The 72,089-nt window shown below is 32.5% G+C and overlaps 1 protein-coding gene across 1 annotated transcript; it reads left to right on the forward strand.

Annotated features, from left to right (window-relative positions):
- The first annotated feature begins 743 nt into the window (after positions 1-743).
- Positions 744-43,698, forward strand: LOC143070956 (uncharacterized). Its single transcript, XM_076245057.1, has 12 exons — positions 744-865; positions 12,110-12,181; positions 15,215-15,352; positions 19,206-19,328; positions 19,579-19,650; positions 20,344-20,480; positions 23,139-23,231; positions 23,885-23,971; positions 27,559-27,669; positions 37,212-37,398; positions 43,102-43,245; positions 43,688-43,698. The coding sequence occupies exons 1-12, from the start codon at positions 856-858 to the stop codon at positions 43,696-43,698; spliced, it is 1,185 nt and encodes a 394-aa protein (XP_076101172.1). The 5' UTR covers positions 744-855.
- The last annotated feature ends 28,391 nt before the right edge of the window (positions 43,699-72,089 follow it).

Genomic DNA, 72,089 nt, shown 5'->3' on the forward strand with positions numbered 1-72,089 from the left:
GCTATCGTATTTGAAATACTCAAAGTTTTTAACAACAGTCAATTTATAATTATAACCATATCAATGTTAATAATTCATCCTCCAGAACTAAAGATATAAATAAAGCAATGTAACTATCTTCTTTCGTCTGATTTCAAGACATTTACCTCGAATTTGATTAAATACAAGAACTAAAGACAAATGAGACGATTTCAATTATGAAAACGCAATATTTTTCTTTATAGCAGCAATATATCAGCTTCACTGGAGTATGGAGTATATATTTCCCCAAATGAGTCTGAGCAAAACAAAAGCTACAAAGATTAACACTTTTGCTTTCAAACGGATCGTGCATCATATATTATTTACATATTTCAGACCGTAAAAGCAGACTTGAAAATTGATATATTCCCGAAAGTACATTATTAATTGATTATATCTTCAAAAGACAAAAGCTGACCGTTTTACTCAAAAGCTCAAAATGTAATGTAAAAAATAAGTATTTTTGGGAAATCGTGAAATGCTAGGGACTTTGTGGGTACTCTTGTTTAAGTAAGCCGGTACTACCTTTTAAAAAAAAGCGATACCTATCTAAACAAAACGACAGAATAAATTGAATTAACTAAAAAATAAATATCCGAAACTCGGTGAACTCTACCTGAGTTGTTTACATTTAACCTTGTAGGTATACCCTTCTTTTGTCATTTTACTGTATATAGTGAAAACTTACTATATCAATTACAAAACCTTAGCAACGGTTGAAACGTAAATGAAGACTATATAAAGGTTTGGGTGTTTCTGGAGACGCGCAAAACAAATGTGGGAGTGTTGAAATAAGGAATATGCACTATAACTAAAAGCAAACATTGTATCATAATGGAAAAAGGTCAGTCAAAAACTATGTAACAAAAAATACCTTTAATTTCAAGTAGAAATTCAATGCATTATAGTCAAATGGCAATTTTGAATTCATGACGTATGCGGACACTCATTTGATGTAGCATTGGAAAAAGGACAGGGGGGTTTGATGATTTTCTTCTGTTTATTGAGTATCCATTTTTGTCCATTAGTACGCATACTTATTTTGTTTCAATGTTAATCGGCTCGAAAATTTATTTCAGCTCTTACCAAGTCAGACTTTTTTCATTTTCAAAATGATCCGCCAACCTGTAATATCAAATGATAGCACCCTTATGTGCTTTTGCACCATATCACAGCTATATTTGTTTTTTATATTTGGCATGCGACAAAACCAGGTTCAATCCACCATTTTTTTCATAAATTGTCCTGTAAAGTCAGGAAAATGACCATTGTTATATTATAAATCGTTTCTGTGTGTGTTACATTTTAATGTTGTGCTTCTGTTGTGTCGTAGTTCTCCTGTTGTATTTTACGCATTTTCCTCGGTTTTGGTTTGTGACCCGGATTTGTTTGTTTTTTCTCAATCGATTTATGAATTTCAAATAGCAGTATACTACTGTTGCCTTTTTCTGGCAAGTATTTATTTTAAAAAAAGAACTATAGTTGTGCTGAATTTTTGGATCAATCGGTGTTTTCTATTGGAACCGAACTGTGGTCCATACAAATATATGTATATTGCCTCCTGCTGTGTCGAAATTGAACAAGCATTAAAATTATGTTTAATCGAATTACATTTCTGGTTGACAAAACATTCTAAATACATCATTTATTTTCGAACTAATACGCATATGCCAAAACATGTCTTTTAGGATTTTTCTAAATATTTTATTGTAAATATTTAAAGCATCAACATTTATTTAGTTTGCTCCGTTATTTTACGTAAATTTAATAGTGCATTTATTTACGGGAACGGCAAAAAATGCTATAACCTAGAGCGCTTCGACAAAAAAACAATTGCCGTAATTGTCCTATTATCCTTTGCACTTTTTCATTAGATATTGCATGGAAGGGGAGGATGGTTGTAAAGTTCGTAAGTGAAATTTTCAAGTACTCAATTCTTGTTATTAAGCTACAATGAAATGTCTTCATGTGTAGCATTTCAAAGTGCATGGAAAGCTTGACAAAATCACCTGGAAGTGTCATTGTTTAAATAAAAAGAGCTATATTTTGTAATCTCTTATTGTAAAGTGTACATGACCATACATGTTTGAAATCAGTGTCAATGAAGGTATCTAATGATCCCGAAAGTCACATTTTTCAAACCTGAAGTAACAATATCTCCCTTAATTCCAACTAAATTGTATAGAAACCATAATTTATTTTTTAAATCAGCGTACAGATAGCTTTCATTTGACATTGAAAATGTGATTTTAAAAACATAATCGTTCTAGGTAAACAGACCTTCAATTATTACGTCTTCAAATTTTCGTATTTAACACTAATTGCATTTTAACTGATCAGGTCTTTCCACTTTTCTGTGACATATTGATTTTCGTCGGATTATAAAGTTTTTTCACTGTTATGTTGAAAAATCTATTGTATTTGTTCTAATTATTAAGGGAAGACCGTTTGATTTTCTTCTGATGATTACTTTTTTTTCTCTTTTTCTTCTTCCGCCACGTTTATTTCTTGCATATAAATATTGTTTCGCGTCTATGATATTGACCAGATGTAACCGAATACCTTTCTTTGTATGAGTTATCTCCCCGAACACTGTTCTCCTTGTGAGTGAAAATCGCAAAATAAAGCGAACAATTTATTTTACCAAATCTCTCGTTATATCCTGAAATGTTTTGTTTGATTATAACCGAAATCAATACAAAAACTCCATATGAGAGGTATCCTCCTTCTTTATGTGACCTAAGGGATATATGATATTCTCTAATGTTCATGCTATTTTCACATTTCCTGACCGGTGTTAGACAAATATTTCTAATCTCTAGTGAAAAAGTTGTTCTCAGCAAATGATTGGTTGAAATTTTATTGTGACGTCATGAAAAACGGCAACCATGCCTGATGACATCACATCAAAAGTACAGAACTTTTCTCAAATCTTTGAAAAGGAACGATGAAAATCATAAGATAAACAGATTCCACCACTGTAACTCGGCAAGCCTCGTGCTTTAAATATTAAAATTTAACTGTCTCGAGTGGAGAAATATCGTTATACACTTGTTGCAGTTGTGGAATCTGTATATATAGCATGAATTGTAAGTGAAAGAGACCTAAAGTATAATGATTTAAGCTATTTAGTTTCTTGAAATGAATTTGAGGCCAAGGTCAAAGGTAAAGTTCATATTCTAAAAAATAATTCTTATTCTTGTTATTTGATCTACCAAACAACTAAGCGACATCTTGCGAAACAAAATATATACGCAAGAAATAAAAGTGGCAGAAAAAGAAGAAAAATAATTGAAGGTCTCCCAACATGGATTTTCTAATAAATTGACGAGAAGCTACTTGAAATTTACTCAAAGATAATCTTGGCGTCCAAGCATAGGTTTCTTCATATATTTGCACTACAGAAATGTTTCTATATATATTTGGTTGAAATAAGGGAAATAATCGTCAATTTCCAGTTTTAAAAATGTCACTTTTGTTCTCACATGATAGCTTTATTTAAACTGATTCCAAAAAGATATGGTTTCTATATATTATTGTAAGAAATAAGGGAGATGTTCGGTATTTCTAGTGAAGGTCTCACATGATTTGTTTTGTATGCACTTGAAATTATAGTGTATATGTCACTTCCGGTTGATATTTTTTCCAGGACATATGTCAACCAACAATTTTCAAAATTCAGTATGGCTTTATCATATTCCAAAATGGAGTAATAATTATGTAGCCTTAAATTGAATCATTTCAGGGACAATGACTCCTATAAGATAACAATGGATTGTTTCAGACCAAATGTATCATAACTTTATGACAATAAGGCAAATATTTTGCAAAAGTCTTTTACATATATCTTTAAAAATGATAGAGGAGATCATAAAACAAAGAAAAGTCAGATTTAGAAAATGAACCTTGACCTTTGACATTGGCTTTTATTTTTATTCAAATGAACCAAGGACCTCAAATTAATAATCTTTAGTTTTCTATCCCTTACCATTCATGCTATACATTTAGATATCCCTTATGTCAAATACAGAAGAGGAACTAACTCTCATATGGAGGTTTTGTATCGCTTCGGTCGAAATTGGACAAAACATACAGAAGATGTAATAGCAATTTGACAAATGAATTTGTCGCCTACTTTAATGGTTACGGAGGAGATGCTCTCAATAAAAACAGTGTTCGGAGAGATAACTCCTCCAAAGAAAAGTAATCGGTTACGCAGAGTCAATTCCAAAGACGTAAATCTATTTGTGTTCATATATACCAAACATATTGGGCATATTGGGAAACAAAATTTATACGCAAGATAAAAAGTTAAGATAATAAAGAAACAATATATCTAGAACAAATAAAATAGGTCTTTCCACAGATAAATGGGCAGACCTAAAAATAATAATAAGAAGAAATGATCAGATGCATTCGCCAAGTTATTGTTTTCAACATGGCTGGTTGACATTTTAGCTTTTAAAAGATTAACCAGAAGTGACAATATTTGAATCAGAAGTAGCCTTGTAAAAACTGATTCAAAAGTATCCAGAACCAGTTTAAAGTAACGAATTATATGAACCATTCATGACATCATCTAAAACCAATTTTAGATTTCATTCTGTTTTATCGAAGCTGAGATGGAAAGACTTGCATTTGTTTTCTCAACAATTGTTTTTTTGAATTACATATGCAATTGTATTGTAATAAGTATGATGATCTCTATGATTTTCTCTCAATATACTGTCGAAATGTACTCTAAGGTCTACTTAAAATTAATCAAATACAAACGCTAACACCTGTCCTTCCCCATATTTAGATATTTCATTTTTACACGGGAAACTCTACACTAAAACTTATGACAAAAGGGACGATATTTCATTTGCTATCGTTAATTTTCCTTTGTAGGAATGTTGTATTTCTTTAACGCCATCTCACAATAATTAGGTATCACGTCTCGACCGCCATGCATGTGTATGTTGTGACGTTTTGGATTTGAATGAACAACACCTATATATTTCTAGTAACCTATATATTATTTCCCCGAAGGTATCACCAGCACAGTTGTCAGCACTTATCTGTTGACTTGAGTTATCATTGATACGTTCTATATAGTAGATTGTCTGTTAACAAAACTTTGAATTTTTGAAATTCTAAGGTTTTTCTATTTCAGGAATGGATTACCTTAGCTTTGTTTGGCAAAACTTTTACGAAATTTTGGTCTTCAATGCTCTTCATTTCAGTCCTTTATTTGGCCTTTTAACATTTTTTGATTCGAGCGTCACTAATGAGTCTTTTGTAGACGAAACGCGCGTCTGGGGTAAATATAAAATGTTAATCCCGTAATCTATGATGAGTTCATTATGTCAGGGATTTCGTTACTACAAATCACTTGAAACGTTTCCTAAATTCTTTGAAGGAAATAAAGTTTTGGTCTTGATGTTTTGTTGCACCTGTAGATAACTTATTTCACAGGATAGACCATCCTGATTTTCTCGGAGCACGAAAAAAAAAAAAGATCTTGGTTAATGTATTGATCCTTTATAAACTTTATAACATCGACCAACCGCGTCTGACGTATACATAAAATTTAGTCCTGGTATTTGTGATGAGTTTATTCTTAAAGGTGACCAATTGAACTCCTTTACTAGATCATTGATTATTATTTTATTGTTTTAAATATTGTTTTTGTTAACAGTAAATTAAAATCAAACTAATTATTCATTTTATATACATATCATAATTTCTGGCTCTACAATATGTCAATAGCTGTATCTTTTCACAAGGTCATGTTTTCCCTAACTCTTAATGATGTCTTTAAACTGAATTCACTTGATGCTGGATGTTTATTGATTGATATCATATACTTTAATAAAATTGAGAAAGGAAATGGTGAATATGTCAAAGCGACAACCACCCGACCATAGAGCAAACAACAGCCGAAGGCAACCAATGGGTCTTCAATGTAGCGAGAATTCCCGCACCCGTAGGTGTCCTTCAGCTGGCCCCTAAAATATGCATAATAGTACAGTGATAATGGACGTCATACTAAACTCCGAATTATGCACAAGAAACTAAAATTTTAAAATCATACAAGACTAACAAAGGCCAGTGGCTCCTGACTTGGGACAGGCGCAAAATTGCGGCGGGGTTAAACATGTTTATGAGATCTCAACCCTCCCCCTATACCTCTAGCCAATGTAGAAAAGTAAAACAATAACAATACGCACATTAAAATTCAGTTCAAGAGAAGTCCGAGTCTGATGTCAAAAGATGTAACAAAAGAAAATAAATAAAATGACAATAATACATAAATAACAACAGACTACTAGCAGTTAACTGACATGCCAGCTCCAGACCTCAATTAAACTGATTGAAAGATTATGTCTTCATCATATGAATATCAGGTACAATCCCTCCCGTTAGGGGTTTAGTATCATACTATCATAAAATATATGAGAAGAACATAACCCGTGTCATGCCAACAACTGTTTTTTTAGAAATAAATGTGTTTAGTTCCGATGCAAAGACCCTATCAGTGAATCAATGTTAAAGCCAAAATATGCAATCTTTAATGACCTGACAACAGTATCGTAACTATATCCCCTTTTAATAAGTCTATTTAAAGGTTTTGTTAGTTTCTGAGGAGAATACTGACATTTTTGTGCTTTATAAAGAATATTTCCATAAAATTTTGGATGTGAAATACCTAAACGTATAAGATGTCTGCATGTTGAGTTATATTTACGAATTATTTCCTTATACCGGTGATAAAATTTAGTAAATGTTTTGACCAGTTTGTGATATCGAAAACCCTGGTGTAATAATTTTTCAGTAATACATAAATTTCTCTCGCTAAAATCTAATACATTGTTACATACACGAGCGAATCGTACAAGTTGAGATATATAAACACCATAAGATGGTGACAAGGGAACGTCACCATCTAAAAATGGATAATTAACAATAGGAAATGAAAAATCATCTCTTTTATCATAAATTTTTGTATTAAGCTTCCCGTTTATGATATAGATATCAAGATCGAGGAAAGGGCAGTGGTCATTGTTATCATTAGCTTTATTTAAAGTAAGTTCTACAGGATAAATTTCTTTAGTATACATACTGAAGTCGTCATTATTTAGAGCCAATATATCATCCAAATATCTAAAAGTATTGTTAAATTTTTGTATCAAATGTTGTTTTGATGGGTCTTTGCTAATTTTAGTCATAAATTGTAACTCATAACAATACAAAAACAGGTCCGCAATAAGTGGTGCACAGTTAGTCCCCATTGGAATTCCAATAACTTGACGATATACGGAATCTCCAAAGCGAACAAAAATGTTATCAAGTAAAAATTCAAGTGCATAAATAGTATCAAAGCATGTCCAATTGACATAGTTCTTTTGTTTATTGCTACTAAAAAATGATCTAAAAGAGTTTGAACATATGTACTCGCATTCCGACTTTTTAAATGCCCAGTTAATTAGGGATGTGAATTTTTTCTTAATAAGAATATGAGGCAAAGTGGTATATAGGGTAGAAAAATCAAAACTTTGAACAGATTCAAAATCACCAATATATGCATGCAATTTATCAAGTACTTCCAACGAGTTTTTGACACTCCAAAAGTAATTAATTCCACTATTTTCAAAGGCCTTATTTGAACAATTTATTATCAGGTTTTTTATTGTACCAAGTGTACTAGTAAGTAAAACTGACAATTTAGTAGTTGAACAATGGCTGGAAGATGAAATAAATCTATATTTGTAAGGTTTTTTGTGCAGCTTCGGAAGCCAGTACATAGTTGGGACTTTCATTGTGTTTGGTTCTGCTTGTAAAGAAGTAGCTAAAAGTTTATGTTTGTTACAGATGTCGTTTTCTGAAAATGAAGTCAGTTGGAATGTTGGTGAATTCGTGATTTCCTTTTGCAGAACCTCTATATAAAATTTACGTCAAACAATAATGATATTATTAGCAGCTTTATCAGCCGGGACAAAAACAAATTCCTTGGCTAGTTCTGTTAGTTTATTTTTGATACGCGAAATAGGGGTTTTATAGTTTTTGTTGAGGGTAAAATGTTCTTTAAAATGTTGTATTCGAATATCAACTATCTTCATTACTGAATTAAAAAAAGAGTCCAAAGATTTTTTGTCAGCTTTTTCCCGTTTTACCCATTTCAAACAGTAGGCGCGGAGTGAGTCGTTGATGATATTACGACACTCATTCCAGTTAACAGTTGACGGGGGACGATATTTAGGTCCTTTACTGAGGAATGATTTTAACTCTCGGTCGCGAACGATGTTAAGGTCTCCTGTTATAACATGGGAAATTGGTCCATAGGTGTATTCTGAATTACTGCAATTACACGACATAGGTGTATTTTCAGTGACATTTACATCTTTACACAATTGGCTATAATTAAACACATATTTTCGGGTAGATTTCTTGTAAATATAACAAATGAGAGGGAGTTCAGTATTATCAAAATATCCAGGAATTTTGTCTTTAACGGAATGGTCGTTAAAAATACCGGCAATATTTACAAAATCAAAACCTTTATTGACATACTTTATTTTAATAAAATGTTTTTTATGATCTTCAGGGCGATCAATTTTTGGAAACAGTTTAGAATAACAATATGCCATTATAATTTGGACAATTTCATACTTAGGACTGTAATATGAAATTGTGTTGCAATCCTCTAAAATTTTATTTAATTTATTTATAGGTAAAGAACAAAGCTTGGTTAACAGATAATGTCTGCCGTTGTTTTTTGAAATGGAAATTAGGTCCGAAATATTTGTATGGTTGGTCCGAAATTTTCTTTGATTGCGATTTTTTCTGCGTCCATGAGAACGATTTTTACGAACAGTTTTAGAAACTATATCCAAAATGTTAACAGAATCGGTTCTTGATATATTGCCAATTCCCATGATATTATCATTAAGACCGAGAGGGTAGACTGTCTGTAATTTTTTAATCCAATTTAATTCATTTATTTTTCGTGATCGTACAAACTTGGAATGAGATTCACCAGGCTGCTTATTTACTACTTCTAAAGGTTGAACTGTTAAATATTTAATAGGATGACTGTGCTTCTTAAGATGTTGATAAATGATACTTTTGAATTTATTGGGTCTTATAAAACGATACAGGTGTTCTTGCGTGCGTTTAGATAAATATCGCCCAGTTTCACCTACGTACTGAATACCGCATCCCGGTTTGTTTCATGTGAGTAAATAAATAATACTGTTTGTTTTTCAAGTAATATCAGTTTCAAAATTTAGAGAAAATGTGCGACCATTAAATGTGGACCTTACTGTATTGTTGGTGGAAAGACGGGGACACGTAAGTCATTTTTTGGCATGACACTTATCGATAGAAGGGTAACCACGATTTTTATTGTTAAAAACGTTAGCTATGGTCGTATTTTTAGATAAGCGATTCTGAAGATTGAGACGTGTAGATACCCTTTGAACGAGTTTAGTATTTAATATTTTTCCATTTCTAAGCTTCATATTTGTTTTTTGGTATGTAGATTTATTACAAAGGAGCAAAGACTGGCGTCCAGAATATGAACCATCACACAGTAGATTAAATTGTGTAAAAATGATAAAACTGTTCGGCTCAAGACGTCAAATGCTTATTGTCATAAGTTACCCGACAAATTTAACAAAAGATAGGGTATATCAAGGTAGCGACTGACGTCTGACTAAATAGATGAATGGGGCTGAATATTAAAATACTACTTTTTGATAGATATTCCTAAAGTAATGAACATAGAGAAGTTCTCGCTCGAACACACACTCCATAATCTAGTATAATATAAGAGCATAAACCTTAAGCACGGGGAGGCACTCTACTGTCTCCACACGGCACTAAAGACAAACTCTGTAAAAAATAAAATTGAGAAAGGAAATGGTGAATATGTCAAAGCGACAACCACCCGACCATAGAGCAAACAACAGCCGAAGGCAACCAATGGGTCTTCAATGTAGCGAGAATTCCCGCACCCGTAGGTGTCCTTCAGCTGGCCCCTAAAATATGCATAATAGTACAGTGATAATGGACGTCATACTAAACTCCGAATTATGCACAAGAAACTAAAATTTTAAAATCATACAAGACTAACAAAGGCCAGTGGCTCCTGACTTGGGACAGGCGCAAAATTGCGGCGGGGTTAAACATGTTTATGAGATCTCAACCCTCCCCCTATACCTCTAGCCAATGTAGAAAAGTAAAACAATAACAATACGCACATTAAAATTCAGTTCAAGAGAAGTCCGAGTCTGATGTCAAAAGATGTAACAAAAGATTTAAGCACTTTTCAACTGATTGATGAAGTTATTCTTGTGCTGCACTGTTACAGCATTGTCCTATATAGGGTAAGGGTATGCGAGACTTTCGAAACAGTTCAACCCCGTTACATTTTAAGAATCAATCCCAAATCAGAAGCCTTAAAATCAGTTGTTGCCTTTTTTCTGTATGTCATAATTTGCTTTGTTTATTTATATTTGTTCATAAATCAGGCCGCTATTTCTCTCAATTGAATAAGTTTTTAATTTCGGAGCCTTTAATAACGGATGATGCGGTATGGGTTTTACTTATTGCTATAAGCAAACTGATGATATACAGTTGATAATGTTTGTCATTTGGTCTCTTTTGGAGGGTTGTTTCATTGGTAATCATTATACATCGTCTTATTCTTATGTATCTATAGTTGTACAAATTTTATTAACTGTGCATGTTTGAATTGGTAGCACCAATTTCACCACATGGAACTCTAGATATAAAAACATCCTTGTAAGTTGATTCTTTTTTCTTTAAAAAAAAATAATAATGCAAATGTCGATGGAATGTTGCTATATAGAAATGAGAATTTCTCACTTTGGAAGCTTGAATCATCTCTCTTGTCGTAAAAATATGTTCTTAATTGACTTTTATTGTCAAATAGTAGATATATCTGTTGTCGCGTTTAGTTAAGGCCCAATGTGATAGATGCACTCAACAAAGTCAACATACTTCCAATTGTTCAGTGTGAGGACACTATATAGAGAAATGTTTTACTAAAGGATAATACAAGCGTCTTCAGATTTTCATGAATCTGTGCGATGACTACCGTATATGAATAAAGTAACACGTCGACAGAAAGATGAACACAGTGGATTCCTGTTTGTCGAGCCTACGACTTGTATCGCAAAATCGAGACATACCGATCATGTATTCCGTCTTCGTCGTCTCATTTTGTGTTTAAATTTGTCATCATAAAAAAGTATCAGAATTTAATTTTGTAAAACTAAATAAATCAGGGTTAATTCGTCTTTCACTTAAAAATGGACTTAGTTTTTTTCCAGTTAACATTACATTCATCCTGTGGTTAAAGTTTTTAATTTTTTTTCAAAAATAACTTTCTTAAACTATCATGGATTTCTACCAACTTTGACAGAAGCCTGATCAAAAGCTACTATTTTAGGAGTGATTTTCTTTATCCATAATTTTATTACTTATAAATGGACATAGTTTATTTCTAGTTTACATAGCATACAATCTGCAGTTAAAAAGTAAAAAAAACATACATTGGATGAATTAACCATCCCGGATTTTTAACAAACATGGACAGAAGATTCTTACAATAAAAAAATAGTATCTAGAGGAAAATTTTAAATAATATCTTTCTAATTTTTGTTGAACCTGCGACTGATAACAAAAGTAGGCGAGACGCTGAATTCCACGGATCATAACAATTGTTTTGGGTTACCGGCTATTTACTAAAAAAAACCTTTACAGGTAGAAAAGATATTTAAAGTCAAATACAAAATGTCTATATGATTAGGTTACATTTGGTTCTTTTGAATAACTTAAGCTGTGTTTGGCAAAACTTTGAGGAATTTTAGGTCCTAAAAACTCTCAAATTTTTGTTTGGCCTTTTATTTTTTTATTTGAGCGTCACTGTTGAGTCTTTTGTAGACAAAACGCGCGTCTGGCACAAGAATAGAATTTCAATCCTGGTATTAATATTTAGATGTATTGAATTTACTGAACGCATTTATTCGACAATTTTGAATTATATTATTCTACATTTGAGCTCCTTCATTTATTTCAGATTCAGATGACATCGACCAACCGCAAAATCTAAAAGAGTGGATGACATTATTTAAGGAACTCAGAAAAAAGTGTAAGTTAAAAAAAATTAATGCTATTGTGCTCAAAAGATTAATTTATTTCTGAGCCGTATTTGTTTTACTCTCACGAATAAAATTCAAAAACATGATTAGTCCTGCATTACAGTCTTAATCACAATTATCCACGTAAATTCCAGAAAGTGCAAATCTTTTGCATCTTGTGTTCTAAAGTATGTCAGAATAGCATAAGTTTTGGTGCAATGTGGAGGAGTTCCTTTGATAAGTAATTTTAGGGTTTCAAAGAAGTTATGTATTCTTTGTTTTTTACCTCCTTCAGCTAAAAGAGGGATGGAAGATAACAAAGGGACAGTCAAACTCATAAATCGAGAATAAACTGACAACGCCATGGCTAAAAATGAAAAAGACAAACAGACAACAATAGCAAACACATCATAGAAAACTAAAGAATAAGAAACACGAACCCCATCAAAACTATGGGTGATCTCAGGTGCTCCGGTAGGGTTGCAATCATGTTAATATAGGCAATGCGATTTCCCTGGAACTACATGAGCGGCTAAACCGGTGCCACTTTTGACACTGTGTCCTCAATGTTGAAATTTTGGCTTTTTCAGCGAATATGGAATTTTCACTACATATTTAGGATAGAACACACTATTGCTAGTTTAACTGAGGTATTTTGGTATTTCTAGCTTGTATTTGTTATGCCGCGGTGAAAAAAAAGCAGATTAAGGTGTTACGTCTTACTTTTGATTTATCGAAAGGACAGACACACACCAAAAAAAATATTCAAGAAAGGTCGGTACGTTTCAATGACTGCAAAAAGTTAATATAATCATTTCTAAAATAAAAGTTACAAATATGCATTCATTAAGAATACATTATAAATTCAAGCCGTAAAATAAACTATGCATACTATAAACTGAATACATTTTGAGTCATCATGGTTAAGGCCCATAATTGTTTTAATCTTCATGAAGTATTCATAAAACTTTGTACTTGAGTTAATTTTGTTTAAACCTCTGAGATACACCAGATTTTGTGAAATTCTATATGTTCGTTTTTCCTCTATATGCAAACATTTCTTCAAATAGAATACTCTTGCAAAACACTTTTTCTCTAAATAATACTTATTTATCAGAATTCTAGTCTTAAAGAAATTACTTCCTATACTCTAACTTTTCGTTTACAATACATGTTTTGCCCCAAACCCTGTTACAATGTTTTGATAAAATTTAAAACCAAAACTTTTATTATTGTCAGCTCGCCCTATGTGTTCTGACATGAAGTGTCTAGTACCTGTTTGAAATAGTTTTTTTTTTTTTTTTTTTTTTTTTTATATTAAAAGCATTTCAAAAAACTATTATTGTAAAATACAGTAGTAAATAGTTATCAAAAGTATCCGGCTTATAATTTGATTCGCACGTTTCGTCTATATATGACTCTCCAGTAACATTCAGATAAAATTTTGTAGAAAACCAAACAAGTACAAAGTTAAACAGCTTTGATGACTTAAAAATTCCAAAAAAAAAATGTGCCAAATACGACTAAGGTTATCTATGCCTGAGATAAGAAATTGATATTTTGAATATATCATACTTTTTAAAACAGTAAATTTATAAAAATGAATATATAATTGACAATCGTGTCAACACCGAAGTGATGACTACTGAGACGGTGATACCCTTGGATGATTGCCACAAGAGATCAGAATGACACAGACATTAACAACTATAGGTCACTGTACGACCTTCAACAATGAGCAAAGCCCATACCGCATAGTCAGCTTTAAAAGACCCCAAAATGACAAAATAAAACAATTCAAATGAGAAAAACAAACGGACTAATTTATGTACAAAAATTGAACGAAAAACCAAATAAGTAACACATAAACAAACGACAACCCCTGAATTACAGGCTCCTGACGTAGGACAGGTACATACATACAGAATGTGATGAGGTTTAACATGTGAGCGGGATCTCAACCCTCACTCTAACCTTGGAAAGTGGTATTACAGTACAGTACAACATAAGAACAAACCATAAAAATCAGTTGAAAAAGGCTTTACTCATCAGATGAACACACATATATTCTATTTTGACCATATAAAGGTTACAAATCTGTAAATATAAACAATGCAATTTCCCATAGGACATGTAGGAGCCGAGCCCTCTTTTCATTAAAAACTGTGCCACTTTTGCTATAAATTTTTGTGAAAAAAACATATCCCAGCACGGAAAGTTGATATGTACTTCTATTTTATTCAAAGGGCTGTGCAACATATTTTCAACATTTATATGCCCTAAACATCTAAGAGTTTAAACTTATATATTTAACTTCTATAGAACCCCTGCCTCCACTTTTTGACCACCTAAGAAATAATACAAAGATCAACCTATATGAATTGATGATTGAACACCTTCAGAAATATATTTTATTATGGTTCTAGATAGGGATTATGGAAAGCAGATGAGCTAAAAGGGTAAATTTTGTTTTTGTTAATATCTTGGCATTAACTGGGCAGATGACCAAAGACAATCCAATTAGGCTCAATCAAATCCCCCTCAATAGAACTCTTTCAGTGGAATTCCGAGAAAAGATACGACTACTTTTTAGATTGAAATAGGTCTAATTCGTATCATTTGACAGAAAGGGCAAACCTATTGCCCCAGAGCAGGATGAATTCAATTTTTAGAAAAAGGAATTCGAGACATTCTTAAAGGCATTTCAAGGGTGCAGGTAAACCAATTTGAAAGAAAGAAAACTAATAATCTATCTATCATATTCAGGTGTTATCAGACTCATGTGTAGTATTATTACATTTATTTGAATTCCATAAAATGCGATTTGTTTTTTGTCACAAATATGAATTTGCAATAACATTTTCTATTGAATTAAAATGGTTAAAGAGTAATGTTAATCGCCCGATAACGTTTCGATTCTATACATAGGTGTTAAAATGTATTATGTTGTTTGTTTTCTATATAATAAAATTTTTGAAAATCCTCAATTTTAAAGAAATGACACTATAAGTACAAATACCATAAAAAAAGCCATACTTTTATAGCATTATTGAAGCTTGAGTCTGAAAAAATACAACGTGAAAGACGCGGACATGATGTTACATTGGTGTTGGATTGTTCTGGACGAATGCAAGGCAAATCATTTACTACAATGATCGAAGCAGCAACAAAATATGTTAATGGTATGTACGTTGACTCAACTAATGTCTATTTGTATTCGTTTAATTTCAAACTATTGAACTGTTTGTTAAATATTTTGGTTATTCACATGATGTTTCAAATTAGAAAAAGAAGGAAAAGAACGATGGAACAAATTTTGATTTTGGTGATCAAATTCTGTATTATTAAGAAGAACTAGACGAATGATTGTTATATAATGGTATTAGTACACCTAACTGCGGCCAAGCTTTGCGAAAGGTCGTGCGACATAATCCGTCAAACAACTTTATTAGATTAACTCTCTAAGGAACGATCGTTTTCATTGGTCAATTCAAACCTTCGACCTCACACCTGCGAAAATAGAACACACGTACTATAATGTTGAATGGACAAATTAATATTCACGTAGCTGGTCAAGGTCGTTTAAAGCTTCCATCGTCGTATTCGCATACATGATTCCAATCACAATTCTAGCTTTTATAAATGTGCATGTGAAATTCATTGGTTTTATAGTTTTCTGCAATTGGTAGTTAAGTTTAAACTTTAAAATCTTAATAGTTTTCACATCTGAATATTCAATTTAAATGTCTCCTCTAGATCAAGGGACGACATCAAAAGTTCAATGTAGGATAAAAAAAACTCCATTCACATATTTTTTTCATTGACTCCTCCCAAGTTACTTATCCTGCCTTTTATTTTACTCAATTAACTCGATGAATTAATGTTGTACTTAAAAAATGAAACCGTACTTTACTACAAACACTTTTCATATTGTTTGCCAAGTTTTAGGTATTCGACATAAGATAGTGATTTTTTTTCTGATTCCGTTTACTTGAAGAAAAAAAAATCCCGAAATTGTAAGTAAATTCATAACATGTAACCAACCATGCTTTGTAAAAGAACGGAGATGACAAATCATGGCACAGGGGATGATTAAATAGAGTTTAAAAACTCCTACGATATACTTCATAAGGTTTTGCTATTCTCGGTTGAAAAACGAACGTAAATTATATATTGTAAAAATTTGACCGTTGGTTTTCCCTTTAGAATGGTTTTACACTAGTAATTTTGGGGCCATTTATAGCTTGTTGTTCAGTGTGAGCCAAGGCTCCGTGTTGAAGACCGTACATTGACCTATGATGGTTTACTTTTATAAATTGTTATTTTGATGGAGAGTTGTCTAATTGGCACTCAAACCACATCTTCCCATATCTATATAAATAGAAACAAAGAGTTTAAAAAAAAAGTGTTTATTCAAATCATTTAAATGTATTGATAAAAAGGTGAGTTTCCTCTTGTACATGCATTTAGTCATCCTTAATTTCTTGATATTTTCTTTATCAGTTTATCATACACGTTTCGTTTTGTATTTCATTTTAAGTACGAATACATACTACATATACTTTAGCGGATAGTTCAACAATGTTATCTTATAGTATAAAATTAAATGATAAATGTTCATCCAATAAAATCGAAAACAGAACATTTATATTTAAAAAAGAAGATGTAGTATGATTGCCAATGAGACAACTCTTCACAAGAGACCAAAATGACACAGAAATTAACAACTACCTTTAAATAGACTTATTAAGAAGGGATATAGTTACGATACTGTTGTCAGGTCATTAAAAATTGCATATTTTGGAGTTAATATTGATTCACTTAGCGGGTCTTTGCATCGGAACTTAACACATGTATTATTAATAAACCAGTTGTTGGCATGACACGGGTTATGTTCTTCTCATATATGTTATGATGGTATGATACTAAACCCCTCACGGGGAGGATTGTGCCTGATATTCATATGTTGAAGACATAATTTTTCAATCAGTTTAATTGAAGTCTGGAGCTGGCATGTCAGTTAACTGCTAGTATTCTGATGTTATTTATGTATTATTTTCATTTTGTTTATTTTCTTTGGTTACATCTTCTGACATCAGACTCGGACTTCTGTTGAACTGAATTTTACTGTGCGTATTGTTATGCGTTTACTTTTCTGCATTTGCTAGAGGTATAGGGGGAGGGTTGAGATCTTACAAACATGTTTAACCCCGCCGCATTTTTGCGCCTGTCCCAAGTCAGGAGCCTCTGGCCTTTGTTAGTCTTGTATTATTATAACTTTTAGTTTCTTGTGTACAATTTGAAGTTTAGTACGGCGTTCATTATCACTGAACTGGTATATAGTTGGTTAGAGGCCAGCTGAAGAACGCCTCCGGGTGCGGGAATTTCTCGTTGCATTGAAGACCTGTTAGTGACCTTCTACTGTTGTCTGCTCTATGGTTGGGTTGTTGTCTCTTTGGCACATTCCCCATTTTCATTCTTAATTTTATTTTATAGGTCACCGTACGGCTTTCAATAATGAGCAAAGCCCATACCGCATAGTCAGCTATAAAAGGCCCCGAAATGACAATGTAAAACAATTCAAATGAGAATTGTTCCTTATAAACTGAGACACCTCTCGCGAGTTTTAATTTATTATTTAGTTCCACACATACAAAAGAAATAATCTTCGCCGATGTAACATTTCAATTTATTACAACAACATGCCTTCACTGAATTCATTCAGGTGCACAAATGATACGATTAAAGTTATTTTGTTACTATCTTTTGGGGACAATTTCCTCAGTTTATGGTACGCTTATAGCTACTGTGCGTATGTTTTATAGCTTGAAAATAATAAAAGAGGAATGTCAGTGCAACCCATTATTAATTATTGTAATGGATCAGTATTATGAGATTGCTGCATGCATAGAGAACTTAGAATATTACTTAATACAAAATATCAGTATAATATTTCGACCCAACTATTTGAAGTTAACAAAACATTTATTTAATTCTTTTGACCAAAGGTTTGTAAACTATACAAATCATTGTTTTTACGTTCGTAGTTACATAGTAAATTACATTTTTGGTCACCTGTGTCAATTCACGTGCACACTGACAACATTGCTGTTGTATTTGAATCTTTCGGCCAATGAAATAAGACGTTACAAGTTGTTTGTTTATGATACACCAGAATGTTATCAATGAACTATCAAACGCTAAACTTCACTGCATATCACTGTATCCCCTTCGCCTAAAAGAAATTTTTGGTTGGTGATGTATCAAAAGTGAACAGGAGTGAAATTTCAATTTTTTTTTCTGTGTCTTAAGAAACAATAATAATTCTACAAATTGTGGATTCAATTTACTCGTTTGTTCGAAATGTAATGACATTCTTATTATAATTCATAAGTGAATAATATGATAGAAGGTTCACTTGTTAACGAAAATCCATCCCTTAGAAACTGCTGAAATGATTACAACCTAACTTTTAAAAAGGAACGAATTACTGTATCAATTGACTGAACATTCTTGATTTGTTTTATTGATTTCATGGGCTTTTTTGTAGTGATAAGAGTAATCATTGATTATATATTCTGCTTATACATGTGTCTGACAACTGAATGGGTGCAGGATATAAATGGTATTTCTATATTCTATATTGGATGATTTCTTAATTAAGAAGTTCTACCAACAGAAAAAATGAAGTTAAATTTTGTGATTCAAATGCAAAGTAAGTTACCCCTGAGTTATTTCTGATAATCTCATTCAAGATTTAGACCAAATTGGTTCTCCTTGCATTCTTAAAGATTAAAGCTTTACAATATACTTTGATTATGCGTTATATTGAATATCAAAATTGGAATATGCCTATAAACAACTGAAGGGTAAGCAGATCCTGCTCCGCATGTAATGCCCGTAGTTTTGCTTAATTTAGTATATAATATGTTATAACGTCTCTAAATTGGATTTTTAAGTAGAACTGCTTGTATAACAGAGGCAGTTGTGAACGAGATCTACTTTGAAATAGTAATTTGTTTTGTATCTTTTTAGGAATAAAACAAGTTAAAATGGTCACATCGTTAGAGGATAACATTGGTCTGGCTGTTTTTGGAGAGACATCTGGATTAATTGTCGAATCAACATCTAATTATGACCTTGTCTTGAAGGAAATTAGTAAGGATTATATCAATAAAGCAACTGTCGTATTTCGAAAACATATGATGATGAATACTTGTGAATAAGTAAAAATGAACGATTTACTTCTTGTTATTGGAAAGAATACAGAAATACCAAAAAAATACAAATAGATTACAAATCATAGATTTAACAATTGTTTAATTCTTGATGACTTACTTGAGAACATTTGTTCTGTAAATATAACATAAAAATAAAGTCATAAATGTGCATGTTATATCTTTTGAAGGTCAACTGAGACCTGGAGGAGAAGCGCCATTATTTGGAGGATTGTTGATGGGACTTTCTGGAGTACTTGGAAGTAATCATATATTATCTACTACTAGAAATTGGAATTTTAATTTATGCTTATAAAAAAAAACATGATAGGAATGCAGAGAAACTTTATATTGCGTAAATTAACTTATCAATTAGTATAAAAATTAATTTCATCGTCTCTAATTTAGCTCAACAATGTTAGATTTGTTTTCCAAATAGGACAATCCAATACAGCTTTCGTTAGTCGAGCGATGCCTTTCCTTGTGGGTTTTCTTAAGATTCGTTACACAGAACCTGATGTATAGTGTTAACGTTTGTCTATCTTTCCTGTCTGTCATGCGGTATATATCTATATACATGTATATATAAATGTTTTAATGGTTTAGATCATTGTCTATTGATGAGAACTGTATGTTGAAAATGGATATGTATTTTCTTTTGTGTTTTATTAACGTTTGGGGTTCATGTTGTTTATTCTTTAGTTTTCTATGTTGTGTCATGTGTACTATTGTTTGTCTGTTTGTCCTTTTTATTTTTAGCCATGGCATTGTCACTTTATATTCGATTTATGAGTTTGACTGTCCATCTGGGATCTTTCGTCCCTCTCTCTTCCGTAAAACCTCGTTTTATTGATTATTATTTTATCTTTATCAAAACGATGAATTGTAACGTCTTAGACATTTGAAATGCCATATTTTTATATTTTCACATTCATTTTGTTTTTTTTCTGAAGCAGGTACTGTATCACAGATATTGGAAAATGAAGTTCCTGGATTTATCATAGTCTTTACTGATAAAATGGCTGGAAATACTTCCATAGACAAGAAGAATGAAATTGGCATTGATCCATTATATTTTATAGGAAATGCTCATGTATATATTTTTCTTTCAAAACAGAATTATCATAATAGTAATTATTCTGATAAAGCGTGTGGTTCAAGTTTTGAAAACAATTATATTTTGGTCAAAAGGTCACAGTTAGTTATTAGGTTAGGTATCCTTTTAAAGAATATAAGTCCTACAGATGACCAAAGGAAGGATGTATGCCTTACCTAATAATGACTTCACGGTTGAGCTAGCAAACAAGCTAACCAAAGATATTACATTTTCTTACACACTGAATTCAATTGGCTGTAAAGTTAAAGATAGCATACTGAATGAATCAGATTTTATAAAAATTGGCCAAAAGATAATTTTATATGACCCTGTGCCAAAAAAACAGAGATTTTCAAATAAAGTGGGGCGTTCTAATAGAAAGTAATATTTTCTACAAATAACAATTTTAAGAAGTTGTTACGAAAGAAAACCCCCATCTATATATCATAAATGTAGTTTTCATTGAAAAATGAGTTTTAAATCGCATGACACATGACAATGAAATGGTATTAAACAATGTCAAGCTTAAAAAAACAAGTTGTCAATTTAGGCTGTTCCCAATTTTTGGATATCAAAAAACATAAATGATATAGAAGATGGATATATGCTTCTATTTGTCCAAATCTCTGCTTAGATATGATGAAACACTAAGCCTGGATGTAACAACACTGTTGCTTTCAACCTTATCTGTAGTTATTATGGTCTGATGCAAAGATTATGCACTTTACTGTTTGAAAACTGCATGACATTTCAGACCCCAAAGGTTACTATTTCAACCACTAGCTATCCAACAAAAGAACATAAAGGTGGTCTGTAAAAGTGACACGGTAAACAGCTAGTAATAGTATGTGCATTTGGTTCACATTCAGTAAAATCAGCTAAATTGAAGCTAACTTTAATGCACATAGAACCTCGCATTACACTTGCGTAATACTGACATTTAGACTTAAACCATTAATACAGCACATTTTGCACACATTTTAAGTTTAACAAACTTTCTTTTAGTCCATAGTTTAAAAAAGAGTAAAACATCTTAGAGAAAAAACACATACAAAAATTGATACTGTAGATTCATTATTTTTTGGATACCAATTTTGTTGACTTTAGTGGGTACAGGTTAACAAATTAAATGTTCAACGAATAACAAATTTTCTGTAGGCTTGACTGCGGCAAAACCCCAAAATTAAATATACACGAACATGCAAGTTTTTCTCAATACACAAAAATTGATACCCACAAAAATTAATGAATCCGCAGTAATCAGAAAAATCTGTCCGAGAGAAATTAAGCATGCTATTTTTGTAAAAATATTGAAACAGTCAGCTGAAAAAGCTAAATTTAGGGCATGTAAGCTGAAATGTGACTTTTTTAATATATTTTATCAAATAAAGGTTTAATAATTTATTATCCAATATTAAGGAAAATCCCTTCTGTAGAGGTCATAAAATAAGCCAAAACATTTCTACGAAAACTATAAATTTTACCTGTATGCAACTGGCCTAATCACTTATTCTCGCTACTAAATAAATAAAATAATGCTTCTTAAAACTTGATTTATTTCAACTCTCTTCTTTCATTCCAACCTCATAAAATTAAGAAATTAATCAAGAAAGCATAAAAAAAAATAAAAAAAAGACACTATAATACCAAGGAACTATATTCGTGAACAACCAAAAGCGGGGTCACAAAATGTGGTATTGGCCAATTTTTTTTCTAATGCAGTAACATTTAAATTTTCATCGTATGATTATGTTGATGATCGTCTGTTTTTAATCGTATTTTTGAAAAGTTCAATAGCATCCTTTGATACAGTATATTGTACTGTCCAAGGACAATATATATCAATGAACAAAATTCGCAAAACGTATATATGTAGGAAACACAGGCTAATACGATACAGTACGTTTTTCGAATTTTGTTCATTGATATATATTGTCCTTGAATAGTATATTTCATTCCTGTGTAATCAAATATTACTTTAGTCTCATAAATCTGTGATCATAATGCGCAATTTTTCCCGAATGGTCCACAGATATTACTTTGTTTATAGAATAATAATTATGCTCTTGTGCACTAAGATGTCTTTTTTAGAATAAAATTTTTCTTTCGAATGGCACATTTCGATTTTAAATACAAACTTTACTAGATCCCAAAAACTAACATTGTATCTTATATGGATTTTAGAGAATTTAAACATTTAGAGAAACGCAATAAGATAAATGATAGGTACAAAATAGACAACTTAATTCTGATAAACATAATGAAGGTGAATGCTTGATTGCTTCGATTTTGGTAGGTCGCGTATTATAGAGAGCTTACAAAAATCTTTTCTGTATTCAGTTTCTCTACTAGTAAATCAATCAAAAAATGATTAATGAATATTTGTCGACACAAACTATAATAATTAAAATTCATTCAAATACCTATAACAGTATGTATAAGAAATAAAACCATTGAAATTTTATAAACCTATTATATATACCGATTTTAGTGTGAATTTTAACAGAAACTGTCAATCCCGCACTGAAGAAATGATTAATTATAAGCTTTAAATGAACTTAAAAATGTGTATATTTGAAATTATCTGTTATTATCAGGTGAAAAATACAGACACTATAATCAATATCTTTCGTTTTATTTATTTTTTAAATTAAGGAGCAGGATGATATGGGAAGTGTGATATCAATAATAGAAAGTCATTCAATCAAAATATTCTATGTACCAATAGGAGACAACATACGAAACGAAGTAAGTTATTACATTACGATACCACATGCAAAATTACTTTTATAGTTGACAATAGTTTTCAAAGGTATCAGGATTATAATTCAGTATGCCAGACGCGCGTTTCGTCTTCATCAGTGACGCTCTTGTCAAAATATGTATTAAGCCAAACAAGTACAAAGTTGAAGAGCATTGAGGATCCAAAATACCAAAAAGTTGTGCCAAAGACGGCTAAGGTAATCTATTCATTGGATAAGAAAATCCTTGGTTTTTTGAAAAATTATAAGTTTTGTAAACAGGAAATTTATATAAACCACATATTCATATTGATATTCATGTCAACACCAAAGTGCTGACTACTGGGCTGGTAAAACCCTCGGGGACGAAACGTCCACCAGCAGTGACCTAGATACTTAAAAAAACAATCATAAAAGTCAGTTCTATTTAACATACAGTTCAAAGTTCTGAAAGTATTCAACCGATGTTATCGAAATCAAAATAGAAGGATACATTTTGTTTTGGGAAAAATGAGTGTGACATGTGAAAAGATAAAAACCAAATAGAAATAAGTGTTGCAATGTTTATGGAAAATCATCATACTGAATAGAGTTTTTGTTTGTATAAATTATGGACATAGTCGAATATTTATTTTAGTAATAAAACTAATTTCATTTCAGGTAATGGAAATGGCAGTAAGCAAGACCAAGGGTAAAGTTATTCCATTAAATGAACTCCATCGACTTGTAAAAATGACACAAGAATTGGTAAATATACTTTAATATGCTCCTATTGTGATTTTTAATGAGAATGTATAATGTGTACACGACTTCAATAAAGAATTAAGTGTCATATGGATTTCAATTATGTAAAAAAAATATTTCCAGTAATAGTACTGATCATCCATAATCAATTTAATGTATCGGCTGAAATATCTTTATGGTTCCGAAACTCACCAACTCTGTTTTTTTTTATGAATGCCAAATCAAAGTTTATATTTTTTTTCTGTATTTAAAGTCATATGAAACGAGTGACTGTTGAAAAATAATCTTTATCAAATTCTTGAACCTATGCATGTATATAACATAAACGTAGTCTTCTGTGCATGATTTTATAATTTTTTACGCAAACATATCGTATAATCGTCATTTTGTTTTCTTTCTGTCTGTTATGAGGTGAAAATATGGTCGCTACTCAATTGTCGTGTTTTGAAGCCGTAGTTTACCGATTGTCACCTTCAAGTAAAACATAAACAAAAAAGCATGTATATTGAGCACGTGTATTAAATGTACAGATGCGTTTAGTTGTGATTCTGTAGACCAATTTTTACAACATTCAATGGTTTTTAAACTAAATATAGATACCTTATTGTCAAAAATATATTTGAAACAATTACTTACGTAAAATACAAAAGATGGTTCATTGTGATATTTTGTAATGCGTCTTCTTTAATCAGAGTAGGTGTAGGTTAATATATGATAGTCATTTTTCGGAACCACAGGAGTACCAGTCTCAGCAACGGTGTTTTTGAATGTATGTTTTCTTCTATATTTTGTCTCTGTATTGTTATGACAGGAATATATCTATGGTCATACTTACGACAATTACAGAACTTTTGTAAAAAAAGGCAACCAGATATACTTTTGAAAGCATTGCAAATTTTTTTCCTGTTGTATTAAAAACTCCTACCAAGAATATCGGAATAACCGTTTTTCTCACCAGATGTAGGTTAGATATGCTTTTCTCTAATAATTGTAATAAACATAATGTAGACAAACCTATTAAAACATCTTTCAAAACCATTAGGTCGCGATCACTTCTGCTCTAATCGATTTCTGAAGACCGTGATGAACTCCTCCATTGTAACTTGTAAGCATGGGTCTGACATATTCTCTAGATTATTTCCATACCGTCTGCTAAAATGGTATATGATTTGACATTCTCGAAATTAGGAATTATGAGGAGAAGCAAATGTAATTTCCTTGTGTATTATTTGTTTCTGAAACACTTTAGAAACTATTTTGTCATTGGGAAAATCATTAAAACAAACTCTTGTTTTATCAAATCCAAGAGGGACCGCTTTCAATGTGCTTTGTATTGACGGTATTATACTACTGGAGTTGAACCATTGTTGTAAGTTATACGGTTTGTTAGCATCGTACTGCTACTCAGTCATCAGGTAGTTGACTGATTCCTGAAGGCCATTCACGCGTTACGACATAGTCTTAATAGCAGCAACCAATATATTTTTCTTTACATTTTTCGTAGCAGAAGAAGTACTGTGACTGCTTTTACGTTTTTGCGTCACTGTAGAATCAGTCAGCATATCAGACGGAAAACTGTCTGCTGCAATTAAAGTCTTTTCATATCTTCTATGCGAGCATCACTTTTTTTTGTTACCAACGTGTTCTGTATTCAGAGTTTGAGTAACGTTCAAATTGATATTTGTAGGTCTTTTGAAACCAATTTTAGGCAGTTCTTCAAACATTTCGGTTACTGTTTTCTCATATTTTTTTTTATAAGAACCGCTGCAGTACTTAATATGGTTTGGATTTCCGTTTCCGACGGACTCAATTTGTAACTTGGATGGAGAACTTACATATAGTAAACAGTGTTTTGATAATAGTTTTAAAAGCTGTTGCCATAAGGGGCAATTATTAAGACTTATTTTACGAGCATCATGTAGTTTGAACGAAATCATGTTAACGATAGATACTGTAGAAAGGTTCTATAATCATACCGGTTATTTAAGGGTGGGCTTTAAATTTTTAAGATTATATTGGATAAACACTAGTTAGGATTTTAATTAAAAAAATTAAATACGAGTATAGACCGATTTGTTTATGTCTTCAGTAAGATACTCCTTCAATCTCTGTTATGTAATAGAGGCTGTTTTAAATAAAAGTTGTTGAAATTAAAAAAAAAAATAATGGTGCCTTCCAAAACATAACTGTTGGCACATTATAAAAAGTAAAATGCTTCAAAGAATTTAATGCGCAGAGAAAAAGGCTTAAAGTAATTGATTTTTATCATTTAATGAAATAGTAAACTATCGTAAAATGAGTATACAACAATAACCAAATAACCTACATATTCCAAATATAGAAACGAATGATAGTTCCAGTAAAAGAAAAAAGCTTGATATGGACTCGTTTGGGCGTTTATACAAATGACACGCGTTGTTGCTCTTTTACAACTAGACATGTTTTGCCGTTCATTGACGTCATGGACACGTTTTGGGGAATCGGACACGTTTAGGGGGACGAACACACGTTTCTGAGTGTTACAGAACATAGTCTTCCAATGTCATTTTATTCGTTAAGAGGCGTACAAAACGCCCGGTATTTGCATTTGATATTTTGTTTACGGACATATATTTGTGACGTCACCTTGTTTCGTTGCCATGCCAATACGATAACATCATTTCGCGGAATACTTTTCTATCCCAAATTTATGTATCTAGTTTTTATGTTATGTGTGTTATTTTCATCGGATATTGTCTAATGCTTAGTTCGTTTCTGTGTGTGTTACATTTTGATGTTTTGTTTCTGTTGTGTCGTTGTTCTCCTCTTATATTTGATGCGTTCCCCTCAGTTTTAGTTTGTAACCCAGATTTGTTTTTTTCTATTGATTTATGAGTTTCGAAATTTACCATAAAAAATGAACTGGAATGGACGAATTTGTTTATTTTGCTGTACAATAGAGATCAAAATATTGTATTTGAATCTTGGCCTTCGTAAACTTGGGATTTTGATGTCGAAAATTGAGAATATCTGACAATATAAATAAGTTGGTCATAACGCGCAACAGCCGTTTTTGTGTATTACTGCGTTTGCGCTACGGATAGATATATTGTTATTATACTGGTTGACGTTTATAGGTCATCATAATTATTTGAATAGAACTCGAAGCACGCAACTTTATCTAAACTATATGTTTTGAGACCTTTAAACCAAAATTTCAATTAGCGTAAATAATTTGCAGAAATGGGTTAAGAATTGTCATCAACACCATTTAACAGCTCGATTAATCTACAAACCAAGATTTTACAATTCTATAATCTACCATGTGTAATATATATTCTAGTTATGAGGATGTTGGCATAAAAGTGGAAAAAATATTTTACATTTACAAATTGGCGATTCAATATTCAGAGAAAAAATAAAATGTTGTATTGCTTGAATAAAAAAAGTCATACTGTTCATGTAATACACATAAAAAACCATATAATCTATTTCTGTATAATTACTGGTGATAATAGACACGATTTGAAGTATTCTTCGTATCCTGCTTTGTAAGAACACATTTGGATAGAAATGGTAAATAATGCAAGGCGTGTTCTTATTTGTTTTAGATTTTAGCAGCACGTATAGCATCTGATTTAAGACACACAAATCCTCATCCAACCGCTGAAGATGTCAGATTAAGTATATCTCAAAGATCATCAACTCCAAACGACGCACATGTACGTTTGATTCACTTTAAGATGTTTTTCTACTATATATGAAATAGATGTTGATTATTTTCTTTTATTAATCAATAGATTATAAATATTGTATAATTTTACATACTGAATATAGCATGGTTGTTAAAGTTTATTCACTAAAATATCTATGAAATTGTAAGCCTTTATAATCTTTTATTTGAATTGAACATTTTTTTTCTGAAGATGATGCTCACTATGGATTATACAAATCTACTTCTTCTGCAGAAACAACATTTAACTAGATTTGTAATTGCTAGCAATAACGGATGGCACCCTTCCCCCATTGCCAGGTGAGCGGCAGCCATTTTGAATATTCCAAAGTCAAAGAGCGCATCTACAAATGTCTATAAACATTGTTGTAAAATTTCATAAAGTTTGGAGCGATTTGAAACTTTTGAAATTTTTGCTGTTTCCATGGTAACGGTACCTTTTTTCAAAATTCCAAAGACAAGTGCCACTTTGAAACATGCCATGTTACATATCCATGTAGTTTCATTGAGTTTGATCTTCCTTGTTAACGGAGTAAATGGTACTTTAAGGTTTTCCCATAGGGTTAAATGTTAAATGTATTTAGTTTCCATGGCAATGTAGTAGTTCCAAAGATTCTCAAAATCCCCTAAAACTTGTATATAGTGGACAGCACCAATATATGAAAATTAGATGATTCTATGTTCATGCATACTCAAATTATTCACCAAAAACAAAAATTTTATTTTTCACATTTGTTCCGTTTCCATGGTAACGGTGGCCATCTTGAAAATGCCATACCCCGATTGCAAATCTGCACCTGTTGGTTAATATTATGGTATAGTTCCATAACATTTGGTTCATCCAATTCCAAGATATAAGCTGGACAAAAAAAGTGGAAGAAAAATAATAAGAAAAAAAGAAACGTAGAATAACAATATGTCACCCAAACTCCGTTTAGGGTGCCATAACTAGATTTGCCATTGCAAGCAATAGCGGATGGCACCCTTCCCCTATTGCCAGGTGAGCGGTAGCCATGGTTACGGCGGCCATTTTGGAAATTCCAAACTCAAAAATCAAGTCTATATGAGCTGAGCAACATTTGTTTTAAATTTCAATAAATTTGAAGCATTTTTAAGTTTTTCGTATTTTTGCTGTTTCCATGGTAACGGCGGCCATTTTGAATATTCCAAAGTCAAACCCCCGCTGCAATTTTTTCCCTCCACAATCATATACCATTTAATGTCTCTAGAATAAATTAAACATTGATGTTCTAGAATGTTCTGTGAAAATTCAAAGTTTTGACCTTTTTGCATTGTTTCCATGGTAACAAGAGCGATTTTGGAAATTCCAACGCCAAATTCCACATCTTCCAATGTTGCTCATCGTTACTGTGAAGTTTCATTAAGTTTGGAACATTTTGAGATTTTTGAATTTTTTGGAGTAGTTTCCATGGCAACATAGTAGTTCCAATGAGTGCCAAAAATCATCCAACACCTGTATATAGTGGGCACCTACATTGTATTAAAATATAATGATTCTGAGTTAAATAGTATCCAAATAGTTCACCAAAACAAAAAACTGGATTTTTTCACATTTGTTCCGTTTCCATGGTAACGGCAGCCATCTTGAAAGTGCCAACCCCAAAAAGCAAATCTTCATCTGGTGGTTAACATTATGGTATAGTACCATCTTCTTGGGTCCATTCACATTAGAGTTCCAGACTGGACAAAAATGTGTGGAAGAAAAATAATAATAACTAGAATTGCCATTGCAAGCAATAGCGGATGTCACCCTGGTTCCCCAATTGCCACTAAACGGCAGCCATTTCGAAATGTTCCATCAGTAAATTCAGATATATCCATAACAGAAGATCTTTCTGTCAGTTTTCATAGCTTTATGTACGTTTTTCTGTTTTCAACAATTGTGCCGTTTCCATGGCAACGGCGGCCATTTTGGAAATTCCAAACTCAAAAGTCAAGTCAACATTAGCTAGGCAACATTTGTTTTCAGTTTCATTAAATTTGAAGCATTTTGGAGTTTTTCATATTTTTGATGTTTCCATGGTAACGGCTGCCATTTTGAAAATTCCAAAGTCTAACTTCTTCTGCAAATTGTTCTCTCCATAATTATATACCATCATATACCATTTAATGTCTCAAGAATAAATTTAACACTTATGTTCTGGAATGTTCCATGAAAAATTCACCCCCTCAAATTATGTCTAGAGACCCCCCAGTTGAAAAAAAAATGTACCATGTTGAAGTGTACATGTGTCTCTTAATATCATAGAAGTTTCATATAAATTAGAACACATTTCTATTTTTCACATTTTTGCTGTTTCCATGGCAATGGCAGCCATTTTTTTAATTCCAAAGTTAGATGCAAAACTACACATGGTGATTAACATTATGTTGTAGTTCCATCAACAATGGTCCATTCAGTTCCAAGAACTAAGCTGGACAAAAAGTGCGGAATAAGAATAATAAGAACTAGATTTGTAATTGCTAGCAATAACGGATGGCACCCTCGTCCCCCTATTGCCAGGCGAGCGGCAGCCATTTTGGAAATTCCAAAGTCAAAGAGTGCATCTACACCTGCAAGTTATCATTTTTGCAAAATTTCATTAAGTTTGGAGCATTTTGAAATTTTGGACAATTTTGCTGTTTCCATGGTTACGGCGGCCATTTTGGAAATTCCAACTTCAAAATGCAACTCCGCACATGCTAGTCACTATTCCTGTAAAGTTTCATCCAGTTTGCAGCACTTAATTTTTTTTGGAAATTTTGAACATTTGTGCTGCAACCATGGTTACAGTAGATAATTCCAAAATTCTAAAAGCGTACATCTCATTGCCACATGTCATGTTATATGTCAGTACAGTTTCATTTACTTTGATGCACTACTCTCTGAGAAAATGCTGATTTTATGCATTTTTCCATAGGGTCAATGCAAAACTTGGCCCTAGTTTCCATGACAACGGCGGCCATTTTGAACTATCCAAATATTGTCTTGACATCTTGGCTTACTGGAGAACATTTTGATAAAGTTTCATCCAGTTGGATCTTATAACGAAAGAATTAGAATTTTTGATATTTTAGCTGTTTCCATGGTAACGGCAGCCATTTTGAAAATTCCAAAGTCAAACTGGAAATCAGCACATGCCAGTTAACATTCCTGTGGAGTTTCTTCCAGTTTGGACCACTTTGATTTTTTTGGCATTTGTGCTGTTTCCATGGAAACGGCGGCCATCTTTTACCATTCCATAGCAAGGTGCACAACTTCAAGTGGGGTTCTTCATTATAGTTGAGTTCCATAAACATTGGTAGGTTCAATTCTGAGAACTCGCGCGGACAAAATGTGTGGAAGAAAAATAAAAATAACTAGATTTGCGATTGCAAGCAATAGCGGATGGCACCCTTCCCCTATTGCCAGGTGAGCGGTAGCCGTGGTAACGGCGGCCATTTTGGAAATTCCAAACTCAAAAATCAAGTTTACATTAGCTTAGCAACATTTGTTATAAGTTACAATAAATTTGAAGCAATTTGAAGTTTGTTGTATTTTTGCTGTTTCCATGGTAACGGCGGCCATTTTGAAAATTCCAAAGTCAACCTGCTGCTGCAATTTGTTCTCACCATAATTATATACCATCATTTAAAATAAAATGTCTCTAGAATAAATTTAACATTGATGTTCTGGAATGTTCTATGTTAAACATTTCGCCTGTTTCCATGACAATGGCAGCCATTTCTGAATTTCTATGTATTGTTGGTACCTCGGGGCCCCACCACCAACATTTGCACAAAGTTTCATAAGGTTGGCTCTTATAACGAAAGAGTTAGAATTTTGATTTTCTTTTACATTTTTTTAGTTTCCATGGTAACCGCGGCCATCTTGCACATTCCAAAGTCAGGTGCACAACTTCACATGGTGGACAACATTATAGCATAGTTCCATCAAGATTGGTCCATCCAATTCCGAGAACTGTCTTGGACAAAAAGTGTGGAAGAATAAAAATAATAAAAATAATAAGAAAAAAAAGAAACGAACAATAACAATATGTCACCCCAACTCCGTTGAGGGTGCCATAATAAGAAAAAAAAGAAACGTAGAATAACAATATGTCACCCCAACTCCGTTGAGGGTGCCATAAAAAAAGAATCGTACAATAACAATATGTCACCCGACCTCCGTCAGGGTGACATAAAAAAAAGAAACGTAGAATAACAAGATGTCACCCCAACTCCGTTGAGGGTGCCATAATGATACGCGAAGCGAATTAAAGGTTTTTTCTTTCATGAATTCAACGGAGAAGATACGTGTATTAGTTGATTGAAGGTTTGTGATCATGATTGATCAATCAATCAATTGATCGATCGTTTGATTGATTGATTGATTGATCGAATGATTGACAGTTCGTAAAAATAGCGATGGGACGTTTATTTCGGATTCTGCACTTGATTGATATCAACACTTGATTGATTGATCGATCTCTAATCATGATTTGATCAATGTGATCATGATTTGATCACTCTGATCATGATTTGATTGATTGATTGATCGATTGATCAATACGTTGTATTGCCTAAAATGACACATTTTGCATAGGTTTATTTATTGTCTATACGTTTCATACTGTTCAGTGACAAATATCTGACGCACAATTTTGCATGTAGTATTGAGAAAAATACTCTATTTGCTTTTCTTACATCCGAAAAAAAAAAAGAATTGCGAATGAGTTATTATAACACTAGATTTGCTATTGCAAGCAATAGCGGACGATGGCACCCCGTACTGCACATTGTCACAGTAGCATCAACAATTATGAGTGTACAAAAGTCAAATGGCATATCTATTATACATGTCGGAATCAGCATTTCTAAATCCACCCCCCACCCCCCCTTTTTTTTTTCTCTTCCGTAGAATACGTTTCAGTTCTATACATAGTTTGGGAATCCTTTTTAAATCTAAAATTAGACACGCGCGCAAGTAGGAAGGTGGTGTCACGTGATACTGAAGTATATTATCGTGGACTTAGCATATTAATATTCTTTTTAGAGGGGACGTAGGACAGACAACATGTGTATATATTGACGGAGCGGCGTATTAACTGTTCAATTTATTCTTCAATAGCTCGCGTATCATACAATACATGTAACTTATCGTGTACAATTTAATTACATGTTTATCGATTGATTTCAGCTAATGTGTATATTTTAGCAGGTGTGTCATTCACGGATATGTACTTTAACGCAAGTGCAGAAATGTCAGTAATTTGTACTCTGAGTGTTTCTCGTTCTCTCGGTGGCGATTTTCTCTTTAAAGCACATTAAATAAAATACATATTTTTATTCTAGAATATTCTAGTACATGTTAGCAGTACAGCAATTGCATGTGACCATTTGCACACACTCCTAATTACGATTTCCGTGGAATTGTTGTTATATTTTTCAAGAAAATGCAGCTAAAACGCATTTTCCCATAGGGTCAATGTTAAACTTTTGTCTAGTTTCCATGGCAATGGCAGCCATTTTGAAAATTCCAAGTACTGTTGGTACCTCGGGGCACCACTGCCAACATTTACATAAACTTTCAAGACTTTGCCTCTTATAACGAAAGATTTAAAATTTGGATTTTTTTTTACATTTTTTTTGTTTCCATGGTAACGGCGGCCATTTTTTACCATTCCAATGTCTCTTGCACAACTTCACATGGCGGTTCATATTATGGTATAGTTCCATCAACATGGGTCTGACCAATTACGAGAAATAGCGTGGACAAAATGTGTGGAAGAATAAAAATAAAAAGAACTAGAATTGCCATTGCAAGCAATAGCGGATGTCACCCTGGTTCCCCAATTGCCACTAAACGGCAGCCATTTCGAAATGTTCCATCAGTAAATTCAGATATATCCATAACAGAAGATCTTTCTGTCAGTTTTCATAGCTTTATGTACGTTTTTCTGTTTTCAACAATTGTGCCGTTTCCATGGCAACGGCGGCCATTTTGGAAATTCCAAACTCAAAAGTCAAGTCAACATTAGCTAGGCAACATTTGTTTTCAGTTTCATTAAATTTGAAGCATTTTGGAGTTTTTCATATTTTTGATGTTTCCATGGTAACGGCTGCCATTTTGAAAATTCCAAAGTCTAACTTCTTCTGCAAATTGTTCTCTCCATAATTATATACCATCATATACCATTTAATGTCTCAAGAATAAATTTAACACTTATGTTCTGGAATGTTCCATGAAAAATTCACCCCCTCAAATTATGTCTAGAGACCCCCCAGTTGAAAAAAAAATGTACCATGTTGAAGTGTACATGTGTCTCTTAATATCATAGAAGTTTCATATAAATTAGAACACATTTCTATTTTTCACATTTTTGCTGTTTCCATGGCAATGGCAGCCATTTTTTTAATTCCAAAGTTAGATGCAAAACTACACATGGTGATTAACATTATGTTGTAGTTCCATCAACATTGGTCCATTCAGTTCCAAGAACTAAGCTGGACAAAAAGTGCGGAATAAGAATAATAAGAAACTAGATTTGCCATTGCAAGCAATAGCGGATGGCACCCTTCCCCCATTGCCAGGCGAGCGGCAGCCATTTTGAAAACTTCAAAGTCAAAGAGTGCATCTACACATGCAAAACATCATTTTTGTAAAGTTTCATTAAGTTTGGAGCATTTTGAAAATTTTGAATTTTTTGCTGTTTCCATGGTAACGGCGGCCATTTTGAAAATTCCAAACTCAAAAGTCAAGTCTACATAAGCTAGGCAACATTTGTTATAAGTTTCATTAAATTTAAAGCATTTTGAAGTTTTTCATAATTTTGCTGTTCCCATGGTAACGGCGGCCATTTTGAATATTCCAATGTCAAACCCCCGCTTCAATTTTTTCCCTCCATAATCATATAGCATTTAATGTCTCTAGAATAAATTTAACATTAATGTTCTGGAATGTTCCGTGAAAATTCAAAGTTTTGACCTTTTTGCATTGTTTCCATGGTAACAACAGCTATTTTGGAAATTCCAACTCCAAATGCCACATCTTCCAATGTTGCTCATCGTTACTGTGAAGTTTCGTGAAGTTTAGAGCATTTTGAGATTTTTGAAATTTTTGGTGTAGTTCCCATGGCGACATAGTAGTTCCAATGAGTGCCAAAATCATCCAACACCTGTATATAGTGGGCACCTACATTGTATTAAAATATGATGATTCTGAGTTAAAGCATTACCATACAGTTCACCAAAACTAAAAACTGTATTTTTTCACATTTGTTCTGTTTCCATGGTAACGGCAGCCATTTTTTACCATTCCAATGTCTCTTGCACAACTCCACATGGCGGTTCATATTATGGTATAGTTCCATCAACATTGGTCTGCCCAATTCTGAGAAATAGTATGGACAAAATGTGTGGAAGAATAAAAATAATAACTAGATTTGTAATTGCTAGCAATAACGGATGGCACCCTTGTCCCCCATTGCCAGTCGAGTGGCAGCCATTTTAAAAAATCCAAAGTCAAAGAGTGCATCTACACATGCAAGTCATCATTTTTGTAAAATTTCATTAAGTTTGGAGCATTTTGAAATTTTGGACAATTTTGCTGTTTCCATGGTTACGGCGGCTATTTTGGAAATTCCAACTTCAAAATGCTACTCCGCACATGTCAGCCACTATTTCTGTAAAGTTTCATCCAGTTTGCAGCACTTTATTTTTTTTGGAAATTTTGAACATTTGTGCTGCAACCATGGTTACAGTAGATAATTCCAAAATTCTAAAAGCAGACATCTCATTGCCACATGTCATGTTATATATCAATACAGTTTCATTTACTTTGCTGCACTATTCTCTGAGAAAATGCTGATTTTATGAATTTTTCCATAGGGTCAATGCAAAACTTGGCCCTAGTTTCCATGACAACGGCGGCCATTTTGAACTATCCAAATATTGTTTTGACATCTTGGCATACTGGGTCACATTTTCATAAAGTTTCATCCAGCTGGATGTTATAATGAAAGAGTTAGAATTTTTGATATTTGAACTGTTTCCATGGTAACGGCAGCCATTTTGGAAATTCCAAAGTCAAACTGTAAATCATCTCATGCCAGTTACCATTCCTGTGGAGTTTCTTCCAGTTTGGAACACTTTGAATATTTTCGGATTTTTGCAGTTTCCATGGAAACGGCAGCCATCTTGACCATTCCAAAGTCAGGTGCACAACTTCATATGCTGGTCCACATTATGGTATAGTTCCATCAACATTGGTCCATACAATTCCGAGAAACTGTGTGGACAAAAAGTGTTGAAGAAGAATAATAAAAACTAGATTTGCCATTGCAAGCAATAGCGGATGGCACCCTTTCCCTATTGCCAGGCCAGCGGCAGCCATTTAGAAAATTTTTGCTGTTTCCATGGCAACGGCGGCCATTTTGAAAATTCGAAACTCAAAAGTTAAGTCTACATAAGCTAGGCAACATTTGTTATAAGTTTCATTAACTTTATAGCATTTTGAAGTTTTTCATAATTTTGCTGTTCCCATGGTAACGGCGGCCATTTTGAATTCTCCAAAGTCATTCCCCCGCTGCAATTTTTTCCCTCCATAATCATATACACCATTTAATGTATCTAGAATAAATTTAACATTGATGTTCTGGAATGTTCTGTGAAAATTCAAAGTTTTGACCTTTTTGCATTGTTTCCATGGTAACTACAGATATTTTGGAAATTCCAACGCCAAATTCCACATCTTCCAATGTTGCTCATCGTTACTGTGAAGTTTCATGAAGTTTGGAGCATTTTGATTTTTTTGAAATTTTTGGTGTAGTTTCCATGGCAACATAGTAGGTCCAATGAGTGCCAAAATCATCCAACACTTGTATATAGTGGGCACCTACATTGTATAAAAATATGATGATTCTGAGTGTAAGCATATTCAAACAGTTCACCAAAACAAAAAACAGAAATTTTTCACATTTGTTTCGTTTCCATGGCAACGACAGCCATCTTGATGATGCCATATCCCACTGCACTATATAATGTGGTGGTCAACATTATGGTATAGTTCCATCAATATTGTTCCAGCCAATTTGGAGAAATAGTATGGACAAAAAAGTGTGGAAGAATAAATATAATAATAATAATAAGACAAAAAGAAACGAACAATAACAATATGTCACCCCAACTCCGTTGAGGGTGCCATAATAAGGAAAAAAAGAAACGTACAATAACAATACGTCACCCCAACTCCGTTGAGGGTGCCATAAAAAAGAATCGTACAATAACAATATGTCACCCGACCTCCGTCAGGGTGACATAAAAAAAAGAAACGTAGAATAACAAGATGTCACCCCAACTCCGTTGAGGGTGCCATAAAAATAAAAACAAAAAGAAACGTAGAATAACAATATGTCACCCAAACTCCGTTTAGGGTGCCATAATAATCAGTTCAACAGACAATATTATATGTCTCTGCTCATTTTCGCTGTAGATATTACAGTCTATGCATAAATACATGATTTTATTATAACTATTCATTTATTTCCATAGGATGACTGTGTTGATTTAGTTTTGGAGTTTTTTGATACACTTTCTGCAGACAAAAACAAAGGTTTATATAATGAATTAGAGTGTCGATCGCTACAATTGGGTGACAGAGTACGACGTGGTCCTAAATGGAGGCATGACAAACAAGATTCTGGTCTCGCGGGAACTGTTGTTGGTCAGATTCAGAACGGTAATATTAAACCAGAAAAAAGTTTACAATGTCTCTGTTTAATTTTTTCCCTATTCGTGTCTCTCATCTTTTTTCTTAGTTGTTTATGTTGTGTCATGTGTACTATTGTTTGTCTGTTTGTCTTTTACATTTTTAGCCATGGCGTTTTCAGTTAATTTTCCATTTATGAATTTGACTGTTTCTCTAGTATCTTTCGTCCCTCTTCTATTTAGGCAAAACCATCACCAGTTAAAAATATATTCATTATCATAAACATAAAAGTTGATGACTATGTGTAATTTTTCATTTGGTTGTGTTACATACCAATGATTGTCCATGAAGACGAAATATGATAGATTGCATTGTTATAGTAGTTTCTATTACAGGGAAAAACTTAGGGAATGAATTTGGTTAAAGGCAAAACAGAAATGTATCGAAAGATCTGCAAAAGTGGTATTACGATCAGAAATACGCTGTTTTAAGAGAAAATTTATTGATAACAGCTTACTATGGATTTTAAATAGTGGGGATACAGAGATAATATAATATGTATATTTGCATTTGTTTGAAAAGTACCAGTTATGGAAATGATAGCTACATGTAGCTTTAAAACATTGTCTTTTCCACCATTTTCTAATAAGAAAATACATGTACTCCAGGAATATGACATTACTTATCCATTCGTTTGATATGCCTGAGCTTTTGATTTTGCCATTTGATAAGTGACTTTCCTTTATTTGAGTTTTCCTCAGATATCAGTATTCTGATCTTTTTTTTTATTCCGTGTGCAGGGTTTACCTCATGAATCAATCGTGATTAACTTTGTTTATTTAGCATGGATTAGATAATCAAAATGTTGTGCGATTCATTCGACGGGTCTACTATTCTAGAAAATTGTTTGTTGATTTATGAAGATAGGGGATACTCCAGATAAAGTACACACGTCCTAATAGTTATCAAAAGTACCAGGATTTTAATTTAGTAAGCCAGTCGCGCGTTTCGTCTACATAATACTCATCAGTGACGCTCAGATCAAAAAAAAAAAAAAAAAGCTAGACAAGAACAAAATTTGAAGAGCATTGAGGACCCAAAATTCCAAAAATTTGTGCCAAATTCGGCTAAGGTAATCTATTCCTGGAATAAGAACATCCTTAAGTTTTTCGAATAATTGTTTTGTAACAGGACATTTATTAAATAAAGACCATGTAATTAATATTCATGTCAACATTGAAGTGTGAACTACTGGGCTGGTAATACCCTGGAGCTCGGGGACGAAACGTCCACCAGCAGTGGCATCGACCCAGTGGTGTAAATAGTTATCAAAGGTACTAGGATTATGATTTAGTACGCCATACGCGCATTTCGTCTACATAAAACTCATCAGTGACGCTCAGATTAAAATGGTTATAAAGCTTAGCAAAAACAATGCTCACTTTAATCGTAAATTTAACAGTTCTGATAACTGAAAGTTTAAAAACGTTATATTAATAGCTTATGAAGTATACGTACCTAAAATTGTTGCGAAATTACAAGTTTTCCGTTTCCTGTAGTTTACAGAAGATTGCTACTTAAACTGCTAAGCAAATTTAGATTAAATAGGATCTATTCCAATTATAAAAAGATAACTGCTTAATAATTAATTAAGATGGATAAAAGTACAAACTTGTTTCAGGTTATTCGATCCATTTGAATTAATGATATCGAGATTATAAGATAAGACCCAATTACTTAAAACCTCAACTAAATTATTCCATAGATATAAATATTTGGTTTTGAAGATTGGTTGTACCTGGAGAAAACTGATTTCAAAAATGATAGTAAATCCTCTTTTTAACGAAGATGTTTTTCACCGTGCCCAGAAATGTAAAACGATCCGTGTAAACTTATCGATTCTTTAGATAAGCTTGTTCTAAAATGTTACCAATTCAACGCTGTTATTAGATCATTAAGTATTGTTTTTATTATGCCCCACCTACGATAGTAGAGGGGCATTGGGCATTATGTTTTCTGGTCTGTGGGTCCGTTCATCCGTCTGTTCGTCCGTCCGTTCATTCGTCCCGCTTCAGGTTGAAGTTTTTGGTCACGGTAGTTTTTGATGAAGTTAAAGTCCGATCAACAAGAATCTTATGACACCTATTCCCTATGATATGATCTTTCTAATATTAATGCCAAACTAGAGTTTTTACCCCAATTTCACGGTCAACTGAACATAGAAAATGATAGTGCGAGTGGGCATCCGTGTACTTGGGACACATTCTGGTTGGTAATGATATTGATTTTGTTATCACTAGATTAAAAGCAAACTAAATATTATTGTTATATACATATTCACATTACCTGTACCTTTGCAGTGCGTACGTACTATCATGTTTTTCTCTGACTTTTAAAACTAAGCTTATTGGATATTGGTTGTGTACTAACTGATAACTTAGCCTTGAATGCATGATTTTTTTTATTAGTTGCTAGTGACTTAAATAAAGGCAACAGTAGTATACCGCTGTTCAAACTCATAAATCCATGGACAAAAAACAAAATCGGGGTAACAAACTAAAACTGAGCTGTCAATAACTTTGAGTACTCTCACCTATCTGTATGTAATATGTGTTTATTGTTGGGATATTCAAGTACCAATCCACGTCCACTCTGTGTTTTTCTAATAAGTATTTTTATTTTTTCCATCCAATGAGTTCTACTGATTTTATAGATTGTTCTAATGTTTTACTGCTACAGAAATGTACCATTTAAGGGGTAGTTTTAGAATCCGGCTATCATGTTTAAAACAGCCACATTCTGTATGTTTGTGCCTTTCCCAAATAAAAAACCTGTAAAACTGGACATTCCGCAAACAATAATAAACGATGACCTATAGTTGTCAATTTCATTTTGGTCTTTTGTTGAGAGTTGTCTTATTGGCAATCATACCACATCTTCTTTTTTTCATATAAAAAGAAATTGATTTACTTAAAGACCAGATCTCCCATTTTGCCGAAAGTAGCAAATGCTAAATACGGTTGCTTTTTGTGTTGTATTTGAGTGGTAAAACTTCATTTACACTTATGATAATATGAAAACAATCGATATAGTTGAACTTTTAATATCGTATGTATCACCCTAGCTTTATCGCTATCATTTCTACACCTTTGTGTATTTGTAATCACAATATCTTACATGCCTCTATTAGTCGATAATTTGGGTCAAGAAAATGTACTTTGTATAAGAAAAACATTTAACAAAAATACCGAATTCCGATTTAAATTCAAAACAGAAAGTTCTTTATCAAATTACAAATAAAAGCTCAACACATAAAAAATGAAACATAGTATTGTACGTTGTTTTTTCTTCGTTTAATTGTAATTGATGAATCATATACTTCGACATTGTCGAGATATTTACCGTTTAATCTGTTTACACATAAACAACAACAACAAAACAGGATATGTCATAGGACATATCTTTTATGATAATTTTCTTATTTGTAACTCGTATTTGAAGAAGTAAACCTGGGAATAATTTACAACCTTAATACTATTGAATCCATTTAAAGCTAGACGTATTTTGTAGACTTACAAACATTGTGTTTTCCCGCGTTTCGTTTAAGTATAGCGGGAAAATATTGTATTGACGGGTACGGGTCGTGTGAATATATAATAGGGTCACACATAGTGACCAAATGGGTGTACTTTCTGGTAATAAATCATAGGGTCACTTTCTAGCTGTCGTGCAACGAGTGAACACTCAGCTTTAACTTTTGATTTACATGTAACATTGAGAATGGAAATGGGGAATGTGTCAAAGAGACAACAACCCGACCATAGAAAAAAAAAACATCAGCAGAAGGTTGTTACAGTGAATTTGTTGAATCAGTGATTTTGTAAAATCCTTGGAATAATTAGTGATTATGTAAAATCACTAACAGTTTCAGTGATTTTGCAAAATCACTGAAATGTCAGGGAATTTACAAAATCACTGAAAATATTGCTAGGGATTTTGTAAAATCTGATTAAAGGTTTTAACTTGAGGAAAGAAATGTTTTTTTCATAATACAAAAAGACCAATGATTTTGAAATATATTTGATTAATAAATAACTAACCAAACTATTTTACAGAGATTATAAATGATAATAGGAATATATGAATTGATAATAAGACTACAATTTACTTATATTTGCATGATGAATATTGTTTTAGTACTTTTTTCGAATCTCCACATTCGGGAGAACTTCATTCATACAAATATTAACTTTTAATTTGATTTGCAACTAACATGTCCAAAGAATGGAGAAAGTATAAAAACTTTATAAAACATTTATCCCTTAGTGATAAAATACATTGTTAAGGCAGTATCTGACGGATATGACGAAGTAAAAAACTCAAGTACAAAACAATTTTTTTTTATCTCAACTTATCTGTTGTCTTTTGTTTTACTATATTATAATTTTGCGGATATGAATGACTTTTATAAGCTGCACATTAATAATACTACTTATTTGCTTTTCATATATCAATTTCCATGTCATGATACGATATCATCGTCCTGCTATGCATTTAATATTTGCCGCTTGATCATTGTGACATAGCTTAAACAAATACATGTCATACACTTTACATATGTGTTTCTCTCCTCTCATTACGGCAATGACTCCAATGTTTGCCTTTGTATTTGATATGATCGGTTTACATGTTTTAATAATAACACTACATGATAAATATTAACTTACTTTCGAACAAGCCAAAAAATGCTAATAAAAAAGCTTATATTGTCTCTTTTCTATGGGATTTTAGGAAAAGATTTTAAAATTTCTTCATACGTTTTTTGGTCCCATATGTTACACATTAATGTTTCCCTCGATTATTGAAATGACTCAGTTTTGTGTGAAAGTTTGCTCTTGTTGTAAAGACTATTTTTTCTACAGTATGTCATTTGTTTATTGAAAATTGCTCACTAAGTAAAAACTTAACCTCAAACTTGTTTAGTGTAACTGCTATTTTAAAGAATTTTATAATCAAAAAGAATTATTTCTTTCACAATTTCACTGAATTCAATTAGGGAATCTGTAAAATAAATCTTAATTAATTCAGCGATTTTGTAAAATCCCTGGTCGGTGTCAGGGATTTTATAAAATCACTCATCAGTTCAGTGATTATACAAAATCTCTGAAATATCAGGGATTTACAAAATCACTGTAACATATATACGTTGATATTTTTATTGCATTCAATTTGCCAATACACACATGTTTAATGTGTAGGTCAGAGTACCTGGTCCTGGAGACGATATTGCGCACTTGTCATCCACTGACACAGGTTTCTAGAGCTTTTTGATCGATTATATCGTTTTTTTATCTCTATATGTTCCTGGTCGGCCCTGATCGTCTGTGGAGGGGGTGTAGTTATTTGGAAGTTTGATGTTGTTTGTATTTAGGATAAAACATAGGAATTGTATGAAGTTGGATATGCATTATAATTGTAATAATGATGATAATAATATTTGTGAATATTTATAATACAATCTGGCGTCCATCGAGCATGATGGGCTGTCGGCAAACTAAGATGATGTTTGCGTTGTATATATTTGCCAGGAGTATGTAGTTAATACTATATATTAATGAGCTAAGTGTTGAACATGAAAATCTGTTCTCTTTACAAGAAGTCGTATGTGCATTCATTTTAATCTCAAGTCATATTACTTGTTTTCACGAGACAATTTTTTCACATCTTTTTCAGAGGAAGTTTGGATAGAATGGGATAGTGGTCATTTAAACAAATATATTTACGACGAAAAAGTCAATTTTTATAGCGTTAAGAAAGTTGACGAACCAAGAGTGTTAGTAGATAAATTGGTTGCAGTCGGATGTAAAGTGACACGAGGTATCTATATCTTTTAATCTTTGGAAACCGTAATGTATTTAACAAAGTTAGTATTTTTTTTATTGAAAGATGAATAGATAGTTAAAATAGAAAATGTAAAGATTGAAATTTACTTATTCGATTTCATGAGTTAGTCCCTCATTAAACATTTAGTATTGAATTTGTAACATAATAATTCAAAATAGTCGTTGACAATGTTTTCGTAGAAAGATTTTTTTTTTAATATTTGAAGATTAAACTAAGAATAAAAGTTAAAAAAAGAAGTAAAAACTATAGTAGAGGACAAGGTACAAACAAATTCATATCTTTCGTTTATCCTAGAAACTTCAATAGACTTAAAGATGGTTTACATGTTGTTGATTCTGTACTTGTTTGGTTTGAATTGAAGAAGATGAATACATTGTTCATAATTTTTTACAATCTATTAAGTATTAATCTGAAGTCAGCATCTAATAATTTAGTGCTATTAGCTGGCTGTTTTGTATTTGTCCTGTCACAGATTCGAGGTAAGCAGTATTTGCCTCGGGACAGTAACGATGCATTATGATGTTTCTGATTACTGGCACAAGAACTTAGTAATTACTTTTTCAATTCATTTTATCTAGAAGGTATTTTAAAAGTAGTTAGAAAAACTAGGTTAAGCAGTTATACTTTACTTTTAACTCATCTGCGTTTTGATGATAGATCAACGGACATTTCTAAGGAATAATAATCCAAAGATAATACTAAGTAAAAAACAAACGAAATATTACGGATAGATTATAATTTTTATGACATTTGTATGTTGTTGCTTCTATGTTTCATTATAAGGTAATGATTGGAAGTATGACAATGATGATGGCGGTCCCGGTAGTATCGGAACAGTGCTTGGTGTAAAAGATAATGGATATGTTGTTGTAAGAATAAATAAACAAATTAAAACTATCATAGATAAAAAAGAATAATGCGAGTTTCTTAAATGTTTTGTACTTACATACATATGAAACTTATTTGAATAACAGCAAATAGCTCCGGACTTTCTGATATTTATGTTATTGCATTAAAAAAACACGTGTCCTGCTTATTTGAACCGGTATCATCTGCATATTTTGACTTGCCAATTCCTAAAAGAAATCCACTGCAAGCACTGCAACCACTGCAAGCGCTTCAGTTTTTTTCATGTTTTTTTTCTTCAGTTTTTTCCTATCTGCCACTTTTAGTCATGATGATAGGAACAGCAGATTAGTTGTTTAAAAACTCATCAGGGCTACTAGGCTAATAATTTGTTGCATTGTTTCATCTACACAAGACTGATCAGTAATGCTGAAGAAAACTAGTTGGGATTAAAAATCAAGTACGAAATTGGGTATTGGTACGTGATAAGAAACCAACATTGACAATATATAACACATTCATAGTCGGATTTTAATCTTATGCCTATATATATACAACATTGACGTAACAATGACCTTTTACAAGTCGGAAAGCGTCATTCATGACCAAAAACCTAAGACGTTACTCTTCTTACGGTTTTTCTTCCTCAGTTACCCTTTAAAAGTATCTCCAAAATACTGTTATAAGATGTAATCAAACGGTTACCGAGTGTATATGGACACATACAAGCTAACCGGGACTTGCGCCAAAATTGTTACTTAAAACAAATATATGAGACAGACACAGATGGGTTTTTCCAAATTAAATCGTGTTTTACATTTTTCAGATCTTGACAATATCAGTTTAAGCTAAAATTCTTTCTTAATTTGAAAATGTCAATAAACTCAGAGTGCGCTTCACTTATGAACATAAATAAATGTAGTTAGTGTTCAAAACAATAATGTTAATCCAATTATTGCATACAAAAAATACACTAGTTACCTTTCCATTCGTTAAATGTGTTTAAGCTTTTAATGTTTCAATTTGATTAGGAACTTGCTGTTTTGAATTGTTCTTGGAGTTCAATATTTTTGTCGGTTTATAGCAAAAAAACTGATGCGTTCGAATATTTTGATGAAAGAAAGTACAAGACAAACATCGTATAGAACTAATACAATTTTTCAGGTCCGCTGGGACTGTAAGAAAATTGGAGTTTACAAAATGGGAACAGATGGGTTATACGAAATTCAAATATGGTTAGTAATGTAAATTAGTGCTGTAATGAAATATATGTTTTTAAATGTAGGTTCAAATTGAAATTGCAAATATAATCCCCAAAAAGTTAAAAAAAAAAACTATTAACTTTCTCTACTGATTATTATTTCAGATTTTTCACTTTTGAATATTTAGTCAAATTTCCTAGACTTTAGAAAGTAAAAGATTCAATAATTCCCTCTAATCTAAAACACTATTTTATTTGTTATTTTATGTTTTCCAGTACCGATTCACCAACTAACAAACAAACAGATAAAGTTGATTTAACCACCACCAAACAAAAAAGTGCTGAATTTGGTACTGTGAATTTAGACTCTAGTCAACATAAGAATACTGGTAACACTGAGCACATCGATCAACAGGAACAAGAACATCATGATGACACTGTACCGCATGCAAATACAGAAAACGGTAGGTTTGAAAAAGACATTATTACAAACAGGGATAGAGTAATTGAAAATGTCATGGTTATTAAGTGAAATGCATTACAATTTATAAATTGTTATTAATGGAATGTGTTGTTGAGCATTTTTTTTGAATTTCATGTAATGATGATTTAATTAATAACATCGCAAAAAGCAAGTTATGCTAAATTACTTTTCAATTACATATTATTTCTGTCTTTGTTATTTTTTTATGTTAATTACAAGAAATCATAAAACAATTCCTCATGAAAAGTTTACAGCAAAATGCCATCAATGTACTATTAAAAAATGTGGAGGTTTGACTTCGTGACTAACATGAAGGTATACATGTTTTAAATCCTTGTATACACTTATTTTGTCAATTTAGTATACACTATAACAGTGACATTAAGTTTATAGAAATAAAAGTGTCAGCTGTAAAAATAAATTGTCTGAGTAGAAAGTTAATGAACCAGGGGCATGTCAAAGAACGTCTCGTCCTTTTTCTGAAGTTCATCGGAAGGTAACAAGACCTTGTTGATAAAAATTCCGTATCAACCTCACAAAAAAACATGATGGTCTGGTTGTATAGATTCTGCGTACTGGCGTTGTTTATCATCTCAATAACGTGTTGTATTTTTCTTTTATTTGCCTTTGTTCTTTTCATAATATTACTTTTACTTTTTGGTCTGTTTTTTGGTGATATCCATTTGACTTGGCTCTGTACTTACACATCTCGTCAATGTGTTGTTATTATTATCTTTCATTTTTGCCACTATGTTTTGTACGTGTGACTTTTTGTGTTTCTTTGGTATATATGACGTGGCTCTGTACGGTTTAATATTCCACCATTACGTTATTTGTTTATAATAATGCCATTATTTTATTGTTCTATGATTATTTTGAAAATACTATGAACGACAAAATTGTTGTATATCTCTTCCTGTGTGAAGTTTACATTTTGACGTCAAACACGCAACTCTACACAAATATTTGAATCCTCTATGGGTTAATTTAAAATACATATATAAGTAAGCAATGAATATGGACGTTAAATTTGATTGATGCTTTATTGTGATTCTTTGGTAGGTATTTGTTTGTTTTTCTTCTAATTGAGATTGTGACACGGTGATGACAGCTGTTCCCCTATTTTGACAATTTTACCTATTATGTCTGTTTTATTCATGCTTCGTCGTAAATATAATGGAATTTGATGCGACGGTCTTACAAGTGAGAGATTTAGCGCTATGAAATTCATCATTTTTTACATATGCCAATACCAAATTAGGAATATGACAGTTGTTGTCCGTTTGTTTGATGTCTTGTATCATTATTTTGATTTTGCCATTTGATTAGGGACTTTCCGTTTTGAATTTCGTCGGAGTTCAGTATGTTTGTGATTTTACTTTTTCAATTAGTTTGGTTGATATATGTGTACTTAACAGCATAGGGACAATGCAACTATAACATGTATTTTATCTTATGAACAGACTAATACAAATATATAAGCAGTATACTTCAATTTTTTCAATGTTATGACAAGCATATGTTTTTTTTTAATTTTTAAAGAACAAAATAATTTTCTAATGGATATGCAACGTTTTATTTTAATTACTAAGAAGTCCTTTTTCTTGCAAATGAGAAAAAAACTAAGTTAACAGCCTAAATTGGCCATCTTAATTTAAGGAAATACAATGGTATTTGACCAAATACACTACAAAAAATATAAAATGATGCTATAGTGATTTGTGTTGCCATAGACATATACTTTGGCAATAGTTGAAGTTGAAAAGTTTAGAAATATAATGACAAAAGCTGAACAAAAAATACCAAGTATCAAGTAAAAGAAAACACTTAACATCTAAATTGTTACATAGGTGTACATGTATATTTCCACATGCTATGTGTATATATATAAAGTACCTAGAAAATCAACCTAACGATGTTAGAGTAGATTTGATTCGTAACTTCCTCCCCGGCGCCGGGGCTGGAACCTGTATTTTTTGTTTCTAACTTCTACGACGACAACACCGCCTAGCATTGTGCAGAGACCTTATCCCCTCCTCTAACTCTAGCTTATAAAACATAAGTTTTGTTTCGGCAGGTGTTACCTTATATATCTATATAGAAACTAGGGGTCAACATCCACTGACGGGAAAATATCTAACATCGATGGGCTATATTTGAGATGAGTTATATTTGGACATACCATATTGGTCAATACAATTCAGATAAAATGTAATGTGTACTTTAAATAATAACTTTGGTAAAGTAATTATAATTAAAATGATCTTTTCTGCAAGGTAATGTGTAATTCAATTAATTACATTCCAATGAAATTGACCCCTAGTCTGATTCTAGTGAACAAAAATTCATGCAATCTTCAGATAAAGGATAATTAGATATTTTTATAAAGAATGAATTTTGCAGAGGTGTATGTAAAAATGTGTTTTTTTTTAAAAGATGACAGTAAAAGAAAAGTGACTACAAATGTTTAGTTGCATCATAGAAAAAAACGCTTTCTCTATTGTTGGAAACGGTCTCGGTTCATTGGGAGTTAATATTATTCCATTATTTTTTCTTAATATGTATACCTTTTTAAACATCTTAAGATTGCTCACGACTCTACTTTACGAAGAACTACCATGTGCTAAATCTTCACAAGAAATGTATTTGCATATTATTATTTGTCGTCATTATTGTTACATCAATATATCAAAATATTAATAATAAAAAAGAACCAAATATCACTAAACTGATAATATAAGCTCTTAAACAGTGGCAAATTGATAACCTTTTTCACTCACAAATAATGTTGTATAGGAACAAACCTCACCAATTGCTCCGAAAGGGTGTGCAGATCCTGCTTTTCAGATGACACGCGTCGTACGGTATTGATCATGCAAGTAGAAATTCTGTTATTTGTCTAATTCGCTGGTCCATGTTCGGGGAAAAGAGGAAGGTTATTGCTTACAACAAATGAAACAAACAGGCATATATATTTACAACCAAGTGATATACTATACGTACGGCTTGTTTTTCTTTTTTTGTAATTTATTTTTATTTCATCTGAAAATACACCAAGTATATATTGTGATACATAATTATAAAATTAATTCATAATACATACAATGATATTAAATTTTTCAATAACAGTCTAAAATTAAAAAGTTAGTTATGCTAATTGTTCTAAATTTTCTACTGGATCATACACATCTTTTATCACTCTGGATTAGAATACCTGAATATGCTGATAAGGTTAATGATTGCATCAGCCTTCTCCTATAGCCACATGCATCACTGCCTATACAGTGATGTAAAACATGAGAGGTACCAGGAGAGGCCACCAGAGATCATTAACAGATAACATGTTGGACAACATGTTGAACAGAGTCACATTATAAATGTCAACCTAAGTCAAGGGGAGATAATTCAAATACAATCAAACGAAAACTAGTATATCAATATATATATATAACAATAGCAATAAACATCGATAGTACTTTTAAGATGCACACAAATCACTGTCCAGTTGTGATTTGCATCAACATATTATTAATTCTACATGAACTATTATAAAGCCTTAAGTAAGTACATAAATAGAAAGATCTCTCCTCACATGTGAACTAGGTTTTTAATTAATTCCCAATTACTATCAAATTTCTCTCTTGCTCTAGGGGATCTGTAAAAGGTTAGATATTTTTTCTATTTGTAGGAATTTTTAATTATAGCTATGACACCTTTAAGAGTCGGTAATGAAGTATTAAAGCGACATGTATAAACATAATATTTAACCAGAATAGTGAATAAGTTTAGGGAAAAATCCCAAGACTCTGACCCAAGAACAATATTTTCCACATTAAGAATTAAAGTTAAATTATTTTCAACTAGAAAAAGTGCTTCAATTTCTAACCACAAATTTCTAACTAGCATACATTCCCAGAAAAGGTGATTTATAGTTTCTTTAGTTTCTTTACAGAAACTACATAAGTTAGTTTCTTTTAACCCGTATTTCTGCAATAATGCATTTGTAGCGAGAGTTCTATGTAAAATCTTAAACTGGAACATACTGAATTTGTTGTTTTAAGTGCAACAAAAGGGTAAACTATAAATGAAATCCCAATTTTCTATATGAGTGCCTAGTTCCTTACACATTTTGTCTTCTTGTTTTGTAGGACGTTCTGTGTACATTGACAAGAATATTTTTATAAAAGAACTGACATGACTTTTTATTGTTTTTTATAAATTCAAATTTATCGTTAGATATGTGAGTAATTTTCTCTGAAGTAGTGATTAAATTTTTCCAGTCTTTTGGTATCATATGCAGCAAAGAATGGTATTCCAAAAAATTAATATTAAGATTATATTTTTCGCAGAATTCTGTTAAAGTAAAAAAAGTACTGTTTTCATCAAGTAAATCACCTATAAAGAAAACTCCTGATTCAACCCAGCTCTGGTAAAAGATAGTTTTATTATTAATTTTCAAACTCTTGTTTAGCCATATGGATTGTTTAATGATCCCTTCAGCAGTGCCATTAGTGACAGTGTTTAGGATATTCCAGTTTAGTAAAATATCTTTCCAGAAATTATTAAAATTTGAAGAAATCTTTTGGATACCATCAGGGGTCATCATCCATATTTTGTCTGCTCCTAATCTGTTGTATTGATCTATTAACAATGTTTTCCATGGGGATATATTCAAGGGGTCTAAAATAAAATTGAGAATGGAATTAAAAAGAAATAAAAGTTTATTTATCCATGTCATCTTTAATGAATAACAAAAGGATCTTATATCTGGCATTTTCAACCCCCCATTTTCAAATAAACTTATCATAACTTTTCTTTTAATCTTGTCTGGTTTTCCTGACCACAAGAAACTAAAAAAAATATTTTGAATTTCTTTTATTTTATCATCCGGAGGATTTATCAAAACTGTCAATGATTGAATTAGAATAGGTAGAGCTAGTGATTTAATGACAGTGATCTTTCCCATATATGTTAAATCTCTATAAACCCAGGAATTTAGCAGGCTCTGTATTTTTTTTTATTTTTTCTTCAAAATTTACAAGCGTTTTATTTTCGCTGAACAGATCAAATTTTATTCCTAAAAGTTTAAATTTTCCTGAATGATTCCAGTTTGAATTTCTTGTAGTTGTTAGTTTATCCCTTGAGTGAATCTTTGACCCAATCCATATGGCTTCCGTTTTATCAAAATTAGCCCTAGGTCCCGCACACTCAAAATTTTGTTCTAAAGTATATAAACATTTATCTAAAGATTTCTCATCCTCGTCTAATAAGAGACATGAGTCATCTGCATACTGGCTTAGTAGATACTCAGAATCATTTATTTTCATACTATTTATATCTGGGTTATTTTTAAGTGCAGCACTCATAAGCTCTAAAGATAATATAAAGAGAGAGGCAATGTCCATTATTTATAATACAGCTCTGAGATTCTGAATATAAGGTCTTGACCCATCTACAAAAAATAGGACCAAATCCTAGAAAAGACAAAGCCAAGTCTATAAATGACCACTCAAGAGTATCAAAAGCTTTCTCAAAGTCTAATAAAAGTAAAAGACCTGGTAGATTATCATCTTCTGCCTTTTCCATAATGTCAAAAATAAGCCTGGTACATTCTCCAATATACCTTCCCTTTATGAAACCTTGCTGTGTTTCACTAATTATATCCCCAAGAAAAGGTTTTATTCTATTTGCTAATGCAGCTGGTGCAATTTTTGTATCAACATTTAATAAAGTGATAGGTCTCCAGTTTTTTAATTGAAATTTTGATTTACCCTCTTTTAGAATGCATGTTATTACTCCTTGTTTCTGACTAACCGAAAAAGATCCAGTTTCTAAGCTATAATTTAAAAATTGAATAATAAACTCATGGAGGTCTATCCAAAAAAATTTATAAAATTCTGTTGTAAATCCATCCATCCCTGGAGATTTACCATTTTTCATATTTTTCAATGTTTTTAAGCATTCATTAGTATTCAAATTACCCTCTGCCTGTAACCTCTGTTCATCAGAAAGTTTGCGGATAAAAGGATTCTTTTCATCAAAAAATAGATTTTTATATTCTTGATGAACAATATGATTTGTTGAGGAGTACAGTTTTTCATAAAAAGATTTTTGTTCTTTTAAAATTTCACTTTGGTTGAAAATTTCCTCCCCATCATCATTAATTAATTTTGGAATTATCTTTTCATTATAATTTCTTTTTTCAAGATTACAAAAATAGTTAGTACATTTTTCACCTTCTGCTACCCATCTTGCCTTTGCTCTTGCCATAATACCTGTTACTATTTTCTCTCTGTGTTGAACAAGTTCATTTTCTAAAATTTTAATTTCTGAATTTAATAATTCTGAGGGGTCTATTTCATAATTTTCAAGTAATTTAGCTAGCTTGAGTTCTAAATCATTTTCAGTTTTTGTGTTTTTCTTTTTTATATAACTGGCATATGATATTGTTTTCCCTCTTATCATACATTTTAAGAGTTCCCAAAACATGTGTGGGTTTACTGATAATTTTGTTTCTAGGTCATTCCCAGGCAGAGAGTATTGATTTATAGTTTCCCTAATGCAATTTTTTATTTCAGTTACATATACCATATCATGTAGTAAGCTATTATTAAACTTCCATGTGCCTTTACCTTTAATTTGATTGTAAAACTGTAAGGTAAGGTACACTGGAGAATGATCAGACCTGTAACTTATATCCATGTCTACATTTTTTACAAATGGTTCAAGATCAGATGAAATCCAAAAGTAATCCAAACGGCTTTGCTTAAGCCCAGGACCACGCCATGTAAATCTTTTTGTATCTGGATTTAATGCTCGCCATATATCAACAAGGTCCAGGGACTCTTATCATATCTAAAATTTTATCATGTGCTCTTATATTGTTTTTAGCACTATAATTTGAGGTGTCCTTATCAAAGTCTTGCACCACATTCCAGTCTCCAGCCATAATTATGGAGCTATTTTTTTATACCAGATACTAGACCTTTTATATTTTCAAAAAAAATTGCAGAGTCCCCATTGGGACCATATATTGCAACAAGAGAAAGTCGATAATCTTGAATGGTCATATCTAGAATGATAAAATTGCCTTCCTGATCCTTTTTTTCTTGGTGAATAGTAAATGTAAAACTATTTTTTATTAGAATTGCTACCCCTCTTGAGCGGCTGGAACCAGAGCTAAAGAATGCCTTATACCCCCACTCATGTGCCCACTGCTTTTCTTTTTCTTTAGTACAATGTGTATCTGTTAATATAATTATATCATATCTTTTCCTATATCTTGAAAAAAAATCTCTTCTCTTCACCTCCTTGTCTTTCTAATCATCCAAAATAACAAAAATTCAAATATGTTACTGACAGTAAATAATCATCACAATACAAAGTGTTTACAATGTTAAGTTTAAATACAATTTTGCTATTTTTCGTAATGTGTTCCCGCAGTTTTAACATATATACTTGATATGAAAGCGACAATCGAAAAAATACCATTGCATGCATAGGATTGTTTAAGACTTGTTTCTAAAGTGGAAAATGCAAGTATAAATGTATTTTGTGCTAGTGAAACCGTAAGATTTCAGAAACAAACTTTATTAATGTGATTTTCTCCTTTCAACGAACAATATCCCTTTCTATCTGTAGAACAATGAATCGTGTCCCATCGTCATATTAGTCCCCTTTTAACGACGTTGTAGAGGACTTTAGGTTTTCACTTTGTCCGTCTGTCCGTCCATAAGTTCGGCAAATCAGCTTTTCTCACTTTTTTGTCATGCATTGATCCTTAAAAAAAGGGGGTTCCAACTCCTGACCCCCCTCCTGATCTGCCAATGAGCATGTCTTCTTTTTATTCAAAATATTGAATCATAAACAAATATCAGTAGTTTTCATACTTCAGACTGAGTCGTATAATAAAATCTTTTGACCGCATCAACCAAAACTTACCATATTTGTTTTTTTTTAATGTAAATCTAATAGCTGCACAGTAATTCAGTTATAATTTTAGGTCAAGAGGGACTGTAGTATATAAATAACTACAATATTGGAAATCAATGACCACAATTTTTTTTTCTCGCATCAATTGAGAGTGCCAGCATTTCCTATTTTTATTCAAAATATCGCATCAGAAACAAATATCAGTAGTTTTCATACCTCAGACTGACAGTAACATGTAATCATGTAACAAAACTATTTGTCTGCATCAATCAAAACTGACCATATTTGACAGCATCAACCAAAACTGACCATATTTGACCTCATCAACAAAAACTGACCATATTTGACCGCATCAACCAAAACTGACCATATTTGCTCTTTTTTTATGTAACTTTTATATACGATATTCCCGTGCTTGCATTTTCTATCATGATTTTCTTGATAGAGGGTTACTGCTCACAAGGAAGCTATTAAACCAAGAGTTCCAAATGGTGAAGTTGAAATCATCCCTTCGTAAATTTTACGGACGCCATCACGAGTTGGTTGACCGTTATGGAATAACCGTTTCACAAATGATATCGGATATGTTCCTTACGTCGTAACTACAATCCCCTTCCCTTTCATGAATGTGACCTACCGAATTAGACTATTTACCGGATTTGTAATCACATAAGCAATACGACGGGTGCCACATGTGGAGCAGGATCTGCTTACCCTGAGATCACCCCTAGTTTTGGTGGGTTTCGTGTTGTTTATTCTTTAGTTTTCTATGTTGTGTCATGTGTATTATAGTTTTTCTGTTTGTCTTTTTCATTTTTAGCCATGGCGTTGTCAGTTTGTTATAGATTTATGAGTTTGACTATCCCTTTGGTATCTTTCGTCCCTCTTTTTATTTATAGTCGCATAGTAAATCTGTAATATTTTTATGTAAGGATGGATTGTAAAATCATGTAAATACAAATGATAGAAATATTGGAACACAATGCTACCTAATTTCATTTGCATCAATTTAGAATGCCAGTATGCCCTCTTTTTATTCAAAATATTGCATCATAAACAAATATCAGTAGTTTTCATACCTCAGACTGACTGGTATAACAAAATAATTTGTCCGCATCAACCAAAACTGACCATATTTTCACTTTATTATGTACATGATGTCAATCTTAATAGCCGCAAAGTAAATCACCTATATTTTTATATCAGGATGGATTGTTTAATATAAATGAAAGTATAAAATTAATAGTGCCAGCATGTTCTCTTTTTCATCAAAATTTTGAATCGTAAACTAATTTCAGTAGTTTTGATATCTCAGACTGACTCATAAATAGAACAAAATTATTGTCCGCATCAACCAAAACTGACCATATTTGACAGCATCAACCAAAACTGACCATATGTGACACCATCAACCAAAACTGACCATAATTACACTTTGTTATGTAAATCTTAATATATATATATATAGCCGCATACTAAATCACTTATAGTAATACATATTACGATGCAGTCGGAAAGCTGACCCCGGTTTGACCCCATTTCTTAAAGCAACAATGGACGTCATGTGATTACCATATATGGGCATTTTTTTACCAAAAAAAGTGAAGCTCGTTTTTTGGAATTTGTAGTTTTTTGCATGAATTAAAACTAATTTCCTTTTAAGTGAACATTCTTGAGTATATAAGAAATATATTACTCAACTCAATTATGGATTAAACTCATTTTTTTCTCTCAAAATGTGTCTTCAAATTCAAGGTGTTGACGAAAAAAATTGGTCACAGAAAATTAAAATCGTAATTTTCTTTCTTAACTTCTCGGGAAGCTATGCTGAATTTAAATTATGTTATGTAACATAACTTGGACTATGATGTGTCAAATTTGTGCCAGTTGATATGCTAAGATACGCAAATGTGCCAGTTAGATGTGTCGATATTTCTGACGAAGCGGGGCCGACGGTAATTCACGAGTTACGTCCCTTTGTTTGACACTATCATGAACAAACTATTGTTATATTAAGCAATATGCTGTTATTTACATGTGGATATTAATAAAAATTATCTTATTAAATATATTTTGATACTGTAAACATGTGCCAAAAAATAGAGAAACACATTTTATCACTTTTCAGAACTCAGTCCCTGTGAAATAGGCCCTATGTTTCCCTATGTGCCATAATAGTGTTAATAATTTAATATTAATTTAATATTCCAAGAGTTAATTTAATATTCATGTTTTGGTAAGTATTTTTACTGCTGCAACCAAATTATTTTAACACAGAAATAAATGTACTCAATTTATACAAGGGGTAGTCTAAATATTCATGAATAATGGATCAAGACAGTATTAAAATGATAAAAAACAGGAATTCCTTTTCATTACAGACACTTGCAAGTTGGTCCTACCTTTTTCATTTAAACATAAAAGAGATCATAATGAAAGTATTCTGAATGTAAAATCTTCATTATTTTAAATTTATAAAAGGAAAATTAGTTTGCAATCTTGTATGAACAAACTAAATATAACCATGTTGTCTCATTGATTTCATGCAAGTTATAGTTCTAATGAATGAACTCAAATTATAAAAATAACACACTAAACCAATAAATAAATGGTGCTGGTCATGAACTTGAAAATAAATAAGAACAAAATAGACTTAGTAATATTTTTCTTTTTCTATTTGAAAAAAATAATAATAACATTAAAAAAACTATGCATTTTTACATTTATATAAAAGTATTTCAGAGCAGTTTCTGGGGGCTAAGTCAACAATTATGTTTTAGATCACAAGTCAAAATTAAGTCACACTTCATGTCAGTATGATAATGCTTTGAATAAGATTGATTAAAATGATACTCTGAAAGAGATTGTTTGAAGGCAGCAACCATTTCTTTTCAGGGAGGGGGGACTATGGATTTTTTTCCAGAAAACAATTCTTCTCTTTCAATTTTAGCATTTCATTTAATGGCAGCTGAGGGTAAAACAAACATTTTTTTTTTCTCAGGGTCAAAAACAAATTATTTTTTATCCAAAAATTGGAAACAAACTTTTTTTCTTCAAAACAATCAAAAGCCACCACCCCTACCCCCTAAAGAAAATCAAATGGTTGTTGGCTACCTAAGTTGAAATTTAGGAAAATACTTTCTCATTTACTTTTGCAGGATTCCTTTTATCACACGAAAAGAAGTATTATTTTAAACAACGAATGTGTTTTATGTCAGTGCATCTAAAGCAGTTAAGGTTGTGCAAAGACAGTATAAGATTTCCTTACCTTGTTTTAGTTGTCATACATTTCACTGACTTAAAGAGAATAATTAATCCAGTCAAATATTCACAGCTGATCTCGCCATTACTTTTTCAAACAAACATACTAAATGTGTGTACATTGTTCAGATGCCAGGTGACATCGATGTGTAAGACCGAAAAACTACAATGTCAAAAAATGTCTTTCTTTTGGAATTCAGTTCAAACGGGGTTTCCCAAGGGGTAATAGAACGTTATACTTTATGATTTTTTTTAAATTTTGAGATACGTATTATTAATTGTTTGTATAGTCTTTGTTAATCTGTGAAAAATAGAAGAAAATAATTTTAAACGACGATCAACGGCATTACGGGATCGTTAAAACACGGCCAATTTGACATATTTGAGATTTTTTTTCCTTTTGATAATAAACTCCATGCTAAACAAATCGAAATAAATCTATTTCAGACCCTAATATAGATTGTCGTTTGTTTATGTAATATATACGTGTTTCTCGTTTCTCGTTTTGTTTATATAGATTAGACCGTTGGTTTTCCCGTTTGAATGGTTTTACACTAGTAATTTTGGGGCCCTTTATAGCTTGTTGTTCGGTGTGAGCTAAGGCTCCGTGTTGAAGGTCGTACTTTAACCTATAATGGTTTACTTTTTAAATTGTTATTTGTATGGAGAGTTGTCTCATTGGCACTCACACCACATTTTCCTATATCTACCTAATGGTAAGTAGGAAACTGAAAAAAAGATACACTTCCAAATTGGCGCCAAAACAAAAAAGAACAACGAAATTAACGCAATTTCAGAATGGCGGGTTTTAATATCAGTCCCATTGTTGTCTTAAGAAAGTAGCAACAACGGTCGTTTCTAAGGGCTTGTTTTCCGACTGGATGGATTGTATAATTCAAATGACAGCAATATCAATGAATATTGGAACACATTGGCTACAAAAAAATGTCCACATCAATTTAGAATATCAGCAAGTCATTCAAGTCATTTTTTTATTCAAAATATTGAATTGTAAACAAATTTCAGTGGTTTCAATATATCAGACTGAGTGAGAGTTGTTTTAACAAAATTATTTGACCGCATCAACCAAAACTGAACTTATTTACACTTTATCATGTAAATATACATGTATATGGCCTCATTGTAAACATGGTAAACCAATATTATTTCTATGTGAGGACGGATCGTATGATAAAAATGACACCAACTTTGAAACACAATACACCTTATCGCTAACCCTGGCTGACCCGGCCTCTTGAACTGTTGAAGCATACAACGACTTTTCCATTGTGGCGTTAGATATTTTGTTTTATGACGTCAAAATTTTACGGGAACCTGTGTGATATCCAGTAATGGCAGACAAATAGCGACAAGGTGTATTTATACCATATCTAAGAATTTAGCGCGCCGTTATTTCCTCTCTGTATCCATAATAATGAACCGTCGTTAAACATGCTAAAGTGACTTTTTAACATGTTTAAGTCAGTAGTTTGTGATGTTTTTTTTTTTTTAAACAAAACTATTTAATGGCATTATCCAACACTCACATGACTGATTCATATACTTTATTTTAAAAATAAAATAAAAAGTACATGTATGGGAAGTTCTCTTCTTGGAATAGTATACTGTTAATATAATTTGAAGAAGGCAAAGAAAAATGCATGATTTTGTTTGTAGCCGAACGTCCAGGGGAAAATGTTTCAATCATGTTCAGATCCAGTATATTTTTCTGAGTTGCAGACTCCCAGATATCATTTATAATCGTTATGGATAAGTCTGGCTAAATTGACGAGATGGTGCAAATGTATATATATAGTTTTTTTACGTTGTACAACACTTTTTTCATTAATATCCCATAATTCATCCACTGTACAATTTTCGTTCAAGAACATTTGTCAAAACAGAATCTTAAATGAATGTAAATCCAAGGCAAACAAGGTAATTAAAATTACGATTAAAATTCCATGAATTAAATGCAGAGTTTTATTTAAGAAGAGACTGTTAAAAACGGGGAACGAAGAAATTAACGTAAACAATGATGTTCCCGTATGCAATCTTATAAAAATATTTCTCCGATGAGTTGAATAACCTTCTATTCACTTCGATATTTGCACATGTACATGTAACGTTATAATAGTCGTTTGGTCAGTAAAAAATATAGAAAATATATCTGCTATTTAATATATAGCAAAGTAATTGGAAATGATTTATTTCTTCTAAATTCTAAAGTGCCCTTACTGCAGTGACGTCATTTAGAATTGTTATACAGTCCTGACTGATTTAGTCAGTTCTGCTGACAGTTCTACGGTTAGAAGTGATTTGGACAGTTCTACCTAGAACTGATTTAGACAGTTCTACCCTAGAACTGATCCTGACAGTTCTACCTAGAACTGGTTTAGTCAGTTCTACCTAGAACTGATTCTGACAGTTCTACTTAGAACAGTTCTAACTGTTCTAGGTAGAACTGTTCTAGGACAGGTTAGAACAGTTCTATGACAGAATATTCTGACAGTTCTAATGAGAGGTTAGAAGTGATATCCACTGTTGAAATAGACCGTTTGTTTTCACGTTTAAATGGTTTAACACTGGGGCCCTTAATGGCTTACTATTCGGTGTGAGCAAAGGCTCCTTGTCAAAGACTATACTTTGACTTATAATTGTTTACTTTTAGAAATTGTGACTTGAATGGAGAGCTGTCTCAATGGGAGTCATACCCATTCTTCTAATATATATGGAAGATATTGGTTTGATATTCATGACAAGTAACATATTAATTCGAACTTTCTTCTGGTCGGATGATTTTTTGCAGAGTTATGCCCTCGAACTTTTTTTTATCATGCTAGGTATGGCTTCTCATTTGGCATATATTTAAATTATAACAAATCATAGATACAATTTTGTTCCAGTCAGAGGATTTTTGTAGAGTTATTGTCCTTGCACGAAAGATTTTGACTCGACATGTTGGTTATAGTGTTACCATTGCAAGAGATCAGGTTTAATTTTTCCCCTGATTTAATGATATTTTGTAGAGTTGTAGACAAGACAAGACAAGACAAGATAATATTTTATTTAAGTCTCACATCTTCATTATATAAAACATACAAACAGTTGATAAAACAACATCATAAAACATACAAGAGCCACTCTAAAATGAGAGACTATCTAAAATATATATACAGTATTTACACTAAAATTAGATATATAAAATACATTTTCTTTTCAATAAAATGTCATTGCAGATTTTGGCAGTATAAAAGTACATATTTTCATCTGTGAATAAAAATATAAATTGATCGTCATCAGACAATTGCATAAAATTAACATTAAATAGAGATGCTTGATAAAACAAATAACAACGCAAATCTTCATACACAGGACAATGATTCATTAATACATGTTTTTCATCTTCATCTTGTATGATCCTTACTGACCTAAGACCTAGAAAAAAAATCACACAATCAATTGTCTGCTCTTTCTTCAGTCATGTTTGAATTCCGTTAAATTGATTTGATATTCAACCTTAAGTTTTAAAATAACAATTTACACATCGAGTTCAAATTCTGTTTAAGGGAACAATAAATTGCAACTGGTAGGGTACTATATATTTTCATGCAATATTTTCAGAATGCTGGATACTATTAAGGTGGTCTATGTTCTCACTTGCTTCTTATAAATATCTCATTTTTTTCTTTTCAAGTTCAAAGGTCAATAAAAAAGAGAGGTGTTTAACTGATAATGAAACAACTCTCCATCACAGACACAATGTAGTTAAAAAAACCAATTATAGGTCCTTCAACCATACACCAAATATTGTTCAAATGGTACCAAATCAGAGAGGTTTTACATCAACCAATGAACCGTTCATTGGTTCAAAGTCAGATGACAATCACAAGACGACAAATACACAACTTACAATTGCTCCATACACCAGGTCACCTATTGATACTGTATGTAAAACAAAACTCAAATCAGAGAAGTTTTGTTAACCATAAAAATAACCTCAAGGTTTGATGACGCCTATATACGAGACAGGTATTTACACATTACAATCATTACATAAACCAAATATAGTTAACAACAAGAATATGTCCATAGTACTCGGATGCCCCAATCGCAATTTCATTTATGTTCAGTGGACCCTGAAATTGGATTCAGAACTCTAATTTGGCCTTAAAACTAGAAAGATCATATGATAAGGAGCATGTATACTAAGTTTCAAATTGATTGGAATTCAACTTCATCGAAAACTACCTCGACCAAAAACTTTAACCTGAAGCGGTACAGACGGACGGAGGGACAAACGAACGGACAGACGAACAGAGGCACAGACTAGAAAACATAACGCCCATAAATGGGGCGAAAAACAAGTGAATTGACAAATGAACTATGGTAAAATTATTACTACCAGCTGGACATGTACATGTAAACCTTACAATCAATCCATAAACGAAATATAATTGTCTGACTGCCTATAGTATTTTTGAAATATATATACAAAACAAGGTAACATGAAAATAACATCAATTTAAGACTACGTCTGCCAGTTGGACATATACACCTTATAATAATTCCAAAATTAAAATTTAAAAAAAATTGACATATATATTTTTATAGTTCGTTCTTATGTTGTACTGTTATACCACTGTCCCGGTTAGGGGGAGGGTTGGGATGCTGCTAACATGTTTAACCCCGCCACATTATTTATGTATGTGCCTGTCCTTATTCAGTGGTTGCTGTTTGTTTATGTGTTTATTTGTTTTTCGTTCGTTTTTTTTTATATAAATAAGGCCGTTAGTTTTCTCGTTTGAATTGTTTTACATTGTCTTATCGGGGCCTTTTCTAGCTGACTATGCGGAATGGGCTTTGCTCATTGTTGGAGTTCGTACGGTGACCTATAGTTATTTTAAAGATCTGTGTCATTTTGGTCTCTCAGGACAGTTGTCTCATTGGCAATCATACCACATCTTTTATATATTGCTTAAGGGCATATCCAACAGTTTCAAGGGAGGTAATAACAAACGTAAACGTCGTCTATTGTTTCCCGTAATTTAACGTTGTTTCAACGACGTCATAACGGAATCACCATTGGAATTGCTATGGCCGTCTGGAAAGGGCGGGTTCTTTCATCAAAGGAAAGGGCACGGCAGGAATCGGCAAAAAACTCATACAGAATATTAACAGAAATAGAAGTCATCTTTAAAGATATCTTTGTCGTCTTGATCTATTATAAAAGAACCGCCATTATCTTGATCATTCTAGACCATACTCACTTAAGTTTCCGTTTTATTCAAATTATCTTCAATACAGTAGAAAACAACGAGAACAAATGCGTAATGATTTATTATTGCATTAGAATGCAAATTGTAATTAATTCTTTACCAAACTTATCCTAGATTTTGTCATTCAGGATAGAAAACTCAAAGTTTGGTTTTACTTAAGAAAGATGAAAAAAAAACTGGTTTCTTGAGAAAAATAAGATACGGCGTAAACTAACATTTATCATGCCTTTGCGTTGAAATCCTAATGTACATTATACATATAGTATATCTTTAAATGAATACGACCTTTAACTGGTAAACAATGTAAAACAAAAGATGACACTGTAATAAAAAAAAATTGAAATAGGAAAACATTATTATAATATACACTGACATACAAGTAGAAAATATCTGACGATTTTGATGTTTACTTATGTATGAGGAAACAATTATAATTTAGCAAAAAAAAAAAGGTGTAGGTCTTGATGTAGGTCTTGACTAATTAGACACGCTCTAAAAAAAATCGGCGGGTCCATAACTTTATCTTAATAATGTATCAATGCTTTACTTCAGATCCACTTTGGCCTTGTCCTAAATATGCGTGATATATTTGCCACTGGAGCACCGGATTTATCAGTTTCATATACAGTTTTCAACGGATAATTGTCTCAAACAGTTTTCCAGTTTTGGTATTTTATTTTTATTTTTATTTTGTTTTTTTAATTTCTTTCCATACCTTTCTCTTTGAATTCATTTGTTTGAATAATCAAAAATAATATAGTAGTCTACATCAGTGGTTACATTGTATGCAGTCAAACTAGGTGGAAGCAGTAGAACATTGTGTATATGCAGTAACTCATATATTGAAGCGTAAAACAACGACAGTCAGGCTCGTTTTTCTGCCCTTTCGTTTATTCTCAAGCTTTTGTCTTACTGATCTGTTTTTTTTTTTTTTAAATAAAGCTGTTGTTTTACCTTCAACTGCAAAAGGCGCAACATATGTGTTGAAATCAGCCATGTGACTTATTTGAAGATTCATGTGACCTTTGTTGTTGTTTAGATATTTTATTCAAAAGTTCGTATATCCCTTCCACCATTTATTTAGATGGTTTTTTTAACGTATAGATATCGCAAAACTCACTATGCATCGGATATATACATTTTTATTTCGACTAAACGAGGCTGCAAATTTATACATCCAAGCAGCTAAACAGCCGCACCAAATTTTAGCAAAGATATACTATCGGATGGGAGAAGTCCAGAGATGTGAATATTTCTATACCCAATCAATCCTTTTGGTTTGAAAAAGATTTTAGAGGTATACATTAATACGACAGCAACCCAACGACCCATATAATTCAAAACACTAACAGTCAACATACAGATTTTTGTTATAGCTAGAAGCCTATAAAGAATAAAAAGCCCGAAACTGCAAAATGAATTAATACGGAGTCAGTGAGTTTTTCACTATCGGGTTTTACAATTTTGACGAACACAATAGTAAAACTATCTGAATTGTTATCTCGTCCAGATACTGGTTCATTATAAATAAGAAGATGCGATATGAGTGCTATCGAGACAAATACCCAACAAAGTCAAATTTTATAAATACATTTGTCTGCCACACCGTCGCACTGCCTTTAAAAAATGAGCGGGGAAATGTACCGTTATTTTCCGAAACGTCTTAATTTTTGGCGCAATTTGTGAGGCTTACGAGAGGGATTGAGTAAACAGTATTATATTACTCAATTTTTCTCAAAAACGAGAATGGTGACAAATATTTTTCAAAACGTTATGACGTTCCATTTTTTAAAAAGAATAACATATCTTAACTTGGGCAAATCGACACCGTTAGAAATATTTAAAAAATCAAAAATATGCATTTCAAATGTTCATTTCTTGCCGTTGTTTGGGTCCACTATAACGTTTTTGACTTTATTTGAGTAAGAATTAATGCTTTAAATGGTAAAGTTAGATTTTTCTTACCATCTTGAATTATTTTGCTTCGATTTGAGCCCAATTATATAAGTATATGTTGATTAAAAAATCATGTTTATTTTTTTTTCAATAAAAAACGTTTTTTACTCCAAAATTGCAAAAATGTTCAATTTTCAGCAGTAATTTTTGCAAAAACGAAATCGACAACATATATTTTTTTGGGCAAAATTTGATTCTCTGTCAACTGAAGAATGAAATATCTTAAAGGGAAAAAATTCTCACCGTCAGAAATAAACTGTTGGATATGCCCTTAAAGTATGGATCTGCGATTTGGACATGGCTATGAAAACTCAAACTTAACCTACTTTAATAAGTGTTTTCGCAAAATCAGACTAAAGAACAAATGTGTAGATATTAACTATCAGTCTTCAGTATATATGTGGCTTTGTTATGACTTGACAAAACCAACAAATCTTTTCATTACGACCTGAGAAATATTGAGACGTAACATAGACTTAAACTTCAGGCTGCAAAACATTTTTAATGGTTTGTTTGAAAAGGGTAATCGTTTGAATATAATTGGAGACCTGCTATTGTTTTACCCGGAAAATATTTATATTCTAACATTTTATTAAGCAAATTTTTATTTACAATGCCAGCAAAATAAATTATCTTGAAAATCAGACATGTCCTCATTGATGAAGATGAAGCCAGAATTTTTATTTAAGCAACAGAATAGACTAGATATTTTTTTTCTTATAATTTATGATCAACTAGACCCAACTTAAAAAGAACCAAAAACGAATAACACAAAAATAAATAAATGGTATGTACCCAAAGGAAAATGTAAAGTTGATACAAGTTGATTTTCCCCCACTCCAAGCATATATAACAGGTACTTATGACATAGATTCACAGTAATCAGTATCCTATACTTATGGTAAAAATACCAGAACCCAGGTATACATCTCTTTTTTAAGGGTAACAAACTTTCTCAGATGAAAGAAAATCAGTTAAAGAATTATGGATCAGGACCACTCTTAAACAGCCAATGCCAACGTTCATAAGACAATAATAATCAAAACCAAGGAGTAAACAAAGACTCACAAAAAGGGCATTTACATCAACAGTTATAAATAATAATTAAGAAACAACACGAACTCCACTAAAAACCGGGAGTGAAATCAGGTGCTCCGGAAGGGTAAGCATTTCCTGCACCGTATACGGCACCCGTCGTGTTATTTCATTGTTCAGTTCGTTAATGATGGAAGGTTCTTGTGACTGAGGGAGAATATCAGATATGATTTCTGACACACTTTTGTCATAATGGCCAATCAGCTTATGATGGCGATCGTAAAAAGTCTTGAGTGTTGACCTTAATTTGATTGGTTCATAGCCCTGTCTTAGCAACTTTTGAGAAAGCAGTATTCCTCGTTCAACAAAATCAACGTACTTTGAGCTAGCTTTAGTGTAACGTATCAATTGAAACACATATACTCCATATGCTGGTGCCGCTGGGATGTTGCTACACAGAAATGGAAAGTTGACAATAGGAAAATTAAAATCATCGCGTTTGTCATAAATTTTGGTAAAAAAAAAAACCTACCATCAGTAGTCATTTAGAGAAAAAGGTCTAAATATGTACACTGTTATATATTAACATACCAAGCGGATATTTGGATAAGGTCATCTTTAATATTAAACAATTTCACAACTTCACTTTTATACTATATAAAACTAAAAATATGTTATTTCCACCATTTTTTCGCTATAATTACGAAATCTTCAGACGACTGTGCTTGCATTGGTAGTCACTACAATGGCCGTTTACACGTTCAAAAAATGACTTTTCTGAATAAACAAAATACTGTTCACCACATTAATATTGTAGAAGGTAAGCTGTAATTAAAACATATACTGGAAAAAGATGAGACATAAGACTATGTGTTAATGGTCAAATGAGAAAACTCTCCATTCAAGTCACACATTGTAAAAGTAAATAATTATAATAGATCAAAGTATGGCCTATAACACTGATCATTGGCTCACATCGAACAGCAAGCTAAAAAGGGCCCAAGAATTACAGGATAACCAACGTTCTAATCTATATAAAAAACTAGAAACGAAAACCACTCATGATCCACATTAAATTATCATTTAATTTATATTTTTATTTGTCCAATTTTAAAATAATGAACTTATGTTACATCAGTGTAAACATTATATGTTGTGTGTTTAGATCACAATAGAAGTAAAGGGAAGAGGGATACTAACCAAAGTTTGATGTTTAAAGGTATCTTAGCATGAATTATAACTTAAGCCCCAGTCCCATTAGACTACGATGGCACTACGCTCACCAAGATCTAAAATAAAATCAGATCGTGGTGAGGTCGCGGTATGAACGGCATGAAAATGTACATGTTCGTTGCTTTCACGATGCTACTACGTCCTCATTACGCTTCTACAACGATCCCGCTACGATTATACCACGTTATCACTACGCTTATTATGCGACCTCACTACGCTTATCAAGACGTTTCTACGCTTTTCACGTTCTCACTACGACCATACCACGATTTATGCGATTGCAACACGATCTTACCACGCTTCTACTGCGATTAAAGCACGCTCGTCCCACGACCTTAATACGATCATATGTACGCTCATACCGCGATCTTACTACACTCTCAACAATAATGTCAGCACCGAACTCCATATAAATACTGTTTCATTCCTTCTATTTCTCATTTCAAGGTTCATTCTCAATTCTTAACTCGTTCATCAACTGATCATAATGACCAAACTGGAGTCTCCTATCCGTTGCTAACAAAGGACGAATCCAAAAGGACCTACGCCGTCTAAATGTTCTTCGAATCCTTCTTCTTCGCTCTCTCAATAACAACATCATGGCTTGGTCGTTAAGATTTTGTATCTGAGTTATTGATTGAAGAAGCATGACTACATGTACATGGTCTTGTGTTTCCATGGTTCAATTGAAATTGATGTTTCAAACAAAAACTGGAGAGCTTTTATACATTTATATGTGACAATGACAATGAGCATGACAAGAACTCGAAATAGTCGTAGTACGAACGTAGACAGGTCGTAAGAAGAGCGTGATGAGGACGGCAAGAGCGTGCTAGAATCGTACTATGGTCTTGAATAGCGTGGTGTAAACGTGGTATGGTCGTAGTGGGAGCGTAGTTGGGTCGCAATGAGAACGTGATGATCGTAGAGAGGTCGTGATAACGTCGCTGTGAGATAGAAGCGTAGTCTCCCGGAATAGAATCACGCTCTCGCTACGATGGTACAGCGACCTTTGTGATCTTACCACGACCTTACTGCGCTCTCACTACGCTTCTACTACGACCTGATTTCGCCACGACCGCACCACTCTTGTTTTGAACATGTTCATAGTTGGCCACGCTCATCACGATCTCCAAGACCTTACCACGACCATATTACGACCTCACTGCGATCTACACGATCGCACCACGCTCGTCAAAATTTGCATTTTTTTCACAGATCGTAGTGCGATCGTGGCCTAGTGGGACTGGGGTATTAATCATACAAAAGAAATGTTTTGAATTGTCAATATTTGTTTTCTTTATGTTTCATTAATTCATGAAATGCGAAAAAAAAAAATCCCAGTTTGTCTTCTTATCGTTGATTTTTTATAGTTAAGATTTCAGAAGATCGTTGTTGACCTTAAGATGTCCTTTGGATTTTGTATAGTTGACCTGATATGTCATTGGCAGTTACTCACATTTATTTAAAAGATGCATGTTTTACTCTTTGAATGTAGTACAATTTTAGTTGTTCATGGGGGTTTGTATTTGACAGTCAAATACAACTTCATTTTTAATTACTCCGTTAATTGATTAATTAATTCACATGGTTTGTCATGAAATCATAAACACACCAACCCGACTTGTTTTAGTGATATATTTCGAATGATTAAATGAGGTCTCCTTAATGACACTGTTGTGCATTGTAGTACAATGTAGTGGAACTGTTGATAACACAATGGATGTTGAATTGACATTACCAGTAATACTGTACACATGTACCTTTTCTTTCTCAACAAAGCAGAAGTTACGAGAATTATAATTGCCTACGCTTCGTTGATCTTCTTCAAAGCAAATGAGCAATAAAACAGAATGGGGGTAATTAATGTATAAGATTTGAAACGTGTTCAATGGTACAGGAGATCATTGAACGCTAATGCTACTAGATTGGAAATTCAGCTGAAATTGAATATTGAACGATCTACTCAAAGATCTGATGCCAACTATTAGTACGGTGACCAGACCCAATATTTGTTAGATTTAATCGTTAAACATACTATATGGCTATATTATATATCATTGGATTCGGAAAAATGAGTACTTTTGAAATAACGATGTCGTCAAAAAGAAATGTGGTAACAGTTTTGCATAAAATAGGGTCAAAGATCAAATTTTGTTTTAATTTTTTTTCTTCCATAATTTTGAAATTTGAAGATATATACAACAATTAAGGTAAAATTTCAGATACAGACATTATTTTCAAATCATTAAACAATAAATTATCTCGAAAATAAAAAAAAATGAATTAGGAAATCGATTTATTCTGGAAATTGGTTTTTTCAAACACTTGATCTATTATGCAAATATTCTAATAAAGTTACAGTAGTTACCTTACCAGCTGACATTCAACCTCCTCAATAAATGATAAATATTATCATTTTAACTGAAGCCTACTATCATGGAGGTGTATTTTACATAAGCTCATTCATGTAATTCATGAAAACTTCAAAGCACCCAAACCAAAGAAAACAGTTATATTTCAAAATTACAACCAAAGAGATCATCACAACAAAATTATGCCAGGAGTATCTTCTGGTTCATCTGTCAAGGAACATGATTTGAATTTCTATATAGTTCTGACCCTTTACAGGAGTAAAGCTCCAGACATGTAGGGTTTTGTTGTGAACAAACACATGACTTTTTTACATGGACATTTTCCCTTCAAGATCCTGCAAGAATTCTGATGACATATGCCCATTAAAATACACGGGGTGTAATGAGTCATTTAAATCTCGCCAACAGTATTGTAAAATTAACGAAATAAGGGGGTTAGCAATGTGTAATGCACTCCAAATTTTTAGTTTGAAACAAAGTACGGAAAACATGCTGTTTCAGTGCTGCCTCACAGAGCGGTAACCTGACTAAACTTGCATCTTTACTGATGGCAAGCTTGAAGTGCATTGGAGTACTATGATGGAATGGTTTTAAAGAGATATTTCTGATCATAAAGCTTTGAAATTAACTTCCATGCCCAAGCAAGGACTTCATCTTTATCAATATTATCGAAACTCTAAAATAACACCGACATAGTAGTGCGTTTTCTTCGAAGTATTGTAGACAGTTTGTTTACCTACTCCAAACAGAGACAGTTATGTCGCATCCGGTTAGTGCATGTACAGCAGGCAATAGTTTACAAATTGTTGGGGAAAGCCAGACACATAGTTAGTGAATGGGGGAAAGTCTTCGACCATCCTTTACACTGATAATGTTCCTCATATGCACCCACAACTAGCTCGTATGTGTCATATATTTATAGTAGTGAACGCACAGAACAATCACACATCTGTATTAGAGGTCCGTATGATTGTTCTTCCACTATTTCCCATTTCTCTAAACTTGAAGTCAAAGTTTAAGACATCGAGTATTGACCTCCTCTTGAGTGCTTAACAAATTACGACAGCCATTAACAGTGTTGGTATAATTTGACAATTTCGGAATTTACAAACGTTCTGGTTATGCAAAGCTCACATCAGGTGGAATCATAGGGGATTTGTGAAAGTTTTGTAGTCAGGAATAATCTGATACACTTTGGTGGAAGCTATAGTCTTTGTGCGGCGTTCCCTTTCGACAGACTTTATAGAGTTGTTCATGACGTAGAGGCTTTTTAACTATTTTGATCTGAGCATCACTGATGAGTCTTATGTAGACGAAACGCGCGTCTGGCGTATAAAATTATAATCCTGGTACTTTTGATAACTATTTACACCACTGGGTCGATGCCACTGCTGGTGGACGTTTCGTCCCCGAGGGTATCACCAGCCCAGTAGTCAGCACTTCGGTGTTGACATGAATATCAATTATATGGTCATTTTATAAATTTTCTGTTTACAAAACTTTGAATTTTTCGAAAAACTAAGGATTTTCTTACACCAGGAGTAGATTACCTTAGCCATATTTGGCACAACTTTTAGGAACTTTTGATCCTCAATGCTCTTCAACTTTGTATTTATTTGGCTTTTTAACTATTTTGATCTGAGCGTCACTGATGAGTCTTATGTAGACGAAACGCGCGTCTGGCGTATAAAATTATAATCCTGGTACTTTTGATAACTATTTACACCACTGGGTCGATGCCACTGCTGGTGGACGTTTCGTCCCCGAGGGTATCACCAGCCCAGTAGTCAGCACTTCGGTGTTGACATGAATATCAATTATATGGTCATTTTATAAATTTTCTGTTTACAAAACTTTGAATTTTTCGAAAAACTAAGGATTTTCTTACCCCAGGAGTAGATTACCTTAGCCATATTTGGCACAACTTTTAGGAACTTTTGATCCTCAATGCTCTTCAACTTTGTATTTATTTGGCTTTTTAACTATTTTGATCTGAGCGTCACTGATGAGTCTTATGTAGACGAAACGCGCGTCTGGCGTATAAAATTATAATCCTGGTACTTTTGATAACTATTTACACCACTGGGTCGATGCCACTGCTGGTGGACGTTTCGTCCCCGAGGGTATCACCAGCCCAGTAGTCAGCACTTCGGTGTTGACATGAATATCAATTATATGGTCATTTTATAAATTTTCTGTTTACAAAACTTTGAATTTTTCGAAAAACTAAGGATTTTCTTACCCCAGGAGTAGATTACCTTAGCCATATTTGGCACAACTTTTAGGAACTTTTGATCCTCAATGCTCTTCAACTTTGTATTTATTTGGCTTTTTAATATTTTGATTTGAGCGTCACTGATGAGTCTTATGTAGACGAAACGCGCGTCTGGCGTATACAATTATAATCCTGGTACTTTTGATAACTATCAAAAAGATCTGCTACTGTTTGCGCTATAGAAATTCGTTGGGACATATTTTTTAACAGTCAGCTGCAATGTCACCGAATGTTTTGGGTTACCTTTCTAAACATCAATACATTGAACCAATGCCTTACCAACTGTAAGTTGGGAGTGATGGTACAAAGGAAGGTACGGAAAGTGTTCAAGGAACTTCAGATTCTAATTACTTCAACAAATAAGACTTACTTATTTTCTCATGGTGCCGTCATTTTGAAAAAGGGAAATTGGAATGGGACCTACAATGTGCGACAGCACATGTTCTATGGTACATCATCTCTATATTTTGCCACAATCAGTGCACGTCTAAATGCAAGTTATGGATGTATGTGACCTAAAAGTATTTCCCCCGATTTATATTTAAGGTTTGTTTTTGTGCTCATGTTTTCAACGTTTTTAGTTTTGACTTTGATATTGCACTATAAAAACTCCTTGAAGGACCTTAAGAAAGTGAACTAATGATACAATGTTTAGACATTTTCAATCCTTCCTCTACAGCTGTGAGCAAAGAATCTCGAATGTCTCTTGTAGCATGCCTTTTCTAAAAGAGATATTGATAAGACATGGAGGATGGGATTTAACATCAAAGGGATCAGTCATGGATAATTCAGATGGTTCACAATAGCAATAACATGTTCTTCGTCTCTCTTCATTGTTCATTTTCATACGTCTTGTTTCCTCTTGTGAGTTTGCATTATTTGCAGCAATTCCAGCCATTTTCAGCGTTACACGACTAAGGGGTTCTAGGAAATGTCTAGT

Source organism: Mytilus galloprovincialis, chromosome 4 (assembly GCF_965363235.1).
Source record: "Mytilus galloprovincialis chromosome 4, xbMytGall1.hap1.1, whole genome shotgun sequence".
Classification (NCBI taxonomy): domain Eukaryota; kingdom Metazoa; phylum Mollusca; class Bivalvia; order Mytilida; family Mytilidae; genus Mytilus; species Mytilus galloprovincialis.

Coding starts and splice junctions, on each gene's coding strand:
- LOC143070956 (XM_076245057.1), top strand. Junction 15,353..19,205: donor AGCAACAAAATATGTTAATG/GTATGTACGTTG, acceptor GTATCTTTTTAG/GAATAAAACAAGTTAAAATG. Junction 23,232..23,884: donor GAGACAACATACGAAACGAA/GTAAGTTATTAC, acceptor ATTTCATTTCAG/GTAATGGAAATGGCAGTAAG.